This window comes from Peromyscus californicus, unplaced genomic scaffold (genome assembly GCF_007827085.1).
Source record: "Peromyscus californicus insignis strain IS unplaced genomic scaffold, ASM782708v3 Scaffold_6__1_contigs__length_162567912, whole genome shotgun sequence".
NCBI classification, from domain to species: Eukaryota; Metazoa; Chordata; class Mammalia; order Rodentia; family Cricetidae; genus Peromyscus; species Peromyscus californicus.
In genome coordinates, this window is record NW_026294584.1 from 98,373,300 (window position 1) to 98,424,243 (window position 50,944).

General features: G+C 46.5%; 1 protein-coding gene across 2 annotated transcripts; it reads right to left on the minus strand.

Moving 5' to 3' along the window:
* Positions 1-22,774: 22,774 nt before the first annotated feature.
* On the minus strand, positions 22,775-50,581 carry Dguok (deoxyguanosine kinase). Of its 2 annotated transcripts, XM_052720463.1 has the most exons (7): positions 50,395-50,581; positions 38,955-39,067; positions 32,116-32,303; positions 28,138-28,285; positions 24,230-24,345; positions 23,622-23,721; positions 22,775-23,016 (listed from the first exon to the last, which is right to left on the minus strand). In XM_052720463.1, exons 1-7 carry the CDS (start codon positions 50,534-50,536, stop codon positions 22,990-22,992), a joined length of 834 nt encoding a protein of 277 aa, XP_052576423.1. In that variant the 5' UTR covers positions 50,537-50,581; the 3' UTR covers positions 22,775-22,989. The 2 variants fall into 2 exon arrangements, with proteins under 2 accessions (XP_052576423.1, XP_052576424.1); XM_052720464.1 differs by lacking the exon at positions 38,955-39,067 and having other exon boundaries at positions 50,395-50,503.
* Between the last annotated feature and the right edge of the window lie 363 nt (positions 50,582-50,944).

Genomic DNA, 50,944 nt, shown 5'->3' on the forward strand with positions numbered 1-50,944 from the left:
TTCTGCTCAGGGAAGTTAAGAGTAGAAACAAGATGGAGAAGTGGTGGACTTGGCAGATACGCACACACATACGCGCGCACACATGTACTTACAGGCATGCACACAAACGAAAAATAGGTGACTGTTTAAAAACCTTTAATGTCTCTTAAGTTACACTCGCGCCGATTATGCGATTTGCCACCCTCCTTTCACCTGCCTATTTGATAGATGAGGTGTAGGGGAAGAAAATAGCTTAGGATCGGGGAATTGTGGCTTCCAGATCTGACTCCACCATCGACCAGTGACGCAACCTTGCACTGGGTACATACCATCCTCAAGAGAATCCAAATAAAGTACTTATTATCGGGTTCACTGAGAGACAGATGCTTTTGGTTGGTTGGTTGTTTGTTTTCAAGACAGGGTTTCTCTGTGTAGTCCTGGCTGTCCTGGAACTCACTTTGTAGCCCAGGCTGGCCTCAAACTCAGAGATTCGCCTGCCTCTGCCTCTCGAGTGCTGGGATTAAAGGTGTGCATGACCACACCTGGCTCCACAAATGGTTCTTATTGTTAACAATAGAGCAATCTCGTGAGTTAAGTAGTGTCATCCAGCTACTACAGTGTGGATTCTAAAGCAGAGCCCAGCAACCTCTGATTTGCCTTGGTAATTGGTGGCAGCAATTAACCAATTTATTCCGCACCTTTCATCTACCGCTTTGGCTTAGATAACCTGATGGAAAGCTGGTGTGTGTTCACCAGGATAGAATACGGGGATGCCTGTGGCCAAGTGTGTGGGGTGAGCAGATGAGGCCTGGCTGTCCAGTTCAGAAGCAAACCTCAGGTGTGGAGGCGCTCAGGGGTGGGGACATGGAGAGTGAGAAGAGAGATGTCAAAAGGAGCCTTGGGGCATTTCAGCTCAAGAGCAGACTGAGCCACCCGAAAGGAAGGAACGAAGTCTGGCAGAACAGCTACCTGGCAACCCTTCTCAATGGCTCCTCTTTCTGGAACTTTAAATCTCAGTTCTGTGGCTTCACCCCTGCTACCTTGTGTTAAGAAGTTCTTCCCTGGAGAGAAATAGAAGTTTACCCTTTCCTCCTAAGGTTCCAACAACAAACCAAAACACAGTTACAGCAAGGTTTAACACTGGGACACCACGAGTGTGTTGGACTTACAGAACGTTGTGGAGGGGTTCCTAGTCGGAACATGAGTCTCGCTAAAACAGCAGTTACGCTTCGATCAACAGGAATGACTCCCGAAACAGTCGAACAAATGGAGAGAGAGCCTCGCTTAACCTCACCAGTTTATATCCTCTAACACCTCCCACTTGCAATTAGGACAGAATTGAGTCCGGCCAGCCGGGAGGAGGGGCTTGAAGCTCAGGTGAGGGACCAACAACCCCCCACCCCCAACTTCTCTGAGGAAATGTTGACAGTCACTAAGCTGGATCTCGACGGGCTCTTGCAAATAGGCACAGCTCATCTGATGCAAACGGTCACTTTTTACTCAGAGGACTGAATTCAACAACATACCTCCTCCACCTTCTAGATTCTTGAAAACCCTTCAGGTCTGGGCATAAACGCCAGTTCTTCCAAGAAGGTTCCAGTAACTCAGATGCCAGGGTTCCTCCCACTCTTCACCCACAGTCCCTCCAGAGAACAGTTATCAGTGTTCTGTTTGCATATTTCCTTTCCCGCTCTCAAGGGCCAGGACCACACTGTTCTTTCTCCTTGTCCCCTCAGACCTAGCACCAGATCAGCAAGAAACGGGTCAATTGTGCCAACCAACGAAGTATCCCCAAACCACTAGCCTTCCAAGTGTCTTCCCTGACTAGTGTCCAGCCTGCCCAAATTCTTCAGGGGTGCCTCAAATGAAGTCCAAAATGCTTAGGTCTCTGCCTTGAGGTTTCCAGCCTTCTGTGCTGTGGCTTTATTCTCATGCTGCTCAGGCCAGATGAGCAGCCGAGGAAGGGTGAGGAGGAACCAAGGCTCTGTGCGGAGCTTTTTGATAATTACAGTCCAGCGGCTGCAGCATCGCTATCTTCTGAAAACTTGGAGAAGTCATCCTCCAGTTTACCCTAACCTACTCCATCAGAAACCCTTCCAGTCTGGCCCAGCAATCTTTTAAAAAACCTTTCACTTGTCAAGTTTTTTTTTTTTAATATATATTTCCTTATTGTGTGTGTTATATGTGTGGGCACACATATGCCACAAACGTGGGTGTGGAGGTCAGAGGACAATTTGTGAGAGTCCGTTCTCTGCTTCTACCTTGTAAGCCCTGGGCATTGAACTCAGGTCATCGGGCTTGGTGGCAAGCACCTTCACCTGCTGAGCCATATTGCCAGCCTCACTGATGACAAGTTTAAGAAGCCCTGGACTAGAGGAAGCAGCTGGGAAAGCAAGTTCAGCACCTGGCAGAGGTCAGGGTCTGGCCCTGAGGTGCTTAGGAGAGAGTATCAGGTCTGCCCCCTTGTGAGCCGGCCTGGCTGGCCCACACCTCAACTGAGGTCGGAGTCTCCTGTAAGAATGTGTGCTCAGGAGAAGAGAGGTCAGACCCCTGCTGCAGCTGCCATGCATGCTGGACCCGGACAGGGACGCCCCTTGCCAGACAAAGAAGCTTTAAGGACTGCGAGGACAGGACGATAGGGCAATTTCTGGGTTTGGGCTGAACAGGAAGTGGAGCTTCAGCTCCACTGATGAAGTTGATTCAGGAGCGCAGCAGGAGGGACAGGCACCGTAACTGGAGGTGTGTGCCTGCTTGGTCAAGAAGGGGGTGGGCGTGGCACACGACTCAACGGGAAAAGGCACTTGATGTCCAAGTTTGATCCCCAGAACTCCCATGAGGGGAGAGGAAGGAACTGACCCCACAGAGTAGACCTCTGACTTCCACGTGTGCAAATGGCGTGGGCCTCAATAAAACAACTGTCAAAACTAAAAAGAAATGACTGGAGCTGATCAGCGAACCAGTACTGCTGGGATTGCTCAACCTGCAAATGCGTACTGTGACTAGCCATGGAAGAGACTCCCACACCGTGTCTTCAGCTAAGTTATGTGTCTGATTGGTGAACAGGACCCTGGGCTTGCTCCGTTTCACCTTCTCCTTTTTTTTTTTTTTTCTTTTCTTCCTAATGTCGATTCTGAGAATTCAACTCAGGACCCCAGGTTTGCATATCAAGTACCTTTACCCACTGTGACATCTCATAGGCCCAGCTTGTGTGGTTTTCAAGACTGGAGATGTTGGGAAACGTACTGCATTTTGGATGTTACTTCTTTAGTCATATATTTGGTTAGGGGGGGACATGGTTTTTTTTGTTTTTGTTTGAAATATTTGTTTATTGTTATGAGTATTTTGCCTGCATGTAAATATGTGCACAGTGTGTGTGACTGGTTCCCAAGGAGATTGGAAGGGAGCATCAGATCCCCTGGAGCTGGGTTATAGACCATTGTGAGCCACCATGTGGGTGCTGGGAATCAAATCCTGGTCCTCTGCAAGAGCAGCCAGTGTCTTAACTGCTGAGCTGTCTTTCCAGCCCCTAGTCATGTATTTGTTAAGCAAACAAACAAACCCAAACTATGATCAGTTGGCATTTGCATGGAGCTTTCCCATTTCAAGTCATTTCTGAAGACATTGTTCTGTGTGTAGAGTGGTTCAGACAGAAATCACGAAAATGTTACTTTCCTCTTCATATGGCATTGCACTTTTTATTGTTTTAGAGATAAAGTTTCTGGGGTTTAAAGAAGCAAGAGGTCCAAAGTCATTTGATTACTGAGTAACAGGAACTACTCTACAATCCAACTCCCACTAATTGCACTAGGGCTGACATGGCCCCAAGAAGGGCTAGCGAAGAAAGGTGAATTCACTGGTGGGTTCTATGGGTCATGGGGTGTGTGTGAGATTCACTGGTGGGTTCTATGGGTCATGGGGTGTGTGTGAGATTCACTGGTGGGTTTTATGGGTCATGGGGTGTGTGTGAGATTCACTGGTGGGTTCTATGGGTCATGGGGTGTGTGTGAGATTCACTGGTGGGTTCTAGGGATCATGGGGTGTGTGTGAGATTCACTGGTGGGTTCTATGGGGTCATGGGACGTGTGTGAGATTCACTGGTGGGTTCTATGGGGTCATGGGACGTGTGTGAGATTCACTGGTGGGTTCTATGGGGTCATGGGACATGTGTGAGATTCACTGGTGGGTTCTATGGGGTCATGGGATGTGTGTGAGATTCACTGGTGGGTTCTATGGGGTCATGGGACATGTGTGAGATTCACTGGTGGGTTCTATGGGGTCATGGGACGTGTGTGAGATTCACTGGTGGGTTCTATGGGATCATGGGATGTGTGTGAGATTCACTGGTGGGTTTTATGGGTCATGGGGTGTGTGTGAGATTCACTGGTGGGTTCTATGGGTCATGGGGTGTGTGTGAGATTCACTGGTGGGTTCTAGGGATCATGGGGTGTGTGTGAGATTCACTGGTGGGTTCTATGGGGTCATGGGACGTGTGTGAGATTCACTGGTGGGTTCTATGGGGTCATGGGACGTGTGTGAGATTCACTGGTGGGTTCTATGGGGTCATGGGACATGTGTGAGATTCACTGGTGGATTCTATGGGGTCATGGGATGTGTGTGAGATTCACTGGTGGGTTCTATGGGGTCATGGGACATGTGTGAGATTCACTGGTGGGTTCTATGGGGTCATGGGACGTGTGTGAGATTCACTGGTGGGTTCTATGGGATCATGGGATGTGTGTGAGATTCACTGGTGGGTTTTATGGGTCATGGGACGTGTGTGAGATTCACTGGTGGGTTCTATGGGGTCATGGGACATGTGTGAGATTCACTGGTGGGTTCTATGGGATCATGGGGTGTGTGTGAGATTCACTGGTGGGTTCTATGGGATCATGGGGTGTGTGTGAGATTCACTGGTGGGTTCTATGGGATCATGGGACATGTGTGAGATTCACTGGTGGGTTCTATGGGGTCATGGGGCATGTGTGTGAATTCACTGGTGGGTTCTAGGGATCATGGAATGTGTGTGAGATTCACTGGTGGGTTCTCTGGGATCAGGGGGTATGTGTGAAGTTCTAGACTATGCTTTTGCTTTGTGAATTTATTTTTCAAAAATCATTTTAAAAGATTTACTTATTTTTAGTGTATGTGTATGCATGAATGCCTCCATACATACATGTATCTGGTGCTTGAGAAGGTGAGAGGAAGGCATCAGATGCCCCAGACCTGGAGTTACAGGCAGTTGTGGGCCACACTGTGGGTACTGGGAACCAAGGCCAGGTTCTGTGTAAGAGCAGCCAGTGCTCTTAATCACTGAGCCATCTCTCCAGCCCTGGCCTTTGTGTTTTATAACAAGTTTCATGGCTTCGTTCTGAGTTTGAGTTGACTGGAATAGGCTGTGTTAATTGCAAGGATAATGCATGGGTAAGGGCAAAGAAGTGAAACCACCTGGAAACCTTCAGTCTGAGGGGTCTGGGCAGGGTCGGGGCTGTGCTCGACTCACAGGCCCAGGTTGACAAATGTTCAGCATGGATAAAGGCTTGGGTGCCTCCAAGTCTGGTTGACACAACCAGTTAGGTTGCTAGTAGGAATCAGTTACATGATACTGGGTGGCAAACAGTCCCTGGATTTCAGTGATGTCACATGACAAAAATGTCACTTGGGGGAAAAGATGGCTCTGTAAGTACAGTGTTTGCTGCTAGGCTGGGACCTGACTTTGGATCCCCAGCACTCATGCAAACATCCTGAGTACCCTAACACTGGGGACAGCAGAGACAAGGAGATTCCTGGGGGTTTGTGGCCAACACGCCCAGCCAAACAGTGAGCTTCAGATTCAGTGAGTGGTAACAGATGCACAGGAAAGGTGTGTGTGGTGGATGCGTGTGGAATTCCTTAGTGCAATTCATCTTGCCCCTTTCCAGGACACTGCTCCCTCCTGGGGATGCATAATTGAGATTCCCACTCTAATGGGCTATCATTCCTTACACTAGAACAGGCCCAGAGATTTGGACTTCAGGGAAAGAAATCTGGGTTAAGGGAAGCAGGGTGGAAGAGGTGAGTGGCCTACAGGGTAAGCTCAGTAGAAATTGTCTTGTGGACAGAGAACCCAGCAAAAAAGGGCTCAGGGTATATGAGACACCAGGGTCTCCCCTGCTCAAACCTCTAAAACAATGTGGCATCGATAGAGGCATTTTCTGCCTCTGCCTTTACCTCCCACTCATCCTTTCTGGCTAAGCTCTGGTAACACTCCAGGAAGCCTTTGACAAGTCCTGAGACCAGGCCTGAGCACACCAGTCACACCATCCCAGAAGTGCCTGCCCCTGTCTTACCCACTGGGCTGTGGACAGGACCACACCGGAGCCAGTTGCCGGCAACTGGACACAGGCTGCCTTAGGGTGAGATGTCAGGAAGGAAGTAGACTGATCGGCTCAAAGGCTGGAGCAGACATCTAGGTGAGAAAAAAAAATGGGGATTTGGAGAGGGTAGAAAAAAATCTGGAGAAAGGTTTAGAGAATGGAGAAAATCCATAGAGAGAGCATGTCTGTCAGGGGGTAAACAAGGAGGTGGGAACAAGGGTCCAGAGGAGGAGAACGGTGGTGAACGAGGCTGGGTCAGTATGTCTGATTGGAGGTACCTGGGGGACATGCCCACAGACAGACCCAGGAAGTAACATGTACAGGGAGCTCACACCTGTGCAGGAAGAGCAAACTGTCTGGGTCAGATGCCATGAGCTGCTTCCGGGTAAACGTCAGCGTTGAACCCTCTAACAAGGTCTTAGAACTTTTGATCCACCTACCTCCACCTCCTGCATTTTGAAAGAAATTTATAAAAAGAAGTGTGTGTGTGTGTGTGTGTGTGTGTGTGTGAGAGAGAGAGAGAGAGAGAGAGAGAGAGAGAGAGAGAGAGAGAGAGAGAATGGCACAGAAAATATGGATCACATTAAAATGGTGAAATTCCTAACTACAGATCCTAGGAGTTCATTGGGTACAGTGAAAAGTATTTTAATTTTTATTGTGTATGTGTGTATGTGTGTGTGTGTGTGTGTGTGTGTGTCTGTCTGTCTGTAAATACAGGCACATGTGTGCCATGGTACTTGAGTAGAGGTCAGAGAATGAATTTGGGGAGTCAATTCTTTTCCTCCACTGTGGGTTGTGGGACTCGGTTCAAGTCAGGTGAGCACTCTAACCTGCCTGCGTGTGAAAGGTCTTTACAGAGAACTCTTTGTCCCCGTGATCTGGTTTCCATGTTGTCCCCGTCCCATCTTCTGTAAGCAGGAGATTGTCTGTCTTGAGACTTGAACGTCACCTATCGATCAATCTTCTTATATTTGATATTCCCTTGAGCCACATTTGCAGGGGCTTCACAGTGCAGGAACACCAGTCCTGGGAGCCCTAGAGGACCCCATGTTTCCCATTCAGTTGTCATGCCTGTCTATGACATCACCCCTTCTCCCTATACATGCAGACGCTTCCCCTAGACGCTGGAGTTCCCATTCTGGATCCTCAAGGTATTAGTTTGTGACTGTGTGAGGTTAAGTCACATCCTGCTTCCCATCTGCCAAGATGGCACTAACGGTAGACCTTTGCAGAGTGCCCACATAAGCTACCCTATGCAAAAGCCCTGTCTCAGACCTTGCTCTTCCCACCCCAGCCTGTCTCTGTTCCTCTCACTCTGCGATTTCTTACCTTACAGACATGGATGGAAATGCCTTTGATTCTGACCTTTTGGGTATCTGCAGGGCAGTCCTCCGCAGAGTCTGGGAGGCAATGCAGCCAGTCAGGAGTTAGTTTCAGATTCTTGCTTCTCAAAGTCTAGGCCATGAATTTGAAGCAGGAGTCCCACTGAGAGCTTCTAGCAGGGCAGTATCTCAGCAGGCCCCAGAACTGCCAGTCAGAAGCTGAACTAGATAGAAGATCTCCGGGGGGTTAGTGCCCATTCCACAGTGATGAAGACTTTCAGGGGGTTAGTGCCCACCCCACAGTGATGGAGATGGAGATGCTGCTAGTTGTTCATCAGAGGAACACAGGCCTTCCTGGCTGAACTGAGAATGAAGTTCCAAAAGTGCTCACACCAGTCATAGGTGCCACTCTAGCACTGTCCCTGGGGGAGGCCTTGTGTCCTATCACACTGTACCTTTCATGATCTGAGGCAGGGATGGAAGTCACCAGCCCATGTTGTCATGTCTACGCATATCTTCTGTAGGACTGGATTAATGGTGACAAGACTGGGCTATGACCCACTGCCATTCCAGACTACAATACAATGTGAATTTTAATGTCACTTTGTGGAAAAACATAGAATTATTAATGACTCAAAATCTGCAAGACAGGAAGCGGGGTGTCAAAGACATGAAGACGCCACAGGAGAAGTAAGAGATTGGCTACCCCAAACACCACCACACACTGGGCCACAATGACAGCCCGTCAGCAGGTCCTGCCCAAATCCACAGACCCACAAGGAACCTTAGAGCTGCTAGGAGGAAAAGGTGAAGAAAGCCTAGAAACAGCCTGTGGCTGCTTGGTGGAGAAGCTGCTGCTCACTTCTGTAGCAGATAATGCAGAGGAAGCCGAAAGGCTTCTGGGGCACAAGGAGGAGGCTGCCCTTGGCCAAGAGCCTTCTCTGGAAGCAAGCAGATTAATTGCTTTATGTGGGATACCAGAAGCTGGCTTCCTGTGGGCACTTCTTGGATGTGGGCACCCATGTCAACACAGGCAAAAACTTCAGGATTAGGGTTGTCACACGCAGCAAATAAAATATAAGATATTCAATTGAATTTGAACATCAGATAAAACACAAGTAATTTCTTTATATGGAGAGTATATCTATATCTAGTCAGTCACCGTGCTCAGGACAGTCTCTTGCTAAACCTGGAGTTCACTGATTGGCTAGAGTAGCTGGCCAGGCGAATCCCTGCGATCCTCCTGTCTCTGTGTCTCAGCACTGGAATTCCAGGTGCACGCCCTCTGGGCCTTTAACACGGGTGCTGTGGGTCTCAGCTCAGGCTTGCAGGCCTGCACAGCAAACACTTTCCCCATTGACTCTCTCTCCAGCCCCCACCTTATTTTTAAATTTAGAACAGAAACAGAGTTGCTTTGTTAGTGTGGAGGTGGGGCAGTCTTTAGTATATTGTTTGCTTTGTTAAATGTTTTGCTCTACAAGGGTGGGACTATCCATGTAGTTTTACATTACTCTGAGTGTGATAGTTAAGGAACATATATTGTTAAAGTAGTGCTGTTTTGATCATTTGGAGCTGGGTTTCTGAGGAGACAAAACTGTTTCTTTGTCCAGAGCAACACAATCCTACTTAACCAGACAAATTGTTTCCATGTAAGCAGGCATTGACTCTGGGAGCCACAGAATAAAACCAGCTGGCTGTTTACCTTCGTAGGTAATATTTCTAAATATACAATCAAATCCTACTTTACATCAACAGCCTAAATTAAAAGATAAAAGATTTGCCAAACAAATGAACAGGAAACAAACTATGTACCTAACAGACAAGAAGGAAAAGAACAGCACAGAGGAGACACCAAGGACCAATGAAGGTGTGACTAATAAAATACAACAGCTGTATCACAGTCCAGTGCATTCATATTCCATAATTCTTCTACATTTTTCATTGTTCTTTCATATTGAACATTTAGGTTTCTAGGGGTTTGGGGTTATAAATAAATCTTCCATGAAGAATCATGTACCTAGATTTTTATGTACCACTTTCTTGGAAGTACAGGCATTTAGAGGGTATAAAACAGTTTAAAGTACTGCTAAGCATTGGTAACTCACTTCCCAGAAGTATATACAAGTTTATGGTCTATCCAGGGAAAGAAAATGCTAGTGGGCGGTAGAGATAGAGACGGCTCAGCAGTTAGAGCGCAGACTGCTCTTACAGAGGACTTGAGTTCGATTCCCAGCACGGCTGGGACAGCTCACAATTACCTGTAACTCCAGCTCCAGGGGCTCTGACGCCTTTCTATGATTTATGTAGACACCTGTACTCAAGTGCACCCACACCCCCACACACAACTAAAAAAATCTTTTTAAAAATATTTTTGAAATCTTTGTATTTTCACTTTTTTGTGAGTTGTCACTTTTTTTTTTTTTTTTTTTTTTTTTGGTTTTCCGAGACAGGGTTTCTCTGTGTAGCTTTGGAGGCTGTCCTGGAACTCACTCTGTAGCCCAGGCTGGCCTCAAACTCACAGAGATCCGCTTGCCTCTGCCTCCTGAGTGCTGGGATTAAAGGCGTGTGCCGCCACTGCCCGGCTAAATTGTCACTTTTAATCCTACACATAACAAGGGATCAGTGAGATGCTCAGTGTGTAAAGGAGCTTGCTGCCCAGGCCTGGTAACTTGAGTTCCATCCCTGGAACCTATGTAAAGGTGGTAGGAGAGAACCAACTCTTCAAAGTTTTCCTCTGGCCTCCACATGTACTCCCACCCCCCACATCTTACACACACACACACACACACACACACACACACACACACACACACACGCACACACACAAATAAATAAAAATAAATTAAAAAAAAAACTAGATGGAAGGCGGGTGTGGAGGTTCATGCCTTTGATCCCAGACTTGGGGAAGGGGGTTGGGGGCCAGAGGCAGGTAGATCTCTATGAGTTGAAGCTAGCCTGGTCTATCCAGGCCAGCCAGAGTTACATAGTGAGACCCTGTCCCAATAAATAAATAAATAAATAAATAAATAAATAAATAAATAAATAAATAAATAAATGGATAGTGATTGAGGAAGACATCTGACAATGACCTCTGGCTTCTATACACATGTGTGCACATGTGCATACACATGCATGTGAACACATGAACAACGCATCCCCCCCCCACACACACAGATGGAGCATCAATGCCTTTAAATAGTTCCTCAAAAAAGGAAGCAAATTCTGATTGGTCTAATAGAGTGGCTGAGATTTCACACACAGAACTTACCAGAACCCCAATGCACAGGCTCCATCCCCAGATTCTGGTTGAAAGGACTAGACTGCTCCACCCAATGGTGTTCATGTTATATTCAGTCCCGTTCTGAGCTTCTGGGACAGTCTCTCATGTCAGCCAGGCTAGAAACCAGTGCCTCTGGGAGCGGCTGCCAGTTGTGGTGGGCATGTAGGCCTTTGAGGTCTGGGCTTTCCAGCTCAACTAGATACGTTGTGGTCTCTGGCTATGTGTTTTAGATGACCTGCCTAACTGATCCTCAGTTTGTGTGTCTACAAAATGGGAAGGTTTAACGTCTGCTGCAAAAGCTGTCATTGAAGGAGAGCATAAATGAAAGTATTAATGTCACAGAAAACATATAGAATAATCTAGTCAGAGTCTGGGAATCTGAATGGCAGCAATTCTCTCTAATCAATGGAATAACCTTGGCAACATGGGAACTCATGCAACCACGGGTTCTTCCTAAGCGCTGTCAATCTTGTACTTTCATTTAACTTGGAGTTCCTTGCAGGTACTGTCACACACATGGGAGCCTGGGGCAGTCCTAGCCAGAGGGCTTGTGGCAGTTGACAAGAGCCAACAGATCTGGGTTGGGTGAGGTCATTTGGTCATTCCTGCTTTGAAAAATGGCTGGCTTCCAGGAGCCAAAACTGGTTCTCATGAAAATGTGCTTTTGCATTTTAAACAAGCCCTCAAATAAATATTCTTATCTAAGTCATGTCCTTGGGAGAGTGTCTTACCATAGTTCAAGATCTATCAGGAATTCCTGTTTTGAGATTGCTTCTGTCTAAATTACATTATTCTGAATATTCCCAATCAGTCATTTTATTCTCTATCCTTTGAAAGAGAGCTTAATTTTAGAAAGCAGTCAAAAATAATTTTGAGAGACATGAGAGAAGAAAGTATAGTCAAGCATAGGTAAGACATTTATTTTTTAAGTAAAGATGTCACTTGTGACATTCATGTGTCCTGCTACTCATCAGACTCCGATGCCCGGCATGCAGCCACTTGACATATCCTTGTTGAATGGTAAACACAGCCCAACTCTACAGGGACCCACAGAATGGCTCCAAAGGAACCTTGAAAAGACTTCTGGGCAACAGCAGCCTATTTGGGACTAATAAATCCTAGTTAATATGCTAGTTAGAAATTTGCTATTTCTACACATATGATCAAGGAGAAAACCATAGCAATTCTTTACTCATTAGTGAGGCTAAGCCTGGATTGTCTCCAAAGGCACACACTAATCATTGGCACTGGACAAAAGCAGACATTCTAGGATGTTCATGTTGACAGCCCACAGAACATCCAAGCATGGAATCCTTAGTAAAGACAATGCCTAAGTAACCCCTTCTTGTAGGAAGACTACAGGACACTAGCATTAGCCCAGACTCTTGCAGAATCCACACCTTCATGCATCTCAGTGTTTGGAGTTAAGCAGCTCACAGGATGGAGTACACAGGCTGCCCATCAAGCCCCTGGGTGGTCCTGGTTTAAAACTTTTCCTTAGCTGGTAAATGGTGGCACACGCCTTTAATCCCAGCACTCAGGAGGTAGAAACAGGTGGATCTCTGTAAGTTTGAAGCCAGCCTGGTCTACAGAGTGAGTTCCAGGACAGCCAGGACTGTTATGCAGAGAAATCCTGTCTCAAAAAACAAAAACAAAGCAAAAATCCTTTTTTAAAAAAAGTTTTTAAAAAAATGTGTTTGTGTGTACCACATACATGCCTGGTGCCCTCAGAGGTCAAAAGAGGTGCACTAGATCCCTTGGAACTGGGGTTCTGCATGGTTGTAAGCCACCATGTGTGTGCTGGGAATTAAATCTAGGTCCTCTGCAAGAGCAAAAAGTGCTTTTAGCTGCTGAGCCATGTCTCCAACCCCACTGGGGAAAACTCCTTACAAGCCACCCCTTGGTCTTTGCTTCTTTATGTGTCTACTTACCTGGTACCTTAAAGTCTTATATTCTGGACTGAGAAGAGGCACAGAGCGAGGGGCAGAGTCCCTGCTGGCGAACACTAGGGAAAGCAAGGGTCTATAGATGGAACAAAAAGCCTTTTGGAGCAACAGAATCCCAGTTTTAAAAGACAAAAAAAAACAAAAAACAAAAAACAAAAAACAAAAAACAAAAAAAACAACTCCAGCTTAAACCCAACTGCTCCTGGCTATGGAACCAGTCCCAGCACACACAGGTCATCTGAGGGCACACTCAGGGCAGCCAGCCAGCCACTAGGCGGGAAGGAAGCTGTAGTGAATGCTGGCCTCCTCACCCAGCCCTCCACCTTCTGGGCAAGTCCAATACCCACCCCTTTGCGAGGTAGATCAAGGGACCTCACAGGCTCCTTCTAGACTGAGCTGCCCGCTCTGGCCTTGGACATAACCTGCACAGCACTGCCAGGGGCAGCAGTTTACAAGTGGCCAGCCATGGTCTCCAGCAAAGCACTAATGAAAATATCAGAATGGTCCCGTTTTCCAGCTTCATGGTTTCCTACTCCAGGACATCTGGGCCTTTCCTTAGGTCCCCGCCCTTTTCATGCTTTATATTGCAAACCTGCACCCCAAGTCTTGTTTTATTTTTATTTATTTTGAGATTTATTTTTATGTGTATGTGGTGTTTGGCCTGCACGTATGTCTGTGCATCATGTGTGTGCAGTACAGTGCTCCCAGAGGCTAGCAGCAAGCACTGGGTCCATCAGAACTGGAGTTGCAGGTGGTTGTGAGCCACCATGTGGATGCTGGGAACTGAATGTGGATCCTTCACAAGAGCAGCTAGTGCTCTTCACCACTGAGCTGTCTCCTCAGTCCCCAAGCTCTTTGGTAAAAAAAAAAAAAGTTTATCTTATGTGTGTGCCTTCTCTCATGAATGTGGGGGTGGGGTGCAAGAGTGAAGGTCAGAAGAAGAAGACAGCTTGCAGAGACTGCTTCTCTCCTTCCACTTTGTGGGTCCTAGGAATCAAACTCAGGTCATCAGGTTTGGTGGCACGCACCTTTTCTCAATGAGCTGTCACACTGGTCTGCAACTTTTCTGTGAAAATCCTGCTACCCAGCTCAAATGCCATCTGACACAAGGAGGAGCTCTTATTTGGGTCTTCTGTGTTTCTCGTTAAGGGATGAGTTTTCTGCCCCATCAGGACCACAGTGTCCCTTCTTTGTCTGCTTCACCCATGCCACTCACTCACTTGGCCTGAGATGGCTTTCCCATTACCCGTCCACCCATCCCTCACCTCACTCTAGAGGCTTGCATAGAGGGAGTCTTTAAGAACTGTTCAACTCTCTGACTTTCTGTTGTAGAGTATTATTTTAAGGTGTGTTACTTTTGTTTATGTTGCATTTGTTTAACTCTGTAATGCTGTGTTACTTTGCCTGTCTAAAACACCTGATGGTCTAATAAAGAACTGAACAGTCAATAGCGAGGCAGGAGAAAGGATAGGCGGGGCTGGCAGGGAGAGAGAATATATAGAAGGAGAAATCTGGGAGGAGAAGAAAGATCAAGGAACGAGAAAGGAAGGAGGAGGATGCTAGGGGTCAGCCACCCAGCCACACAGCCAGCCATGGAGTAAGAGTGAAAGTAAGACTACAGAAGTAAGAAAAGGAAAAAGCTCAGAGGTAAAAGATAGATGGGATAATACAAGTTAAGGAAAGCTGCCAAGAAACAAGCCAAGCTAAGGCCGGGCATTTATAAGTAAGAATAAGCCTGCTTGTGTGCATTTATTTGGGAGCTGGGTGGTGGAATCCCCAAAAGACCAAAGAGCAAAGAGTAAAGAGTGAAAAACCAACAACTCTCTGTCCACCCACGCCTACCAACTCCATTTATTGTCTGGGGTTTTGTAATCTTTGGAGCCGCCTTGTGAAGTTACTTTGCTTGCAGCTTTAAGAAAACAGCAGCTCAGACTAAAGAACCAGCCAGGATTTGCACTCAGGTTTACGTTGCTTAAACCCAAGTCCTCCATCTACTCCATGCTACTTCCGCATTCGTAAAGCCAGTGTTGGAGCATCAGATGGCATAGACTTTGAAGACAGTCTTAGTTTATAAAGCAAGAAACTTAAAATAGAGAGGTCCAAGGACTTTCCTAAGGATACCCCCTTTACCTGGTTTCTCATGCCAGCTACCACCATGTATAGAGGTTCCCCACTATGGGGTAACATTTGCTGGAGATCCTCCTCAGTTGTAGGCAACCTGACATCCACATGCACTGCAAACAGGATTCCAAATCAGACATGAGAGAACACTGCATGAACACCACCCCCAAGATATACCAGCTTAGTTGTACAGGGTAGTCCAGTTTGGGACAACAGTGGCTTACAAGTTTTTGTCTTTCTCATATAAAAGAACTTAGGGCTGGGTAGCGCTCGGTTGATGCTGCATTTCTCCAGGGTCGGGGCCCAGGCTGATCCCTGTAGCACAAATCTTAAAAGGTCTTATTAATAAAAACAAACCCAGGAGCCAGGTATTGGGGTGAATTCTGAAAGATCAGAGAAGCAGAAAAAGCCACAGTTAACCTCACCTCGACAATTCCTCATCGGATCCTATTTCCTCAAACTGGAAACCTCTGAGTCCTCATCCAGAATGGATCTCAGATGAACTGCTGCTAAAAGCTAAAAGCTTAAAAAGACCTCTAGTTCCTGGTCCTCATGCCTTATATACCTTTCTGCTTCCTGCCATCACTTGCTGGGATTAAAGGCGTGTGTCTTTCCCAAGCAAGACATGAGTTCTCAAGTCCTGGGATTAAAGGTGTGTGTCACCATGCCTGGCTTCTATGTCTGTCTAGTGGCTGTTCTGTTCTCTGACCCCAGATAAGTTTATTGGGGTGCACAATATATCAACCACAGTTCCCATCTTCTGCAGTCTGCACCTTATGAGGTACTTCATGTTCTAAAGTTGGTCCCCCAGGGTCAGTGGGGGATGGGGGTGTCCGGGAGTCGGACCACAGGTTCATTTCTTTTTTTCTGTTCTCTTCTCTTTCCCTTCTTTCTTCTTTGAGGACAGGATCTCATGTAGCCCAGGCTGGCCTCCAACTCACTATGCTGCTGAGGATGACCTTAAACTGATCCTCCTGCCTCCACCTCCTGAGTGCTGGGACGACAGACATGCCCTACCACACCGGGCAGTATTCCATGCAGGGGCTGGACCTGGGACCTTGTGCATGCTAGGCAAGCACTCTATCAACTGAGCTCCATCCCAAGTCCCCAGTGTTCACTTCTGTTCATCTTCTATCTCTGCCATGTGCTCTAAGGATCTCAGTTACACGGTCTAACCTAGAGTCTGCTCACAGCCTTGGGTAGCAGGCCCCTAGCATGCTGCTGACAGCAGAAAGAGGTACTAGCCAGAGGCTATTGCATTGTTTACTACAAGAGGCCCCTCTGCCTACTTCTCCTTTTCTCCTTCCCTTCTTTCTCTTTGCCCAGGGCTTCCTGGATTAGTCACTTCCGTGGTGGGCTAAGCACCCTGGAGCTTGTACTGGAGCTACAAACAGCTGCCTGTGGTGGCTCATGCCTAATCCCCACAGAGGATCAAACTTGGCAGACGGCAGTTGTTTGAGTTCAAGGCCAGTCAGATCTACAAAGTGAGACCCTGTCTCAAAACAAAAAACAAAATGTCTTCTGGGGGCTGGAGAGATGGTTCAATGGTTAAGAACGTGTGCTGCTCTTCAAGAGGACAGAGGTTCCATTCCCAGCACTCTACATGCCAGTTCATAACTGTGTGTAACACTAGTCCTGTGGGGGGGGGAGTGGGGGGGTCTGACCCTCTTCTGGCCTCCAAGGGCACTGAAGACACTTGGTACACGTACATGCATACAGGCAAAATATCTGTACACATAAAATACAAATGTTTGTGATATATTTTGTGTGCCAATAATAAGATGTGAGGAAAGAGCTCTTAATGGAATCATAAGATAAATGTATTTGACAGTTATACAAAGCAGAGCACCTGGGCCAGCTGGGGTGGGAGTGGGCCAAGGCATCTGAAGACCCTCTGCTGTGACGGTGGGCTTGGAGGTGGAAGGGCAAGCCAGGGAAGTGAGTAACATCAGCAACTGCAACCCAAGCAGCAGGCACATAGCAGGACAGGAAGGCTTTGATGAACCTGCTCAGGTACCCTGGGCCCAGGGGTGTGTTCTGGACACCCCCACAAGGTCAGGTATGTGGTTGCCCTATGAAATTGGGATTTGAAAGTCACAGGAGGGGGAAGAGTCTGGGTGGGAATGAGGTTCAGGAGAGCAGTATGAGAATCAGGAAGATGGGAAGAGGCAGATGACTGCCTGGAGGGTGGGGTGAGTGAGAGGAGGGTTAGAGGCTCCAAGCCTTCCAGCTAGAAAGGCCACAGGGATGAGTGACCACAGATACCAGAGTACACGGTCTGCTCTCACCCACCCAGCACTCTCTTCCTTGAGCCCGGGAGTAGGACATGCCCTATACTGTCTGTCTTTCCGCACTGTAGGGTATGCACACAGGCCCAACTCATTTTAGCCCTAGTCAATCACACAGGAATAATCTGTATAGATGCTCTAAGCCAAACCAACCAAATCAACAAATGTCACCCAAGGCCAGGGCACGGTGGCTCATACATATATAGTCCCAGCACTTGGAAGATCTGAGGCAATGGATTGCTGTGAGTTCAAAGTCAGCCTGGGCTATATCAAGGGCTCCAGACCAGCGTTCAGAGTGAGACCCTCTGTGACACCTTTGGAGGCTAGGGTAGGTGAATCACAAGTTTGAGGCCTGCCTGGGCTATGTAGTAAGCCCCTGTCTCAAAACATACATACATAGGAGTCCCCTCAGCTCACTGGTTCCCAGGAGAGGCTTTGGCTCTGTCATGGCTATCTCCCATCCCTTTGGAGAAGCAGTGAATGAATCCCCTTCCTGTTTTGGTGGGACAGACTCTCTTGGTTGGAGTGTTTCTCCTAAAGTCTCACTAGATGCAGGGAGAGCATTCTCTCAACAGACATACTGGGTCCTTGCAAGCACTGGGCCCCGAAACTTAAAGCTCATAATAACTGGCTTCTGTTTGCAGTCAAAGACTCCGGGCAATTCTTTAGAGGCCAAGGCACATGCAGAAACGAGGAGAGAACAAATTTGGTTGACAGGACAAAAGTACAGTCACTAAACCACAGCAGAGGCTTCTTCATAGGTGAGGAGCTGGGTGATCAAAATTTTGTAGGAGGCATTACTTTAAAATAAGTATGTATTTTTTAAAAACCCATGTGTACATGTCTATGTGAGTTTATGGCAACATCAGAAAATAAATACATGATGACTCAGAAGAAAGACAAGTGAGACATAGATAGACCCAGGGATACAACAAATACTTCAACTGAGGAGAGGAAAGGGAGCCAGGCCAGTAGGCAGAGAGTGGGGAGCACTAAGTGGTGGAGAGGATAAAGGTCCAAGAAGAAGCCGGGCGGTGGTGGCGCACGCCTTTAATCCCAGCACTTGGGAGGCAGAGCCAGGCGGATCTCTGTGAGTTCGAGGCCAGCCTGGACTACCAAGTGAGTTCCAGGAAAGGCGCAAAGCTACACAGAGAAACCCTGTCTCGAAAAACCAAAAAAAAAAAAAAAAAAAAAAAAAAAAAAAAGGTCCAAGAAGAAAGTGAGCCAGAGAAGGGTGAGGTAGTCCTTACTCGACACTGCAAGTTATTTCCTGATGTTTTCTCAGGGATCATGGCATTTTCATAGCACAGCTTCCCTCACCCGAAGCTCCCCCCTTTCCCCTTCCAATGTCTGAGAATTTTCACGACCTTGATCCACATTAGAAACAGTTCCAGAGTGGTGTGCTTCACATCACAATCTGCAAAGCAGCACCACTATTTTTATGTGCTACTCTCTTCCCTCTGAGAGCTGGTCCAAACCTGGGGTGAGAAGAGCTACCAGGCTACCCCAGTGCTGGGCAGGGACCATTTTAGGCAAACCACTTAAGAGATGCTCAGTCTCAGTGTGACTTACCCTCCACAGAGCCCCCACCCCACCCCATTATTATTGCTGTTTTGGGATTGAGACAAGGTCTCATGTACATGTTGTACTCTAGGCTGGCTTCAAGTTCACTGTATAGTAGAGGATGGCCTCAACTCCTGATCCTCCTGCCTCCATCTGCCAAGTGCTGGGATTACAGGTGTGTGCTACCATGTCCTACTTCCCAATCCCTGTCTCTACCGGCTCCTGACCGCCTGTAGTAATGAAGGTTCATAATTATTGATCCTCATTAAAGCATCTAGTTCCACAGATGTGCTCAGTTACCAATTTGGAAAAAATGTCTAATTATTTTACGTAGGTTAGACTGTTGGTAGCTCTCATATATATATATGATTTTAATGATTTGTATATATCTTAATATATATATAATTTAATATATATGATTTTATTTTAGAACATGTTTCATGAAGCCCAGGCTAGACTCAAGGTTTGACTTTCAGTCTCCACCTCTCAGGTGCTGGGATTACAGATATGTGCCACCACACTCTGCTTGATATTTACATAGTCTAAAAGGCAACACTTGCAAATGGAAAGAAATGTTGAATTATTATTACACCAAGACTTAAGACTGAAAAAGTCAGAGAGAAGACTGTTTTATTGGTGTTTGTTTTTGAGATGAGGTCTGTGTATTCCTATCTAGCCTGGATCCCACCATGTACACCAAACTACCCTCTCTGTCTCCCAAGTGCTGGGATTAAAGGTATGAACCACCAATCTTGGCTGAGGATTGGATTTTTTATTTAAAAAAATTTTTTTTATATGTATGAGTGTTTTGCTTGTGTGTACATCTGTTCACCACATGCATGCCTGGTGACCACAGAGGTCAATAGAGGGTGTCAGATCCCCTGGAGCTAGAGTTACAGGCAGCTGTGAGCTGCCAGATGTGGGAAGTAGAGCTCAGGTCTTTGGAAGAGCAGGAAGTACTTTAAGTGCTGAGCTATCCCTTCCACCCCAGGAGGGTTGCTGGGTTTTTTCCCGAGACAGGTTCTCACTAGGTAGCCCAGGCATGCCTTGAACTCAAGAGAGCCACCTGCTTCTGTCTCCCAAGTATTAGGATTAAAGGTGTGTTTGAGCATGCCCAGCTCAGGAGTGCGTTCTTAAAACTATAAATTTACTTTCTGCATCTGGCCTTAGCTTCCTCTTCGAGTGAGGGGCATGGCACCCCAACAGCCACCCCATTCTCTCTTCAGAACAGTCCATTTCTCAGAGAGGCTGTCCAGGTCACTCTGGCTCTTTCCAACCTTCACAGGTCCTCACAACACAACTGTAGCTCTTCTGAAATGCTGACCTCATGGGCACTTTTGTGTTTGCCTCCATCAGATGACACTGTCTGCTTTGTCCCTCCACTGTTCTCCTGAGTACCTTCCAGATGGCTGACACTCGGGGATCTCTGATGACAGGTGAGGAGCCAGTGTGCCCACTCTAGTCTACAACTCATTTGCACTGCAGTGGCTCCTGGAAATAGAAGTGGGGATTCAGTAGTTGGGTTCTTCAAGTTGAATGAATGAAATGTTGAGTTTTCATCTGTGGGCTTTCCAAAGCCTGAAGCAGCAACCCAAACCAAGATCAAGGGCAGTTTTTCAACAAGGGTGCTAAGACAAGTCAATAGAGCAGGAGGAGACTTCATTAGATGGTGTTGGGACAACCACAGGCTCATGTACAAAAACAAAACAAAACAACAACAACAAACAAAGATGGGCCCTATCCTTAGATGCAAACTCACTCAGAATGGATCACAGGTCTGGAGAGAAGCTAAAACAGGAAGACAATAAAGACACAGGAGTCAATGTCTGTGAACCTACGTTACTTGGCCTTTTAGATAGAGCCACAAAAGCATAAACGACAAAAAGAAACAAGTGGGTTTCATCAAAACACAGGTTTGCTTGCTTCAATAGACACTACCAAAATGTAATGCCAGTACTCAGGAGGCTTAAGGCAAAGGGATCAAAAGTTCAAGGTCAGCCTGGGCCCCATGAGAACTTGTCTCAAAAAGCAGGGGGTGGGTAGAGGAGCTGAAAGATGCCTTAGCAGCTTAGCTCCCTTGCTTCTCTTACAGAGGACTGGAGTCTGGGTTCCAGCACCAGGTCAGGCGGCTTACAACCACCTCTAACTCCAGTTCCAGAGGATCTGACGCCCTCTGTTGGCCTCCATAGATACCTGTACTAATGTACACCCCTACCCCACTCCAGTCACACATCATTAAAAAGAAACCTCTTTTAAAAAAGGCAACAGAATGAGAAATAATTTTAAGTCATGCATGTATTTCTCTGATAAGAAACATATACCCCAAATACCAAAAGGACTTTTATAAGTCAGTAAGAGGCTAAGTAATTCAATTGAAAAGAGGGCAAGGGGTATGAATAGACATTTCCCAAATAAGATATTAAGATGGTATGAAGCACAGAAGATACTTGGCATTGTCAGCCCTCTAAGGCATGCTGTCACAAGCACAATGAGGCAGCACTCCATGGGCATGAGGCTGGCAACAATGCAAGTGGCAGATTCCCATGAATGGATAAACAAAGTGTGTCACAGCCATAAAATGAAATGTTGCTTAGTCATAAAAAGGAAGTGTGGATGCATGCTACAATCTGGATGAACCTTTGAACATGATGCTGAGCAACAGAAGTGACTCACAGAAGACTACACACGGAGAATCTATTCAGACAAGATTCATCATCAATCTCTACACAAAGAATGTGGATCTGTGGTAGCCCAGGGCTGGAGGCAGGAGACAACTCAGGGGGAAAGCGAGCTTTCTTCTTGGGGGATGAGAATGTTCTAGAATTTGGTTATACAACCTTCTGACTTGCACAATTTAAATGGACAAATTAATATGCCTTATGTCATTGCTTTAGCTGTTAACTTGACACATATCTAGAGAAACTCTGAAAGAAGGATCTCAACTAGTAATTGCCTTCATCAGATTGACCTGGGAGCATGCCAATGAAGCATTTTCTTGATTCCTGACTGATGTGGGAGGGCTCAGCTCACTGTGGGTCTGGGCTGTGGAAGAAACCTAACTGACTATGAGCCCCCAGCCAGCCAGCCAGCAGCATCCCTCTGCTGTTTCTGCTTCAAGCTCCTGTCATGGCTTCCCTTGATAATGGTTGTTTTTGGTCATGGTTTATTGCAGCAACAAAAAGCAAATGTTTTCTTAACATGGGATAAAGAAATTGTTGGATGTGTTGTTGAAAACCTCATAGCCTTGTCTGTATGAAGTCCAACACTTTCTCAAACCATAAAGGGTGGTAAAGATTTCTGTCTCCCAAGACACCAACTCCTGGGTCATGTGGCATCTTGTGTGCCTGCAGAACTGTAGAGGGCCCAAGTGCTCAAATCCTGACCTGGGCTTCTCACTATGGAGAACTTCAATTCTATACATCCATGGGTTTTCCTTCCTTTGACAAATACACTTGGTACTTAGAGCAGCAGCACCAAGAGACTGTCTGCTGCTGTGAGCTTCACTCATTGCAAAGGTGCGGAGGAGGGTAAGCAGGAGACAGACCAGGAGAGCCAAACCCTAAGTGTCCAAGGCTGTTCTCGCCCTGCCTTCTGCGCAAACTCTTTAGCTCAGGACTGGGATGAACGCCCTCATCCCTTCTCCTCAGTACTGGGAACAGTGGATAGGAAGAGCTAAAGAAGCTCTTGGGGTATGCACTGCTTCTGCATTCTGGGGTACACACTGGGCACCCACTTCACGCAAAGGCAGGGCTTGATTGGCTGGTGGCTCTGGGACAGTCCCTGCCCTGGATTATCAGGTATGTGATCACACAGGAGCAATTGGTGAAGAAAGGCTAAGCCTTTTCTTAGGCGGAAACTGTATCTATTATGGAGTTGAGAACAGGCATCAATAGATATACCCTGAAACAAATGAACAAGTGGATTAGAAAAACAACCTTAAGTCAGCTTTATTTTTAAAGTGCTTGAGATTAAAAAAAAACAAAAAACAAAAAAAACAGCAGTACTGAAGACAGCACACACTGAGTGTGGGGATGCTTGAGGACCAAGTGCATGTGCATAGCAAGATGGATGGAAGGTCAACGTTTGATAGCTTCAGAAAGTTGGAACCAGACCACGGCCAAGATGTCTAATTACTGCTTACAAGTTCCTTATAAAGGTGTTTACCTGCAGGGAAAGAAGATCTAATGTTACACTGCAGTTTCAATACTCCCCCGCAGTGTATGCATCTCCAGTCTCATGAGCATTTATGAGGCGAGGAAATGTGAGCTGCCCAGGGTCAGAGAGCACCAAGTGGCAGCTGGGCACAGAACCCACGTCTTCCGTGTCTCTCACTTTAGAGCACCTTAGAGGGAGGCGTCAGCTGGCCAGCAGACGCTGGAGTCAACTGGCTGATACTAACCCAGCACACTTGGAGCTGGGATTTTACTGTAACTTGCATAAAATCCCAGGGCTTTGGAGTGTGAAATGCAAGTGAAGTACAAAGCAAAGGTCAGACACAGAGAGCAGGAGAGGAGAGCACTTCACTGGGAACCACTGCAAAGGCCAGACACAGAGAGCAGGGAGAGGAGAGCACCGCACTGGGAACCACTGCAAAGGCCAGACACAGAGAGCAGGGAGAGGAGAGCACTTCACTGGGAACCACTGCAAAGGCCAGACACAGAGCAGGGAGAGAAGAGCACTGCACTGGGAACCACTGCAAAGGCCAGACACAGAGCAGGGAGAGGAGAGCACCGCACTGGGAACCACTGCAAAGGCTGAGGTCTACGCACCTGTCCCATGAGCTCTTCTTGTTTGGCGGTGTTTTCAGAGAAGTCGTCACTGACGTTCAGCACCAGCACTGGCACGTGCTGCAGAGCTTCGAAGTGGAGCCTGGGGCAGCAAGACAGAAACGCCAGGGTAACATCATTTACCCACCACACTACCATCAGAACCTGACGCCTCTGCCTGTAGACAGTAGTTTTAAAAGAATTCAATGAAACTGCCTGCAAAGTGGAAGGCTGAGACTCTCTAGTCCTGAAACTGCTACTGAAGTCAGCATTCCAAACATTTGAAGTGAACACTCCAAGCCTGAAGGAGGACAGGCAGAAACTAAGAAGTCTATTCAAATGGACATTTTTCTAAAACATGTCAGCCCTCCATCCTGAGCCAATTATGACAAGCATTCATCACAAGGCACAAACTAGGGAAGAGGAAGGAAAGGAAGGAGGGAGAGAATCTACCAGATGCCCCTTCGGGACGCATGGGTTGTATTTGACAGGACATCTCCTAGCTGACAGATGCTGGGCACTTCCCTCTGTGTCCTTACAGTCCTGGGCTGTGTGCTCAGCTTGTGCTCAGCATAGTGGTGGAGGCCTCTGTCTGCCAGTTACATACTCACTTGGTAGTCTTGTGAATAAACCAGTCTTCATGCTGACCATGTAGCTGTTCAAGATAGGCCAGCTCAATGCCTTTCTCTTCCTCTCTGGCCCTCTGGTACAATCTTTCCAAACAAACCTAAAAGACAATCCCCCTGCTGTTACATTGCAGTCTTCCAGAGCCAAGCAACCCACAAAATATCTGTATGTCTTCTTTGGGTACCACAAGCCATGACCTTGCTTCTGCTGCCTTGTTCTCTTACTCAGAACACTGGTGCCATCTTGTTCACCTGTGCCTCAGACTGCTCCGGCAAACACATTCTCCCAGTCAGCCACACTGGGAAGCACATCAAGAAGCCAGGAGATTCTAGCCTCTCTACTGGCTGTCCTCTCACCTCTGCCTTGGTGCTCATGCCTCTCATCTGGACATTCCAAGAGCCTTCTGCCTCTCTGTCTTCTGTGTGAGTAAGTGCATGGAGAGAGCACAGACCTTACTTAGAGTCAGTCAGCTGTCATGTGCAGGTCCTGCAGTCTCAGTGGGCTGCCCATTCTCCGTCCCCCACCCACCCAGAGGTAGTGAGGCTGCTCTAAGGTAAGGTACATTAAGATTCTAGCAAAGGCCATCTCTCCTTCCAGGCTGTCCCTCACTCCAGCCTTCTATGGTACTTGTATCTCCACTTAAAGTACTCTGCTCCATAGGTTCTTTGCCAGCTACAGACATAACCACATGCTTCAAGAAGCTGTGATTTTGCCATCCTCTTGCCTCAGCTTTCCAGGTGCCTGGCTCGTGAGTGCCGTTCTACTTATAAAGTGATAAGCAATTTGAAACATCTCTTTCATACTAGACCAAGCACTCACTCTGGAGCAGACATCTGCACAGGTCAAAGCTAACACCCAATGAAAGGAAACTTGAGTCTTGACACTAGCTCCTCTCTCCCTTCCCCTTTTGTAGAACTCTAGTCTGCTTCCACCTGCAGGTCTGAGGTTCTCTGCTTCTGAGACCTGTGTCTCCTTCACCCAGCGCAGAAGGCCACCCCTCCTACGTGTCCTCGACTTCCTCAGCTCCTCCCTGCTCACTGCTTCAGCCAGACTTGGCTCCTTCTTAAGGGACAGACCAAGCTCCTTCCCACCTCAAAACTCTACTCCAAATGTTGGTTTTGCCTGAATTGCCCCTGTTCCTCTTTCTGCCTGGCCAAACATGTCAGCTGTCCTGAAGTATGGGCAGATTAACCCACTGACTCAGGACTCTCCAAACATGTCAGTATTCATGTCAGCTGTCCTGAAGTATGGGCAGATTAGCCCACTGACTCAGGACTCTCCAAACATGTCAGTATTCATGTCAACTGTCCTGAAGTATGGGCAGATTAACCCACTGACTCAGAACTCTCCCCCTTTCCCTTAAGGAAATGAAACCACGCAAACAACTCTTCTTTAGCAACCCCCCCCCCCCCCCCCCCCCCCCGCTGCCCCGGTTTAATTTTATTTCTCTGCGGTAGTTCCAGATCTACTCCAGGCTGACTTGGCATTCTGTTGTCCCTCTTTCCCAATAAACTCCTGACTTCCGCTACTCAGTTCACCTCACACATACAACTACTGTGATATGCTTTCAGCAGCAGTTTATGCACACATACACTCTTCACTCCATCTTCTGAAGTGTACAAAAGGCACGAGCTCTTCCTATTACAGGCTGCCCAATTGCCTCCTCAGAGATTAACCACACTACATTGCCACAAGCAAGCAGCTTCAGCTAAGTTACTTTATTTTCTCCTCTGAGAGAAAAATATTGTCTGAATTCAAGTAAATGAATATTAAAAACAATATAACCATGTTTTCAAATACACACAAGGACAGAACAATTCTTGCAAAAGCTATTTATAATTATTCACGCATTGACTACAGACAACCATTGACACCAGCCTGGATCTATTAAAATCAGTTAGCATTCCCTTTCTATTATTAATTTGCTAAACTGAGCAAACTTTTCTTCCCTTTAAAGTCTAGACAAAGTCCTTCTTTGAATATTTGGCGTAATTCTTACTTTACTGACATGGTTATAATGAATTATTTTAGTTATTTTTATTTTTATTTATTTATTTTTTTAGACAGGGTTTCTCTGTGTATCCCTGGCTGTCTTCAAACTCACTCTGTAGACCAGGCTGGCCTCGAACTCAGAAATCTGCATACCTCTGCCTTCTGCGTGCTGGGATTAAAGGAGTGCACACCACATCCAGCTAATGAATTATTTTAAACAGGTCCCACAGAATAGTTTTATGCTGGCCCCACTTCATTTCAGTCCCCACAGGGAACACACACCAGAATGGGAAGGGGAAAGATGGTGTGGGTAGAGGTGGCAGGCAGGGACTCTGTGGTCAGCTTCCCCGGACCTACTAGGCTGTGACTGTCAAAGGGTCTGCTCACTATGCCACTCAAATCTCAAGCTCAGGTGGCACTTGTTCCCATGCAGCCCCCAGCACTGTGTCCATGATTCACTGTCCCAGACAGGGATAGGAATCCTGAGGCATACAACCAGCTGTACCCTCTCTTGACTCCACGGGGTAGGGAACACAGGTCCAGACATTTCTCTTCCAATTAGTAGTATTATTGTTGTGATTGCCAGCTTCCTTGAATTTAAGGGAGAACAGGTGGACAGGGGCCTGGAGTCTGTCTCACAGACTCTGAAGCCAGTATTTGCCAGGAGTCTGTGTTGTGCTGGGCACTAGCTTGAACCCATGCCCTATTCATCCTCTAGCATTCCTGGGTTCCTGTATCTAACACCATCCAAACAGCACTAAAATCTCAAATCAATCACTTCAATTAGCCTCCAAAGGGACAAACCAGCCCCAGGGACAGTCACCATTCCTACCACTACCCTGTCCTTTCACGCAGGCCCCTAAAGGGCCGTAAGAAGGAGGGAGGGAGACTGGCTCGCTCTATGGATCCCCAGCAGCCCTGCTCTGCTCTCAGCTCCCTGTCTCCTCGGCTTCCCCTCTACTGCTGCCCCGGCCCTGAGGTGACCATGCTGTTGCCGTCTCTCTCAGAATAGGTTAGGTCAATACTCTCCCTTCTCCCAGCCTCAGCCTTCAACCCCCTGCTTCTTAGACCAGCCACCTTATGACTCTCACGAGAAATCTAACACCTCCTCTAACTCCACCTACACCTCCGCTTTGTCCTACTCCACAGCATCTCACTGCTGGAGAGCCTTCCTCTCCCATAGAACCCTACCTCAGCCATGTTCTGTCATCCTCTGTGGGAGAAGGCTCCTCTCTTTCCCTCTCTTTCCCCCTGTAAAACCACCCGCCTTCACAATGTGCCTCGTTTTTTTTCCGTTTTGAGACAGTCTCACTATGTAGATCTGACTGTCCTGGAACTCACTCTGTAGACCAGGCTGGCCTGGAACTTACAGAGATCTGCCTGCCTCTGCCTCTCGAGTGCTAGAATTAAAGGCGTGCATCACTACACCTGGCTCACAATGTGCATCTTTTATTCCTCCTCAGACCACAGAAAGCAGTCAGGCAATGTGCGTCCACTAGCCAAATTACTTCACTTCGCAGAAGATTCTCCTCAGCCCTTAGGACTTGTGAATATATAGTTCAACTTTATTTCAACCTAAAACTTCATCTAGAATCTCTTACTCTCTGATGTGACCTAGCTTTTGCATCACAACCCAGGAACTCCCCATACTATACCATGAAGTCCTGATGGGGCTGGCAAGACGGCTCAGCAGGCAAAGGCACTTGCCAAGCAGCGCTGTGGAATATTTATACAATGATGTATAACATTTGCTTATGCTGTGAACTATTACTTTAACTGTAAAAGTGTAAAGGTGTGTTACATTTGTTTAACAATGTAAGGATGTGTGTTAAATTATGCAAAGATCTATTCCATTTGTTTCATGCAGTTCTAACATCTAAGGTTTTAGGTTCAGAGTTACCTGGGGAGAAGCCTGGAGATAGATGAAGCCATGTAACAAGAGCCGGTTTGCAAACTCCTGAAGGAGAAAAGAATGCCAGTCCTGATAGATGTGCCATTCGACGTCACTGAGGGAACCATTTTCAAAAAGATTCTTTGCAAAGATATACCTGGTTGGAAATGTTGAGTGGGAGGTTGGGGTGAAGGAGAATGGGAAGTGGGATGAAAGACAGAGAGGGAGAAAAGTAGAAAAATCAATAACTGGTTTGTTCATGCTTATCCAAATCACTTAACCAGTCTAGCTCCCATCAGCCCTTAGGAAATATGAATTATTTTGAAAAAAAAAAAACATTTTATTATTTATGTGTGTGTGTGTATCTGCGTGTGGGTTTGTGTACATGCATGTGGGTGCGTGTGGAGGCCAGAAGAGGGCAGTGGATTCTCTGTGTTAGACTCACAGGCAGTTGTGAGCCAGTTGATGTGGGTGCTGGGAATGAAAATTGGCTCCTCTATAAGAGAAGCAAATGCTCTTAACTGCTAAGCCATCTCTCCAGCCCTGGAAATCTGAGTCCTCAGTCTACAGCATCCATCCTGCTCAGCACTGGAGATCTGAGTCCTCAGTCTACAGCATCCATCCTGCTCAGCCCTGGAGATCTGAGTCCTCAGTCTACAGCATCCATCCTGCTCAGCACTGTAATGACAAGGGCGCTGACTGACCTGACATAGGCCCACACTACAGCTCACAGATGGAGCAGGCCATGGCAAGGAAAGGGCCTCCAGAAAGGGATCCAGTCAAGACACACAACATGGACATGGAAACCTGAACCTTGCAGATTTCTTCATTACTATAGCCAGACTCCAGACAAAACCCAAGGGAATGCAGGGTAAGCCACCCTTCCACACTGCATTTCAGAATGAGGGTGTCAGAGGCAGGCAGATCTCTGTGAGTTCGAGGCCAGCCTGGTCTCCAAAGCGAGTTCCAGGAAAGGCGCCTAGCTACACAGAGAACCCTGTCTCGAAAAACAAAACAAACAAACAGAAAGAGGGTGTCTGAGTCTCTAGCTGCTGAGCCATCATGCTTTGTAGCTGAGAAGCAGGGGGACACCGGCCTGTGGTATCAGTTCTGGAGCTGACTTTGGCAATACCAAGAGCACACAGAGCATACAGGAGCCTAGCTTCCTCTGCTGAGCTTCCCATCAGATCAAATATGGCTAAAGCTGAGATATCAAACTAACTTCTCTCTTTGCTTACTACACAACAGAAGGAGGATCTGGCAAATTGAGAAATCAGAGCTGTAGAAATCATGGCTTCCAAAGGGTCAATTCGCCTTTTAAAGCCTGATACAAAACACAATTTACATCCACAACAATGAACTCCAGTTTCTAAGGCAACCTCAGCAACTGGCCACTTCTGGGGAAATGAAATTCAAAACCCTTGTGACTGGCTCAAGGAAGTGCAAACTGCAAAGCTGTGTCACCTTTAGGAGAGTGGCTTTCAAAGTGACTGCAGGGTCTGATCCAGTTGCAGCTTCCATAAGCCATGTTGCCTTGGAAAGCTACCTGACTCTCAGCCCACGGGAGGGAATGACTACATATCACAACTGTGAAGTGCTCAGAAGGGTGGCGATCACTCAGTAACCAACAATCCTAAGTCATTATAACTGCTCTTCCTAGGCCACGAAGAAGCTAATTTGAAAACTCCAAAAGTGAACTTGCCCAGACTAGACTGTTTCGGCTACAGCTCTCTGAAGGCAACAAGAAGGTGACTTTTATAACTCAAGTTTTGAAAAATGCTGCCAGCTTCTCCAAGGACAGCTAAAAGACAAAAGTTATATCTTGCAAATAAAGATGACCAAACCTAAAACAGGGGCCTATACCTCTCCTGGGGTGGGCACTTCCTGTTCTCCATAACTGGTGATAATGGGCAGAAGGGGAGTGGGGGCTAAACACAGAGAGGTATGGGGAGCTGCAGGTAGAAGAGGGCTGAAGGACTCAGCAATCCTGAGCTCTACTCCAAAGCCACACTGGTGCTTTCATTAATTCAACCAGAAAACACTTCCATTTCTTCCTCCCTGCAATACTGTCCTCTGGACACCACACACACAGACCACACTCGTGAACATGTATGCAGTCCTTGGGAAGGAGTGTCCTCACTGGAACAGGGACTAAGGACTCTGGTGTGGCCCTAGGGCAAAGCCTGGTGCAGGAGATAGTCAATAAACCTATACTGATCAAACTAATAAAGGAATGAGTTTTTCCCCTTTGGCACTGGGGCTTGAACTCATACCTTGGGCACGAAAAGGACCACTGAGTCATACTCTCAGTTCCTGAAATACATTTTTAAAGGAATGGAAGTCTAAATACTCTTGAGATTAGATTTATAACAGGTTATCCTTTCTACCTGAAAATATCCCCCTTCAATGAAAGCAGCTTCTATGATGTAACGGCACACAGTATAACCAACTGCCTACTCCTTTACGAGGAAATGTCAAGACCCAGATAGTTCTTAACAATTCATTTCTACCGGCATCTGGTGGCATGCACCAGTAATCCCCATACTCAGAAGGCAAAGGCGGGAGGATCACCTGTGAGTATGAGGTCAACCGAGCGACACTGAGTTCTAGGCCACCTAGGGCTACAGCTGGGACTCTTTTTAAACAAACAGCAAAGCACCTGTAATTAACAAAATATGTCTGTTTCCCTCTGAGGGGATTCTCATAAGCCCTCCACACTAAGAGGCTAGAACTCAAAACAGCAAGTCTGAATGCCTCCAACAGCCTAGGTAGTTCATGTGGGTAAGCTTCCTAGCCTGGGAGGTACAGCTCCAGAGAGGAGAGAAGCCAGGTACATGTGCAGCAGAAATGAACTAGAACCTGGAGCCAACTAGCTCTACCATGAACAGTTAGCTTTCTAAAGAGCAGACTCCTCTCAGACCCTGGGACGAAGGATGGCACAGCACTGTTTCTTCCACATAGCTAGTGTGATCCTCAAGTGCAGTCAGAATGGTCATGTGATTTACAAATGAACTCTCCCCTCCTTTTTTTGGAGACAGGGTCTCACTATGTAGCCCTGTCTGACTTAGAATTCACTATGTAGACCAGGCTGGCCTCAAAGTCACAGAGATCAACCTGCCTCTGCCTCCCAACTGCTGAGATAAAAGGGACGTATGCCAATATTGCTGGCCTTGAACTCTCATTTAAAAAAAAATTAAGCCGGGCGGTGGTGGCGCACGCCTTTAATCCCAGCACTCGGGAGGCAGAGCCAGGCGGATCTCTGTGAGTTTGAGGCCAGCCTGGACTACCAAGTCAGTTCCAGGAAAGGCGCAATGCTACACAGAGAAACCCTGTCTCGAAAAACCAAAAAAAAAAAAAAAAAAAAAAAAAAAAAAAAAAAATTAAATTATTGCTTTATTTTATGTGTATGGTATTTTGCCTGCATGTCTATATATGCATCATGTGTATGCCTGGTGCCATCAGAGATCAGAAGAGGGTGTTAGATCCCCTGGAACTAGAGTTATTGATGGTTGTGAGCAGCCACACAGGTGCTGGGAATAGAACCTGGGTCCTCTGGAAAAACAGGAAGTTTTCTTAACTGTTGAGCCATCTTTCTAGCCTACAAACTCTCATTTTTTAATTTCAGGAGGCTTTCCAGTAAGAGCTGCAACTAGCTTACTTAACTTGGAATTAAATGGGTAACCAAGTGTCTCCAGTGATGGAGGCGGGCAAAGATACAGAATGTTCCATCTTGAGTCATGGGGCTCAAGACAGATCATTTCTCCCACCAAAGTCATTCAAATTCAAACTCTGCACAATGACCAGATCAAGGCACCCTATGCCTTTGTCTGTTGGCACCCTGAGCCCATGGCCTGGTCTCTGGAGCCTGAAGCCTGAAGAGCATGCTTTCCCAGAACAGACGGACTCACTTCCCAAGCTGGCTGCTAGACTTTACTAAGAGTACTTCCCCGTTTACCCCTTAGGGGTTGGCAGTGTTTGGTGTCTTACCTGTCACTGTACACAGACCTCTCGAAGATCTGCACGGACTTCTCTGCCTGTAGGAGTCTCCCTGGAAGGGGCTCCAGCTGCACTTTCAGACGGCTCATGAAGGAAACCGTCTGGAATGTATAGGACCATCTCTCTGGCTCTCGGTACATCATTTCTAGCAAGTTTCCATGACCTTTGGAAGTGTCGTCCTATGGGAGAATGCAGAAGAGGACAATTTCCTAGAAGGTGTATTATTTTATAGGACACACCCCACCATCTGTCCTTCCTCAAGAAGATTCAATACTTAATGTCAAAAATAACCACAGCTGTGTCCTTCCACTGAAAACAGGAAAAAGATATGCTTTTCCAGCTTAATTTAAACTATGTAAGCAGGGAAGACTGTTCAACCTTGTGTGGTAAGAATCTGACAGAGAGAGATGATACAACACATCTACTGGAACAGCGACCAAAGTAAAACTCACAGACAATTCACATACACACCGAAGACTGGACTTAGGGAGTCTATTTGGGGTGCGTTAACTGACTGTCACCTACAACTTCTCCTTTGAATCAAATCCTTCTACTTTAATACCATGTTGACTTTCAGATTCCATTTGCTATTATTTTTCAAACTTCAAGGCAGATAAGAAAGAAAACCTAAATAAGAGAATCTAAATAACCAATGAATTAAACAAACTTCTGTGTCTTTCATAGAAGGATCATACTTTGTTCGAACAAAGTCTAGTTCCTTCTTTATTCTAGGAATGATGAAATGCAATTTGAAATACCATTCTGAATGTTCAGGTGGGAACAAGTAGTGGACACTCAGGAGCCCAGGTATAATTTCTAGGCTCAGTTACTGATTCAATGCAAAAGTAAATTTTTGTTTGTTTGTTTGCTTGTTTTTCGAGACAGGGTTTCTCTGTGTAGCTTTGGAGCCTTTCCTGGAACTCGCTCTGTAGACCAGGCTGGCCTCAAACTCACAGAGCTCCTCCTGGCTCTGCCTCCCCAGTGTTGGGATTAAAGGTGTGCGCCACCACTGCCAGGCAATAAAAATAAATTTTAAGCAAAGCATCTTGTATCTTCCTTCCTTCTTTCCTTCATCATTCATTCATTCATTCATTCATTCAATCATTGCTACTGAAGGCTTGTATGGCTAAGGTATACTACATGGGCTGGGTGCTGTAAGGAGTGGAGAAAAAGGAAGTAATACTTACTTCAGAGTTCACTGGATGGTTAATTCATCTTCCAAACAGCTTCCCAAGGTAAGCAATGTTAGAACCATTTTACAAAGGGGAAATCCACTAAGAGGCTAAGTAACTTACTTGTGTAAGGTCCCATGGGGGAATAATAATAGGGAATGGGGCTCAAACTGGGCTCTCTAGGTTCTTGATTCTAACACCTCTCCTATAAAGATGAACAAGATGCAGTAACTGGACTCAAGGATTCACAATGTGGATGACTAAGATATAGAGAGCTGACTAGAAGGCCAAGCATGTGACAAATGTCCAGTCATTTACGCTGTAAAGAACGGAAAGAAGTTTCTGGCAAAGAGTATCACTAAGTTTGGAAGTAAATGAAAGCAGAATCTTCACAGAAAATGCAAACATTGCTCCACTGTGTCAACAGAGACAGTCGGTATAAAATACAAGGGCTGGGGAGACGGCTCGGCGAGGAGAGTGACTGTCATGCAAGTGTACAACAGAGCTCAGCTCAAACCCCAGAGTCCACAGAAATCTGGGCGCCGTAGCAGGCACATCATCTCAGGGCAGAGACAGGAGGGTCCTCGGGCCAGCATCCTGGCACACACTGCAAACTCAAGACTGTCTCCACTGCGATGGAGGTGAGGACCTACACCCAAGGTTGTCCTCTGACCTTTTTGTTTTTGACAGCCTGTTCTCATTTTATCAGTGAGGCAATCTCTCGACTCTTGTTGAGACATTCGTTTTTGTTTCCTATTTTGGACAATAGCTTTCTCAGCACAGAGACTGACTTGTTCCTTTTCAGCTGCAGGATATACATATGTGTATGTGTGTGTGTGTGTGTGTGTGTGTGTGTGTGTGTGTGTGTGTGTGTACATACGTGTATATATATATATTCTACAATTTTGTATCTTTTATAGTATATATAAATATATATTTTAAAATTGTGTATGTATATGTCTATGTTTGTATGAGTGTACCTGTACATACTCCCCTCATATACACATAATTTAAAATAATAATAAAGGGGCTGGAGAGGTGGCTCAGAGGTTAAGAGCACTGACTGCTCTTCTAGAGGTCCTGAGTTCAATTCCCAGCAACCATATGGTGGCTCACAACCATCTATAATGAGATCTGGTGCCCTCTTCTGGTCATACACGCTGTATACATAATAAATAAGTAAATCTAAAAAAAAAAAAGCAGGCTGAGGAGACAGATTAGTGATGAACAAACATGAGAGCCTGAGTTCAGACCCTCAACTCCCAGGTAAAAAGCTGGGCATGGCTGTATGCAAGCTAGTAATCCCAGCACTATGAGGGTTCAGTGACAAGTTCTACCTCAAGAGAATAAGGTGGAAAGTCAAAGGACAGGACACCTGATGTCCTCCCTGTCCAAGTGCACGCGCGCACGCGCGCGCGCACACACACACACACACACACACACACACACAAAGATTCTTACAACTTTTGTTTTGCTTTGTTTTTGGAGACAGGGTTTCTCTGTGTTGCCCTGGCTATCCTGGAACTCACTCTGTAGACCAGGCTGGCCTCTGACTCACAAAGACCCACCTGCCTTACCTCCTGAGTGCTGGGATTAAAGATGTGTACCACCACCACCTGGCAAGTCTTACAACTTTTAAAGCCACATACAGCATAAAGAAATACAGGAGGCCGTTTTTAAAATCTTGAGCTATTGGAGTCATAAAAAACAAAAACAAAAAACAGATCTTCCAAGATGGCTCAGGGGGTAAATGAATCTGCTGCTAAGACAGACAACCTAAATTCAATCCCAAGGACCAATATATATTGAAAGAGAACTGACTCCTGAAGGTTGTCCTCTGATCTCCAAAGGTACCATGGCACTCTTCCCCTTCACTAACTAAACCTAAAACTTTAAGGGCTGGGGAGACGGTTCCGTGGACAAGAGTGCTTGCTCTGAAAGCATGAGGACTTGTGTCTAGAATCCCAGTATCAATGTAAAAAGCAGAGCTTTTGGCCGGGCGGTGGTGGCGCACGCCTTTAATCCCAGCACTCGGGAGGCAGAGGCAGGCAGATCTCTGTGAGTTCGAGGCCAGCCTGGGCTACAAAACGAGTTTCCAGGAAAGGCACAAAGCTACACAGAGAAACCCTGTCGGGGGTGGGGGTGGGGGGTGGAGCAGAGCTTTTGGGGTTAGAGACAGACACTCAAATCCTGGCTAGACAGCCCAGATGCAAAGTCTAGCTTCAGGTTTAACGAGACACTGTACCAAGGCAATATAGCAGAGGGTGACAGAGGAAACCACTCAATATCCTGCTCTGGCCACACATGCCTGTGCACACTCACATATGTATATCACACACATGAGAGAGAGAGAGGTGGGGGAGGGAGGCAGACGGCAGCCTTTAACACCCAAGGCAACAATTGGTGAAGAAAAGATGGACCAATTTGACTACAGAAAAACTAAACCAGTCCCAGCGGTGATGGTGCACACCTTTAATCCCAGCATTCCAAAGGCAGAGGCAGGCAAATCTCTGTGAGTTCAAGGCCAGCCTGGTCTACAAAGTGAGTTGCAGGACAGCCAGGGCTGCACAGAGAAACCCTGTCTCAACCCCCACCCCCCAAATCCCAAACAAACAAACAACAACCACCACCCCAAACAAAAAACTAAACCGGATGGGTGGTCATGCACACCTTTAATCCCAGCACTCAGGAGGCAGAGGCAGGTGGATCTCTGAGTTTGAGGCCAGCCTGATCTACAGAGTAAGTTCCATGACAGCCAGGACTACATGAAGAAATCCTATCTTGAAAAACCAAAAACCAAAATCCAAACCTAACCAAAATAAAACAATAACAACAACAACAACAACAACAACAACAACTAAGCAGAGGGCTGGTGAGATAACCTCCAAAGCAGGTTAGGTTGTTCTCCCCCCACAGATGTGCCGTGGTCCACGGCCACCTTTCCTTTCCCCACACTTGAAAAGAAAAAGAAGCAGAGTCGCTGCTGTACAAGCTGCCATGTCTGTCAGACTTAAACCTTACTAGCTGTAAGGGAGAGAGGAGAGCAGCTAAACATAGCTTTAGTTCTTTGCTCTGCCATACAGAGATTCTGAGTTGTGTGTAATGTTTATGATTTTCATAAATAAAAATGCTTTCACTGTGCAAAAAAAATTGAAAAAAAAAGAAGCAAAAATCTCCCCACTAGACAGTATCATAAAATACCATATATAGTCTGGCTGGAGAGATGGCTCAGTGGTTAAGAACACTGGCTGCTTTTCTAGAAGACCAGAGTTCAATTCCCAGCACCCACATAGTGGCTCACAACTGTCTGTAAACTCCACTTCCAGGAGATCTGACACCCTCACAGACACTGGCAAAACACCAATGCATGTGAAATAAAAATAAATAAATACTGTATATAAAACTAAAAGAAAAACGTATTAGCAGAAAAATATATCAGCTGTTTATCCCAGTTAACATATTTATATTTATCTACAATGAGCTCACAAAGACACCAGGAAAAAGATGAAGATCTTGGGGCTTGGCCCACAAGCATGAGAACTAAGTCTGAATCCCCAGAACCCACATCAAGCCAGGCACAGAAGCATGGTAATGTCTGTCTATAAACCCAGTGTTCCTAAGGCAACATGGCAGGCAGAGACGGGTGAGTACAGGCAATGCCAGAGCCAGTGGATGAACAGAGCCTATCTCAAAAACAAGGGAAAATGTCTTCACTGATGTGCACACACATGGGGATGGTGGTGGTGGAAGGAGGGAGGGAGGGAGAGTGGGAGGGAGGGAGGGGGAGAGGGAGAGAGAGAGAGAGAGAGAGAGAGAGAGAGAGAGAGAGAGAGAGAGAGAGAGAGAACACAAGCACACAAGAGAGCACTAGAAAAAAAATCAAGGGACAAACAGGCAGCCCACTAAGCAAAAATAAAAAAGCAGTTATCACTGAGAATGCAGAGTGCTTGCCTAGAGTGTGGAAGGGTCTGGGTTTAATCCTCAGCCCTAGAAAAAAAAAAGAGAGAAAAAGGAAAAGGAAGAGAAGGAGAAAGGCTCGAGAAGAAGCCCACACCCATGCTCTCATGTATCTTACCTTCTCTTGGGCATCTCTTTTTCTCTTAACCCTTGAGCTCAAATCTATATTAAACTATCTTCACTAACCCCCCTCCCACTCCCCCAAAAAAAGAAAGAAAAAGAAAAGAAAGACTGGGGAAATGGCTCAGTTGATAACATGTTTGCTTTCTAAGGGTGAGGACCTGAGTTTGATTCCCAGAACCCACATAAAAAAGCAGGTGTGGTGCAGGGTGTAATGGTCTGCGTCATACTCCTGGTGCTTGGCAAGTGAAAGCAGGGAGACCAAGAGTTCAAGGTAGCCTAGGCTACAAAAGACTGTCTCAAAAAGAAAATACAGGACTGGAAAGCTGGATCAGTGCTTAAAAGCACCAAGGAGTGGAGAACTCAGCTCCTTGACTTCAATGGCGGAGTAGCAAAGATTCTGTGAGTGTATTTTAAAATGTTACTACTTGCTTCTGGCATACTCAGAAAAAGATATAATCTGTTTCTAATGGAAAGTTTTACAAATACACATCTGTATACATACAAACATAAACAGATGACTGGAAAAACATAGCATGCCAGCCACACAGGCAGCATTGCTCTGAACTGGAATAACAAAGCCTGGCGCCCAGATCTCACTCTATGGTTTCCTAGCATACAGAGCACTGGTGAGTGCCTGTTGGGCTCTGAGCAATCACTCTTGGTAAACTGAGTGGAAAAGAAATACACTGCATGCTGCATCACTCACACAAAGTGGCTTCAAGATGGAAAACAGCCCGGAGGAAACCTGGAGGTGTTCTCAAGAGATTAGGTCTGAGAAGGAGAAGGCCCTCTGAGCCTCAACTGTACACTGGGCAGAAGAACCTGAACCAAGGAGCTCAAGTCATATGGGTTCAACGTGGTTGAACATATGAAGAACTGACCAATAATTAGCGGCTAAGACAAGACGGAGTCACTCAACACATTCCCAGTGCCTGCAGGAGTTCACAAGGCCAGCAGCATGCTTTGCTACTCCTTCAGCTCTTTTGAGCTCTGTCCAGACTGACCCTCCCCACTCACACTGATGGGGCAGGGCTTGAAAGCAAACCTATAGCCTTGGCAGAAGCAGCAGACCTGACGTTAGGGTTGAGTCGTGAGGTATGAGTGAAATGTGGGGTCAGACCAGGCTGAAAGAGACCTGGCAGACACTTTTAAGACCAGTGCCTTAAAAATGTGAGCTGTTGTCTCCTCATTGACTCAAAGAGTGACCAGCTGCTCAGTAAGGTCCTTTCCCAAGTCTAAGACATTCTCATTGACTATTAATCCTGCCAGCCACCCTCAATAACAACAATACAAATACTCAAGGGTAGGAATGACAACATTCATCTTCAGAGCCTGGATGGTTGGGCATGCTTGGGAAACCACAAAGACAGGAGGCGGGTGCTTACACAGACATACACAAGCCACACAAATCAAAACTAAACATATTCAAACAAGTCATATCCTCTGCGGCCTGCTTTCTGGAATGAAGCTATTTTAACAGACAAGCTGGGCTACTTCATCTCCTTAGAGCAAATTAAATTATTCCAACTGGACTGCTTGTCCGTGGCTGCCAACTACCCCCCACAGCTGAAAACTTACTTTTTGGGTGCCAGCAGCTTGGATTTTCTGCCATGCTGCTACAGGTTCTGTGGCCACTTGCCACTCTGGGTGAGTATTCGTGAGTAGCTTCACAAAGGTGGATTTGCCCACAGCTGCAATGCAAATGGCATGTGTTGGATGCTTCCCAAATCTGGATGAAGGAGGCAACCACCAACCTCTGCCGAGAGTGCCCATCTCATGGGAGCAAGGGCCAGTTTTTCCAGCTTCAAAACTTGGCAGCCATATGACTCACTGTCAGCTTGGTGATGGGATGGGTAGCTAACCAGCTACCACAGTGAGCACAGGCAACAGGGAGGAGCCATGGCTTTAGGATTCAGGCTGCAGTTTGATGAACCAACCTCCTAGAGACAGGGTACTTAGTAACTGTTGACAGTAGACCCTTCAAAAGTGGGTGAAACCGGGTAACATGACCATAAAGCCGGGTTGTGACTGTAGAAACTCTAAGTCAAGGAAAGACCATTACAAGCTAACAAATGCTCATGGAGGGCTAACTTGTGCTTGGGACTGTCAAGCACTGGGGTATGCCAGTAATACAACACTGGATGCATTTTATCCTCAGAGGACAGGGTGACAGGCACTAAGGAAACACACAGGAAGCTACTGATAAATCATGCTGTGCTGAGAGGGGAAAATGCAGAATGCCTCGGATGCAGCTCAGGAGGTTGGAAAGGACTCCTTTGAAGAAAATGTCGTTTAAAGAAGCCCCAAAAGATGAGCAGTCAACCAGGCAGAGGGTGGGTGAAGGATAACCCACACACGGGAGCAGTGTGAACCAAGGTCCGGGAACGGCAAGGAAGGGAAGGCTGCAGTCCCAGAAGCAGCCAGCAGGGATGCAGCACCTGGAGTGAGGGAGAAGAATGGTCCAGCATGGGGATGGCCAGGCAGACAGGTGAAGTGCAGGCTACACAGGGCTCACAGGTTTGACCACTCAGTCAGAAGCAATGGGTTTCAGCAGGGAACCAACAAGATTCCTTCCCAGCTTTCTATTTATTTTTTTCTATGTGTATGCGTGTCTTGGCTTGCATGCATGTGTGTCTGTATACCACCTGGGTGCCTGGTGCTCACACAGATCAGAAGAAGGTGTCAGATCTCCTGGAACTGGAGTTCTAGATGATTGTGAGTTGCCATGGGGGTGTCGGGAATTGAACCCAGGTAACAGCAATACAGTGTTCTCTCTGACTCCTCCTTCTCACCCTTTAAAGGCCACTCCACAAGCTGTGTAAGAATGGGCTGAAGTGGAAGTCGGCAGAAGAGTTAATTGTGGCTTGACTGGGTGATATCAAGGAGGTGGAATCAACCTAGTCCCACAACACTAAGACCCTATCTATTTCCATTTACACCTATATCTCGCACATCTGTTCTGAGTTCTAGGCAGAGAGAACCTTCTGGACCTACCAGGCATAGCTCAAAGTCTGTATTCCCCAAATAAACTCATCACCAACCCACCATGTGGAGCTTCCCCATCTTCCAGACTTAGAGAAGGGCAATATCCACTGCTGTCAGGACGTCCTCCTCTGCCAGGCCTCCAGAGGCCCCAAGGTCACTTGCCTGTATTGCTTAACTTTTTCTCGTTTGTCCTTTTCTTGTTTGCACTTCTAACTCAGGACCAGTATGGTCCCCTGACTCTTCGACTCCAGCTGTGCCCTCTGCAACGGACCTCCACACCGCTGCTGTGTTCCATGTGAAGTACATCTTAAAATGCTGTCAGGACTGGATGTGGTGGTGTATCTCTGTAATCCCGGCACTCAGGAATGCTGGGGCAGGAATTTCATGTATTTGAGGCCAGTTGGAGCTAGACAGTGAGTATGAGGCCAGCCTGGATACATAATGAGATGCTGTCTCAATACCAAAATCCGTTTGCTTTCATCAACAAAAAAGTATATATATCCATCCATCACCTGGGGGTGAGGTGGCATGTCATGACATGCATGTGGAGATCAGAGGACAACTTGTGGGAGTTGGATCTCTTCATGTGGGTCCTGGGGATCAAAATCAGGTCATCAGGCTTGATAGCAGGCACCTTTGCTTCCTAAGCCATCTCACCAGCCTTGGTTTTTAAAATTATATTTATTTACTTGTACGTACAATGGTGGACTTGTGATGGTCAGAAGACAATTTATGGGAGTTAGTTCTCTCTTTTCATGTGGGTCCTGAGACTTGAACTCAGGTGTTCATGTGCCTTTATGTGCTGAGCATCTCGCTTGCCATATTGCCTTTAGATAAAATCCAATCCTATAAGCATGGTCTGAATACAACAGGACCTGGCCCCTACCTATACCCTTTCATGCCTCAGCTTTCCTGCTGGCCCTAGCTCCTTACAACCCATCATACCATGATCTCTCCTAAAAGTGTGACTGTACTGCTCTCCCATTCGCTAGAGCATGCCCTCTCCACTCCTGGTCAATTCCTACAGCTTTCAAGGGTTGGCCCCCGTGTGCCAAGCCTTTGCTGACACTGACTCCTCAGAACTGGGCTAGCCAATCCTTTCTGAGTGGCCTGGTGGTCTAGACATGACCCATCACTACAATGACAACTGTTTCTCTAGGCAGAGGATGGGGCTTTGCTAGGACAGAAAACCAAACCTAGCCTCACATTCTGCCTCTACAAACAAAACATTAATTTCAGTTCCCTTCAAAAAAGACCAGTCTGAATGTGGTGGTTAACACCTCTGATCCCAGCACCTGGGAGGAGGAGGAGGAGGCAGGCAGAGTTTGAGGCCACCTGATCTACATACTGAGTTCTAGACCAGCCAAGGTTATGTACTAAGACCCTCCCTTGAAGAAGAAGAAGAAGAAGAAGAAGAAGAAGAAGAAGAAGAAGAAGAAGAAGAAGAAGAAGAAGAAGAAGAAGAAGAAGAAGAAGAAGCAGCAGCAGCAGAAGGAGGCCTTCAGAAGGGATCTGAAGTTCAATCTCCTTTATCAAAAGCGGTCTTTCTCAGAGAGAGAATCCAAATGGGAAGGGGGGGGACGACTGATCAGAAGTGCATGTCTCAGCACAGGAGCCTACACATCAATCTGTGGCATTCATCACACAGCACCCCACTCCTCTGAGAACACAGGAGGAGCACAAACAGCTTTGCAGTCACGCTCTTCTGTCCCACCTCCACCCAACTTTGCCTGTTCATCTTGCTCTGCCTCTGCTCTACCCACACAGAGGTGAGTAAATGCCTTCCCTTCCCTCGTAGCTCCAGGCCAGTGACTTAATTCTTCCTCTTCCAAGTCCAATGTCTCACCTATAGTAACAGTGACTTCTCTAGTTCCCAATTCCTAATATGTTGGTGAGTTACCAACTGGTTGAGATGCGGATTTTTCAAACCTGACTGTATCAGCTATAATATGTGGCCTAGGAAGCTAATATTTAGAGAGTAGGTTGTTCAGTAAGTCTGAAAAGATGGTCCTTATGTTTAGGCTGAAAAGCTACTTAAACATTTAAAATGATATTTACTTTGTGTGCCATGACATGTGTAGAGGACAGAGGACAACTTGCAGGAGTGGTTTCTCTCCTTACACCATTTGAGTCCCTGGGGACTGAATTCATGGCCTCAGATTTGGCAGCAAGTGCCTTTACCCACTGAGCCATCTTGCCAGCTCCCGAGAACCATTTAAAATAATATGCAAAAGGAAGGCATTGTGGCTCATGCCTGTAAGCTTTGCAACTGGGAGTTCAAGAATAGAGCAGAACTACTGCAAGTTGGAGGCCAGCCTGGGCTAGAGAGCACACTCCAGACCAGCTCCAGCTACAAAGTGAGACTGTCACAAAACAAACAAAAAGTAAAATAATAAAACTAAAAGGTGAAGGCAGCTGCTCTGCTGATTAGAACTAAATGATCATCAGACCTGCTTGTACCTGGAGGTTGAGGAGTATCAACTTCATATCTGAGATCAGAGAGTGTCAGTTCATCTCAGGGCAGCCAGAACTGAGAACTCGAGTGATGCCAGTGAAATATATGTTACTAGGGCTGGGAGAGCCTGGGTTACTCACTATGGAGTAGCATTTACTGAATGAATACCATTAGAACTGAGCTGTGCCCAGGTACCATCCACACATGTGGAATAATCACTTCAATAATGGAAATTATTTAAATAAAACCTGGAGATGGTGTAAATTTCCAGTGTTGCAATAGCTACAACTCTTCCAGAGGACCTGAGTTCAGTTCTTAGCACTCACATTGGAGAGTTCACAACAGTCTGTAACTCCAATTCAAGGGAAATAGAGTGCCCTCTTCTGGCCCCAACAGGTATTGCGTGGAGGCACACATGACCCCACAGACACACCTGCATACAAATAATTAAAAATAAAAAAAACAAAATCTTTAAAGACAAATGTCTTAATGTGTTTTCAGAGGCTTCACAGTGGGGATTGGTTCTCCACTGCCACAGAGGCTTGCTAATGACAAGAACACCCATGTCTACAGCCAGCCTCCCTTCAGATAATTTTTTTTAAATCTTGGACTTAGCACAACACATCGCTGTTGTGTTTCACTGTGTTCCACCTCTCAGTCCCCCTTTCAAGCCTTACCTGTTGGCATACTTGATGTTGACTATGGGGAGCATTTCTTAGAGTATATCACTTCAACACATGAGTTTCTAACTTTGGAATGTGCCTTCCACAAACCAGAGTTCTTCTGTGACTGCTCATCTTTTCCTAAGTCATGGCTTTTTCTTCACAAACTTTTCTATAAACTGTATGCCTGTTATATTTAATTATGCTACAATACAGTAGTGACAGAAACTGACCTAATGCCCCAGATACCATATTTTCTATTATTCTAAATTTAATACACTTGCATCTCATGTTCAGAACTTTTAAAATACACTATCACTTCTGGGCAGTTTCTTGCTTTCTTTCTTTTTTTTTTTTTTTTTGTGGGGGCAGGGGTTTCCAGATAGGGTTTCTGTGTGTAGCATTGGCTGTCCTGGAACTAGCTCTATAGACCAGGCTGGTTCAAACTCAGAAATCCGCCTGCCTCTGCCTCTGAGTGCTGGGATTAAAAGTGTGCACCATGCCGGGCGGTGGTGGCGCACGCCTTTAATCCCAGCACTCGGGAGGCAGAGCCAGGCGGATCTCTGTGAGTTCGAGGCCAGCCTGGGCTACCAAGTGAGTCCCAGGAAAGGCGCAAAGCTACACGGAGAAACCCTGTCTTGAAAAAACCAAAAAAAAAAAAAAAAAAAAAAAAAAAAAGTGTGCACCATACCTGGCATTTTCTTTTCCTTAATAAGATGGAAAACATGAGGATAAAAAATTCAATTTTAAGCCTTTACTAAAGTTAATTAATGGCAGTAAATATAAATAAGATGTCCAGCATATTACAAAATTCCTTCCCAAGAAAATGTAGTCTTTATGTGAGGCACTGTAGCTGCTGTGTGCACTCATCCAGCAGCAGCTCAGAGCACCTACTAAGGGCACCTGTGTGCACTCATCCAGCAGCAGCTCAGAGCACCTACTAAGGGCACCTGTGTGCACTCATCCAGCAGCAGCTCAGAGCACCTACTAAGAGCACTTGTGTGCACTCATCCAGCAGCAGCTCAGAGCACCTACTAAGGGCACCTGTGTGCACTCATCCAGCAGCTCTCAGGGCACCTACTAAGGGCACCTGTGTGCACTCATCCAGCAGCTCTCAGAGCACCTACTAAGAGCACTTGTGTGCACTCATCCAGCAGCAGCTCAGAGCACCTACTAAGGGCACCTGTGTGCACTCATCCAGCAGCTCTCAAGCACTTGTGTGCACTCATCCAGCAGCAGCTCAGAGCACCTACTAAGGGCACCTGTGTGCACTCATCCAGCAGCTCTCAGGGCACCTACTAAGGGCACCTGTGTGCACTCATCCAGCAGCTCTCAGAGCACCTACTAAGAGCACCTGTGTGCACTCATCCAGCAGCTCTCAGGGCACCTACTAAGAGCACCTGTGTGCACTCATCCAGCAGCTCTCAGGGCACCTACTAAGAGCACCTGTGTGCACTCATCCAGCAGCTCTCAGAGCACCCACTAAGAGCACCTGTGTGCACTCATCCAGCAGCTCTCAGGGCACCTACTAAGGGCACCTGTGTGCACTCATCCAGCAGCTCTCAGGGCACCTACTAAGGGCACCTGTGTGCACTCATCCAGCAGCTCTCAGGGCACCTACTAAGAGGCACTGCAGCTAAAGCAGTGAAGCAGGGTGAGCTCTGCCCTCAAGGACCTTCCTCTTTTCCAACCTTGACACTAAGCCCAGGACCATAAAGGTTCTAAAAGCATTTTTGGGAAAACTTAGTAAATCAGGCAACAAGAGTTAAAGAAACTTAGTAAGTTTATTTGGTTTCTTTTTTTCCCCTCATGGTAAACTATTTGCCAAAAAAAAAAAAAAAGTTCCTCAAAGCTTGGAGCATGATGCAAGAAAGAAAGAGGCTGATGGTGCTCTCCTCCCCTACTGTGCCTGCCCCTGTGACTCAGCCTTCCAAGGTGGCCACTTTCTCTGAAGCCAGCCGCCTTGAACTCTCTCCAGCTCCACTCCATCCCTAGGCAGAATTAATTACTGCCTGCTCTAGTTTACCAAGGTATTAGAGTGTAATTATTTGTTCCCTCTTCCTGCTCACCAGCCAGGCTGGGAGCTGCTTTATGAAGACAGACTGCACCTTCCTCCTTTCCCAGGCCGGGTGCCTAGCCAGGTACTAAGAATAGAAATGGGGGGATAAGAATGAGGTGACTCACAGAAAGACAAGAGAATACAAGATCCAGTATTAAAAATAGGTAGGTTCTTCCCCACCAGAACTCTTTGCTCTTTTTTAAAATTTGATACAAGTAGAAGACACATCAGTGTGCTGAAAATACCTAATTCTAAATGCAGGAAAAACATGTCTTTAGCAAATCCCTCTACTGCCTTACCAGTCTCCAGACTGGGAGGAATTTACTGTCTCCTCCTCTCACATCAAGTCTTTGAAAGTGAAAAAAATCAGGATAGGCTCAGATGACCCACTGATAGTTATCTCATATGGCAACCTGCACTTCAAATGGGGTTTGTAGTTACAAGGTAATGGACTTCGGGAGACAGTGGGTGACACATACCATGGATGAACAGAACTAAAAGATCAGCTAGGTATTTTGTTGTTTGGATTTCAGGAGTTCTAGGTGTCACACTTGCAACTGCAGTCATACACAGCGCCTGGCTTCGGGATCACACCAGAAGCCTTCCTTCCCCTTTCTCTGTGTACCAATGACTAACTTCCACATGGATGTGATGGAACGGGACTCTGGCAATCACCTCATGGGCACAAAGGCAACACAAAAATAAATAGGGCACTGGTGGCTCCAGCCCAGGGAAGGTAGTGAACATGTGAACAATCTCAACAGCACTTAGGTGCAAACAGTTATGGGTAGGAAGTTCTGCCAGCCCACTCAGGATGAGTAATTCTGTGTGGGACATGTCATCTGACTGTGTGGTGATGGAAGCAATTGCTGACTAAAGCCAAGTCAGATGCAGTCTCCCAGGTCACTCTGCATCACCTCCAAGGCTTTACCTACCCCCACCCGTCACCAGCTCCATGCCTGGCATCTTAGCCCCATCTCCAGTCTCTTTGGGTACATAGTCAATCAGCTCAGGATCTCCTTGGTGTGTCTCACAGATTCCTCAGACAGAATGTATCACTCTTACATCCCCAGGACATCTCTTCCTTCACTTCATCCTCTGCTTCCTGAGTCACAACCCAAAATATAAACCTGAGCATCCTCCTCCTCCACTAACCTCTAAGCAGCCACTAAGTCCCGGCAATCTCAATTTGACCTTTAGCTGTCATTTCTCTCTCCATTCAAGCCCATGTCATCTTTCCTCCTTCAACTACAACAGTCGTAGAAACCAGTTTATTTACTCCAGACCTTTCCAATGTACCTACTTGTGCACTGGATGAGCTAGAAACAACGCACTATGGGTACTCCCACAAATGTGACATAGAACGTGTCCATTTTATGACACATTTGCTTATTCACTTACTGTGGTCTGTCTCTTTTCTAGAAACTAATGTGGTTATGGCACACACTGACCTCAACTCTCCAGTAGCTCAGACAGTCGTCTACTGCCAAGAGGATAAACTGGTGTCTACCGGCTTACCAACATCTGGCCAGTCATCCTCTGCAAACCTCTGTTCTGCCACTACCTCTCTTTCTTGTCAGCAAACTACCTGACAGAGCAATCGACAGATGGAAGGGAGGGAGGGAGGGTTGGTTGGTTTACTCTGGCTCACAGTTTGAGTCCATCAAGGTGAGGAAGTCATGACATCAGGAGTATAAGGCAGCTTTGCATCCGAAGACAGGAAGAGGGAAAGATGAATGCTGGTACTCTGACCTCCACACAAACATACACACACAAAGTAAATAAACATAATAAAAAATGTAAAAAGATGCATTCTAGTAACTAGACCATTTTTTTCCCCCAGAGCTGAGGACCAAACCCAGGGCCTTGCGCTTGCTAGGCAAGCGCTCTACCACTGAGCTAAATCCCCAACCCTGACCATTTTTTAAATAAACTTACTAACATGTTTCAATCTTTCACAGAAAGAAAAATTCCTGGGCGGTGGTGGCGCACACCTTTAATCCCAGCACTCAGGTGGATCTCTGAGTCCAAGGCCAGCCTGGTCTACAGAGTGAGTTCCAGGACAGCCAGGGCTACACAGAGAAACCCTGTCTCAAAAAAAACCTAAAAAACGTGCAAACCCTCTTCCAACTACAGCTCCCAGACCCTGGCATATTCTTCTAGGAAACATGTCAGTTGTTTTAACCTGCCCTCTGCAATTCTTCACCTTCCCATTCTCCTTGAATCCGTGAGGAGCAGGCTTTCAAGTCTACTCCTGAAACTGTTCAAGATCACGCAAATCTTCACTCAAACAGTGAAGATTTACCCAATTCGCCATTCCCTCCCTTTGAACATCTTTGCTTGGCTTCCAGGATATCACTGTCTTTTTCCCGTCTCCTATCTCAGTGACCTTCTCTTCTCCATCTCCTCTGCTCACTATTCCTCATTTTCCTGATCTCTTAAGGTCTTCAGGCTACAGGACTCAGTCCTGCCCTTCAATACAGTCTTCTGGCTTTACATATCATCTCTCTGTCTAGCTCTGCCTCTTCTACTCACATACCCAACAGCATATTCAACACTTCTACTTGGCTATCCAATAGCCACACAGCAAACCCAACACCCCTAAAACCAACTCTTGAAACCACTAACACAATCTGTTCTTCCCAGACTTCTCCATTTAAGACAACCGAGCTGGGTGTGCTATTTCACAACTGTAATTCCAGTTACTGTATGTTCAAGGCCAGCCTGAACTACATAAGCAAGATTCTGATTGGGAGTGGGGGGAGGGGCAAAAAACAAAAACAAAACACATGGTCTGGGCTGGAGAGATGGCTTAGCAGTTAAGAGTACTTCCTGCTTTTCCAGAGGATCTGAATTTGGTTCCCACTACCCATATTGGTGGCTCACAAACACCTATAACTCTCCCAGCCTGAGGGAACCTGAACTCACATACACATACTCACACACAGACACAGAACTAAAAATAAAATAATCTTAAAAAAAAAAAAAAAAGGCTGGGATGGACTTCCGTGGCACAAGGCCCCATGATAAAATAAGTAAGCAAACAAATACATGTTTAAAAAAAAATCAAAAACTAAGTCTTCCAGGTTATCCAAAAAAAAAATGACTGAGGTCATCTCTGAGCCCTCTACACACCTCATCTATCACCAGGTCCAGTTGGCCCTACCTTAAAATGTAACCTTCACCTGGGCCCAACTTATCAAATGGCCAAACCATTGTTGCAATGGTTTCCTAATCGACATCTTCCACTTTCAATGCATTGGACAGGTGATGCCTTTGTCCTTCAACACCTCAAACCATTGAACGGCTTCCTGTCTCAAGAGTAAAACCCCCCAGAGTTTTGGGGATCTATACAACCTGGTCATCTTTCATCTACCTGACCTCATCTCCTTCCACTGCCTCCCTTGGTCCCTCTACTTCAGCTGAAACGAATTCCCTCCTATTCACTGAACACACCATTCGATCCGCAGGCATTCCTACTTGCTCTGCCTGGACTAATGTTCGTCAGCTACTCACTTGGTTCACTCTCTCACATCATTCAGGTTATTGATCAAACATCACCTCATCAGTGAGGCATTTGTTGATTACTTAGAAAACAATTATCCTCAACCTCTCATCCCTGACGTCTCTCTACCTTACTCATCACTACCTTAATTTCTATAGTTTAGTAGGGAGTGACCTATGTATCACTCCCTATTCAAATTCCATGAGTGGAGAATTTTTATTTGTTCTGTTCAAGGCTGTATCTTCAGGGCCAACAGCAGTGCGGGCACAGGGAAGGTGCAAAGGGGGTGATTTGTTGTATGAGTAAAATGAGGAACACTATTTGCTGCTGGATTGTCTTCAGCACGCCATACTTGCGGATCCCATTATGGATCAGTGTCTGGTCAGAATTTAGCAACATTAAGTTGAACCGTTTTGTTTCAACGTTACTTTGTTTTTTTTTCAATTTAAGATACTGGGTTACTTGTAACAAAAAATGTTAACATATTTCTAAGTTTAAAAAGTGAGATCTAGCCGGGCGGTGGTGGCGCACGCCTTTAATCCCAGCACTTGGGAGGCGCAGGTAGGTGGATCTCTGTGAGTTCGAGGCCAGCCTGGTCTCCAAAGCGAGTTCCAGGAAAGGCGCAAAGCTACACAGAGAAACCCTGTCTTGAAAAACCAAAAAAAAAAAAAAAAAAAAAAAAAAAAAAAGTGAGATCTTTCCAAAAGGCAGGCAAATCTCTGAGTTCGAGCCTAGTTTGGTCTAAATAGTTAAGTTCCAAGCCAGGTAAGGGTTACATAATGACTGTCTCAAAATAAAACAAAACAACACCGTAATAATTCACAGTGCAATTAACATGGGAGTATGGCAAAATAGTGCAAATGGAATCTGCTAAGAATTGAGTCTAAATAAACAATGGGCCATTTTTAAGTGTATGTCCCGAATACTGCAAGTGGCACACTAAAATTATAATCTTTAATTCTATGTAAACTGGACTTTTATTTTTATTTTGCTAAATCTGGTTATCCTATTTTAGGAAAACAAATGGCACACTGTAGCGTCTATTTCTAGCAAAAGAAACACGCCAGTAAACCAGTACAATTCCGGGGTTATCTGCAGCCTGCGTGGCTTTTACGTCCCCATGGGTGAGTAGGTAGGCGGATTCTGAGGCCCAATGTCCCCAAAATCAAAACCCACGGTGCACTGTGGGAGAAAAACCCTGACAAGCAGAAACAGCAGGTCGGGTGGTGGCAGCAGAAGTGGGGGTGAAGTGGGCCGGATTGGGGCCGGATCCGAGCCCAGCTTCCTGTCCCAGCCGGTCAGTCACCTACTCGGCGGAGGCCAAGGCTCGAAAGCCACTTTCTGGCCCTTACCGATGTTGCCTTCGATGGAGAGCCTTCGGGGGCCGCCCCCGTCGTGCATGCCCCTGGCGCGTGGCGCGTCCATGAGCGCGTTCTGAGGCACGGAGCGGAAGGGCGCTCGGAGTCGACGCAGAAGCAACCGACGTGCGGCCATCCTACTCAAGCTCAGCGAGGCGGGCACTTCCGCCGAGGGCACTTCCTCCTGCCGTATTGCGGCTCGCGGCGCGCCTCTGACGTCAGAGGACCGTCAGGCAGGAAATGGCTGTTTTTAGCCGGCTAAGAGGCGCGCGGGGGTGGGGGTGCGGGGAGTGGATGTGGGCAAGGGACTGCTCTGCTCTCGCGATGTTTGAGGGGACGCTGTGGCGCTGTCTCGGTGTTTCGGTGTAGGAGGGTTTGTTTTAATTACATTTTATGGATGTGTGTATGTACACACATATACATATTTACTTATTTATTTCTGTGTAGGAGGGTTTACTGACTGGTGGAGTTAAGGCGTTTATAGACCTTTCGATGTTTTAATTACATTTTATATATGTATGTATATACACACATATATGCAAAT

Bases quoted from the DNA above. Each gene is read 5' to 3' on its own strand.
- Dguok (XM_052720463.1), bottom strand. From the start codon at position 50,536: ATGGCCGCACGTCGGTTGCTTCTGCGTCGACTCCGAGCGCCCTTCCGC. The intron at 28,286-32,115 runs GTAAGACACCAA...ATTTCCAACCAG, and splicing joins AGGTCTGTGTACAGTGACAG to GTATATCTTTGCAAAGAATC. The intron at 23,017-23,621 runs GTGCGTAGACCT...CTTTCCCTGCAG, and splicing joins AAGAAGAGCTCATGGGACAG to GTAAACACCTTTATAAGGAA.